The sequence below is a fragment of the Emydura macquarii genome, unplaced genomic scaffold, assembly GCF_026122565.2.
Source record: "Emydura macquarii macquarii isolate MOO-44397 ecotype Brisbane River unplaced genomic scaffold, CSIRO-AGI_Emac_v2 contig_573, whole genome shotgun sequence".
Lineage (NCBI taxonomy): Eukaryota > Metazoa > Chordata > Testudines > Chelidae > Emydura > Emydura macquarii.
This window is the reverse complement of record NW_027130710.1, coordinates 414173-483870: the sequence shown is the minus strand read 5'-3', so window position 1 is coordinate 483870 and position 69698 is coordinate 414173. Positions and strand designations below refer to the sequence as shown.

Below are 69698 nucleotides of genomic sequence, written 5' to 3'. Positions count from 1 at the left end.
TCTGATTTCAAATTTTGATTAAATATTTACCCTGCAGTGCCCTCGATGCAGAGATAAGGGCTCTCGATGCCAAGCAAATGCAGCTAGTCTCCACCAGTTGGCAACCCACCCGCACAGAAATAGACCAACGGTGACACCGCCGTGCATGCTTCTTTTGTGGGGAGCCGGCCACTTCATCTCCACCTGCCTGTGCCCAGCGATTCTGGAGAACAAGCCGACACAGTCCTGGTCCAAGCTGGGCACAAATGCAAGGCATAACCCTACGTGCCAAAGACAAATCCGGATGTGGACAAGCATTGGGTCCTGCTAGCTGGGGCCACAACGCCAAGTGCCCGTCAGGCCAAGGACCCAGGCCAGCCTCACCAACTCCCTGTGCAAAGGACTCCATCGATTTGGGTATTGCAACTTTATGGACGAGACAACAGCTTGGACCCTGCAGGTCCCCTCACAGTCCAAGGACCTGATAGACATGATTGATGGGTCTTCAGGGCCTCTAGTCATTGAACCCATCCCCCTGCAGGCCACAGTCTGGGGGCAGTGAGAGACACTGAGATTTAGTGTGATTTGAAAAGAAAAATGCAGACTCCCCACTCCCCATGGGGGCTATGATTGTCCTGCAGATTTACAGCCCGGGGCGACAGCCCCGTTCAGCCAGCTTTATGACATGGCTGAACCCGAGCTAGCTACCTTATGTGCATACGTCCAGGAGAATTTGGCCGAAGGGTTCATCGGTAAATCCGCCTCACCTGCTGGGCACCTGGAAAGATGGCAGCCCCTGCCTCTGTGCAGACTGGGCTTTGAATCAGATAACAGTTAGAAATCGGCTAACTGTCCGTAATCCCAGAGCTGTTGGACCAAGTAGGGGCTGCTTGAATAGCTAGACCTTCGGGGGTGTAAAGGTCCCCTGTTGTGGGTTGGGGCTGGCGGCCCTGCCTCACCATCAGTCTCCGAGAGAGGCCACACTTCCCGGTGCCTGCCCCCTGTGGGGAGTCCTAACAAAAAGGGGACAGTCCCTGACCCTCAGCAGGGTGAGCACACAGTTCCAGGCCCCGGCCCTCAGGCAGGGTGGGTGAAGCAAATGGGAATAGTCTCTGGCCCTCCGTAAGGTGAGGAGACGGGTCCAAGGCCCGGCCCTTGGCAGGGTGGGGCAGGCAGCAGGGAAACAGTCTCTGGCTCTTAGCGGGTGATCACCTCTAGGTCGGGGTAAGAAGGGGGAGGGGGACGCAGGCCCATCCAACTCCACTGCGTCCCAGCCCAGGGCCCTGGCAGTGATGGGTTGTCCTGTCACTGGGTCAGCGGGGCTGCAGCCGAAACGCGCTGACTTGGTGCGAGCGCAAGCTCAGCCGGACCGTAGTCGGCTGCCCCTGCGCTACTTCCTCCCACCCTCTCCCTAGAGTACCTGGTCCCACGAGTCGCTCCCCGTTTCCTCGGGGCGCTCTACCCCAGGGAAGTTCCAGAATCCCTCGTCACTCGATGGCAGGTCTGGGAACTCTTTGGAGTCGTCCGCGGAGGGCAGCTCCTCCAGGTCGCAAGATCAAGGCGTCTCCTCTGGCTCTCCTGGCTCAGGAAGCTCCTCCAGGTCCTCAGGGCCCCAGGCAGTGGGAAGCTCCTCTGGGTAACAGTCGGGTGCAGGCCCAGGCCCCGGCACCAAGGGAGAAACGTCCTTCTCCCTCGGCCGCCTTCCTCTAACTGAGTGGGATGGCCTGCCTTTTATACTTCCTGCCCCATCTACCTGCTTCTGGTCAGGTGATGCTGAACTCTTGAGCTCCGCCCCCCAGAGGGGGTTTGGCTCTCCCTCGCCATCAATCTCCAAGGGAGGCCACATCTCCTGGCTACAGGGAGGCATATAACTTTTTGCGCATTAGGGCCAAAGACAAGTGGAAGACCACCTTTCGAAGCTGCTAGTGACACTTGGAATATTTAGTGATGCTGTTTGTCCTGACAAATACCCAAGCTACATTCCAACACTTCATTAATGATGTGTTCCAGGACATCCTAAATCAATATATAGCAGTAGACTTGATGATGTACTTATTTTTTTCAGACAATCCCAAACAGCAGACAACTCACGTTTGAACGGTCCCAGAGATGCTTTTCCAACAGGGCTTGTATGCCAAATTGGAAAAGTGTGCCTTCAATTGTTTCCACTGCCTTCCTGGGATTCATCCTGTCCCCAGAAGCAATCAAAATAGATCCAGAAAAGGTAAAGGCAGTCCGCAATTGGGCTGTCATCTGGAACCTCCACAAACTTCAGCATTTTCTGGACTTGTAAATTTCTACCACAGTCCATCTCTGAATTCTCAGGGCAGAATTCTCTCGCCCCTGTTTGCTCCATAAGAACACCCAGTTCACCTGGACTCCGGAAGCCCAACATGCCTTCAAGCACCTAAAAATTGCATTTACCCCTGCCTTCATACTAGTCCATCCTGCTATCACACAAGCCTTCATTGTGGAAGCAGATGCCTCCAATGTGGCAACTGGAACAGTGTTCTCCCAGAGGCAGGGGTTCCAGCCAGTGATGCACCCATGTGTCTTTTATTCCCACCAATCAAAATGATGAAATCCTAGACAAGGAACTCCTGCCCAGCAAGACGGCTGTTGAGGAGTGGTGACACTACCTGGAAGGGGCCCGACACCCAGTCCAAGTACACATGGACCATAAGTACTTGGAATATTTATGGAAGCCCAAAGCTCTCAATCAGAGTCTGCTCCGGTGAGCCCTGTTCCACGCCGGTTTCAATTTTACACTCTCCTCTCGTCCAGATGCTAGGAATGGCAAGGCAGACACCCGACCCTGGAAGGGGAGCACTCTGCTGATCAGAAGGGATCCAGCCATGAGACCTACATCCTTAAGTCCCATAACTTTCTTGGTGTGACAATGCACATGCACCTGCTCAACCTGATCCTCTCCGCCTGTGCCAAAGGACTCCCCCCGATGGTCAGGAAGCCATTGATCGGAAAGTGCATGAGATCTGAGATGGTTTGACCTTTGTGAAGGGACACATGTATGTTCTCCCCAGCTGCCCCCATTTGATGGCCCTGTGGATATGCCAAGATTGCCCCCCGGCAGGGCATTTTGGCTGTTCCAAAACCCAGCACCTGGCAGCCCGTTTCTTTGATGGCCTTGCATGCATGCCACAATGCAACATAGGTAACCTCCTGTGACATATGTGCCTGCACTAAGGTGCCCCACAACAAACCTGCGGGCTCCTCCAATCTCTGGAAACTCCACCCAGTCTTGGGCAACCATCTTACCAGACTTCATCATAAAGCTGCCTGAGTCCAATGGGCAGATCACCATCTTAACGATCATCGACCACCTCATGAAGATGGCCCACTTCCTGCCCTGCACCCAGTTGCCTTCCTCCAAGGAGACTGCCCAGCTATGGGGAAACCAGGTCATCTGCTTCCATGGGCCCTCTGAGCCCATTATTTCTGACCGTGGTGCTCAGTTCATTTATCGCTAAAGACCCACCTGGAGGAAGCAAAACAGGACTACAAGCGGTACACGGACCAATGACAACAGAAAGGTCCCGACTTCGCTGGAGGCCAGAGAATATGACTCTCAGCAAAGCATCTCCATCCCATCAGACCATCCCGTAAACTTGATCACCGGTTCCTCGGCCCCTATTGAATTTGCCAACTGGTCAACCCTATTGCCTTGAACTCCTCCTGCCTCGTTCTTTCAGAATCCACCTGGTATTTCATGTGTCCCTACTGCAGCCATGTGGCTAACCCCTTTCCCCACTGGACCCACACCAGTGCATGGTCAGGACCATGATGGTCCGCCAAATCCTCGATTTTAAAATCTAGTAAGGTAAGCTGTGGTCTTTGATTGCAGGGTTATGGGCTGGAGGAGCCTGAAACTCTCCATGCCCTCAAACTTGTACAAACCTTTCATGAGACGCATTCTGAGGCAGGAGAGTGATGTCACGTCATGTCCCAGCTCTTGAACCCAGTCCTGGGACTCCCCAGACATCCTGGCCTTCACCCATTCCCTGCTGACACCAAGCAGGCTGAGAAGCTGGTAGGACTCCAGCCTCAGTCATGGTTGGAGCCATGACTGGAGGCTTGCTGGGCTCCACCGATTGGTCCAACCGCGCTGTTTAAGCCAGAAGGAGGCACGGGGAGTTTGTCTGAGCAACAAGGTGGTTTCCTGTTGTGGCTGCATTGGACCTTGCTTGTGCCTGGCTCCGGCACTCAGCCCTGTTCCGATTCCCTGCTTGGCTCCTGCCTCAGCCCTGCCTTCGCTCCTGTTCCAACCGTGCTCCTGCTCTGTGCCTGGTCCTTGCCTCTCCTACAGCTCTTGCCTCAGTTCCACTATCTCTTACCAGCCCTGGCTTCAGCCCCGTCCTCCGACTTTTGACCCTGACTTGACCCTTGGCTCTGGCATTTGGTGTCTGACCCTTGGCTTGGTTCCCGAACCCGAAGACCTTGTTAGGACCCCCGCCAGGCCTTTCAGTTCTTAGTTGGCTGACAGAAGCAGAAGTCCGGAGTCCAGCAGCAGGCAATACGACAGGTATATTGGGATCTTTCCAAGTAGGAGCCCCCAGTCCTTCACACCAAGACATCTTCCCCCTACTTCCTGGTTTACCTCAGTTTTTATAATGTATCTTAACCAATCCTTTCTTTAACAACACTACAAGATGATTCGTTAACCAAACCTAACGTATTGTAACATAAATTTTTAACCATATCCCACCACCTGTTATGCAACAGACAGAAACAATCAAAGAACCAGACAGAAATCAGCCGAATGAATAGAGAATTGGCTACGAGAAAGATGAAAGAATGAGGAGCGTAGGTTTTACAAGCACAGCTGTTGATAAGTGATTCTTTTGCCGGACAGAATGCTAGCAAACCAGGTTTCCTTTAAACGTTCTAGGATCGTTTTGTCAGCTGGCGGTGTTAGACTGGATCACCGTTTAACAGCCTGGTATTAGACGTGACGTTGGAACGTGCGTATGTGACTGCACGCTTCCCAGCTCATGGCTGCCTCTCCTGCATCTGAGCCGAAGTTCCAGGCCTCAGACTGTCACAGTGAGGGAAGGCCTGTGGTTTTGAGTCTTTGTTTTATACCCCTATAACCAGCTAAATGATGAGAATATACTTACAAAACATGGGCCTTTACAGGCAGGTCTGAATATCTCTATTCTATATACTAACACACCTGCTCGGTCCCACTAGACCTGACATCTGGGCCAGACCACCTACCTCCCGGTCTGTAACAGAGGGGCTTCCCAACTCCAACCTTCCCTTTTACAAGGCTGCAGGAGGGTCAGCCACGGGCAATGGGTCAGAAGGCACCTGCTATTATATTTTCTCTCCTTTAAAACACACAATTTCCATGACATATTCCTAGAATGCCATGCTCCACCATAGCGGCTTGGGATCAGTGTCCTTGGTCCTGTGTAGCCAGATTAATGGAGAGTGGTCAGTCAGCGTGCTGAATTTCCTGTGAAAGAGAGAGGGCCGTAATTGTTTGGTTACCCGCACAATGGCATGACACACTTTCTATGACAGAGTAATTCTCCCCAAATCCAGCTACGCCAAGTTCTTCACTTCCAGACACTCAGACTCTTCAGCAGAATAAAGCAGCAGAAAAGGCAGGCTGAGCAAAGACACGCAAGTTCGCCCAGAGGCAGTTAGCACAGTTGTCGTACACAGATTGTGGTTCTGATTTTTATGTATTTGAGCCGATATAAAACTATGCTCGTAATTTGTCCTGCAATATTCAGCTCCACCTCCCAGCCGGGCGGGGAGAAGCTGCCTCCCCAGCTAGATGAGACAGATCCAAGCATCTAGCACGGTACAATATAGGAAAAGATAAGTGATGGACCATTAAGGTTAGTGGGAAAACACTGAAACACCTTGAAACTGAAAAAAAAACCCCCCAAAAAAACCAACTCCAATCTTGGAAAACTAAGAAAGGAGGGAATTTCCCCCATCATGAATCACCGTGGTCTGAGAGAAAGGAAAAAGCCCCTGAAAAACTGTTGCTGTTAAAAGCAAAGGAATTTGAAGCAAAGGCTTTCCAACAAAGCGGTGTGCTGTCTGTGCACGGCTGGATCCGCTCTGACAGAGGGCACACTGGAAAGTGGTTCAGCGGCAGGATGTAACTTATGCTAGAAAAGGGCATTTGGCCAATATAGACGTCTAAAGCCCGGAGTTGCATCTTTGTTTATTTTCTGTGCAACTTTGTCTGGCTTTGTGTCTCCTGACTGTTTCCTCTTGGAATCACGGATTTTCCCATTAAATAAACTGTTTATTTTTGCCCCAAGCAGGTCTCTGGTGTGGAGCGTGTCCCCCAAAGGATAGCTGGGGGCAGGTTTCACTCCTTTAGGGGTGACACACCAGCGGGGGGAAGTCTGAGTGTCTGGTAGTTAAAAACGGGGTGGTGGAATTTGGGACCCCTTGGGGTTGGAAGGGCTTGTTGGGGTCATGTGGCAAGGAGTAACTAGGGTGCTGGAAGCCAGGGCGAGATCTTTATGCTTGGGGGGCCCAGCATTCAGGCACCGAAGGTTACTATGCAGGCAGTGACAGCCCCCCTCTTGGTCTGGGTGATCCCCAAAACGTCACATTCCCAGAAGCCGCCATCGCCGGGCCGTCACGGCTCGCTGTGTGCGACTAGCGTGCGCCACCATCGCCGCTCAGACGTTGGGCACGCTGCTCCGTTCTGTGCCGGTTCTTCTCCTGCGCTCACTGCCCGGGTGCCTGGGTCGCTCCAGGTGGTGCAGTACACCCTGCGAGCCCGGGTCAGCTGGCCCAGGCCAGCCGTGGAGATCTAACTGCAGGGTAGACACACCCTGAAGCTGCGGCACAATCTCTAAAGGGCGTGGGAACGACTGCTGTAAACAAAGCCTGGGTGTTCTCTGAATAGTTTGTCTCCCTGGAAGAGGCAGGTGCAGAGTACACCCCTGTCGCAGGGATTATTGCATGGCCTGGAGGCTGTGGGACAGTCCTGTCGGCTCCAGAAGTGTCCGGTGGTGACCCTGCTCAGAGCACCAGGACACCAAAGCCGCAGAGCATCATCCCAGTTCCTCGCCTGGTCTCCGAGGCCGCCTGCGTTGCAGGATCCGGAGCACAGTGAGATCTGCTCCCAGCGCTAGGAACAGAGCGGCAGGCAGGAAACCCTTTGTGTTCCCCGCAGGGTGTCAGCCAGCTCCTGTCCCAGCTGTGGGTACGAAGTCAGAGCGCTGGGGCACGGCTCACGTTACAAATAAATATTGGAAAGCCCCAAAGCAAAACCAATTCTCTCATGTGACAGCAAACAAGGGAATCTCATTGACTGGCTGGGTGGGGGGTGTAACATGATCACCACACCCAGTGTATATAAAATGGGTAGGGCTGTTCTGAGGCCAGGCACTGCACAGTGGGAGTTACTAGCCTCTCCGGAGGTGAGGTGGCAGGCAAGGACTTGCAGGGCTGTCTGAGCATGTGAAGAGCAGCCGGATCCTGACAGCAATGGGATGCTCCGTAAGCCAGCTGCACGGTAAGAGACGGGGCATTTTTGACAGGTGATCTTTACACACGTGTAGCATGAAGCTTTCTGGTCTCTCGCGGCACGGTCCAGTCACCTGGGAGAGGGGAGCGGTGCCTGCAGCACGCACTGGCAGGTGGAGGTTGGAAAGTGAGGAGGGACATGCCCACGGTGCCCATCGCAGCCTGGCTCCATCGAAATGCCAGCTTCTGGGATTCAGGTGCAGGCCTGTCTCAGCGGAAGAAGGAGAGAGCTGTGGGTATGCGCCCTGGTCATATCACATCCTGGGGCTGCCCACAGCCTGCTACGAGCTGTTGGGATATGGTGTTTGTCTGCTCCCCCTTCCCACAGTAACTGAGCACCCCACATTTCCGACCAGGGCTAAGCACACAGAGACGAAAGGTTTGTCTACTTGGGGCGTTACTCCGCACCAGAGGGCTGTAAATTGTAGTGCACACGCTCCCATCGCACACAACTGGCCCGTGTGGACGTGGTTGGCGTTGTTGGAAAAATATTCCAAATGAGGTTCATTTACCCTGCACCAGATAAAAAAGAGATCTAAGCAGGTATTTGGGCAGTCTCCAAGTTTTATTTCTGCAGAGGTCGGACACTTCCCAGCAAGTGGTCAGTGTGAGACCTCGAAGGCATGCTCTCTTGCATATTTATACAAACATAAACATAAAATTACATATGCATAAATTCTTAGTGCTCATTGGTACACTCAAATTATTATTATAATTGCTATTGGCTTTACACTTTCTACATCTTCTAACTATAAACATATGCATAATATAAAAGATAAGGGCAGAAGATTTCAACATATCTATCAAAATTGTCTAGTCTATTTCCCAAGACTAAAGAGAAAGCAAAAATTACTTAAGGCTGACTCCTCATTTCTCCTGTTAATCTCTCTCTCTGACCTTGGCAGAGATAAGCACCATAAACAAAGAAAAGAGGAGGGGGTGGCTGATTTCAACAGAAAGCAGAACACTAAAAACAACTAAAATGGAGTAACTGTGGTCAAGCAAACAATTATTTTCTTTCAGCGTGCACTGAGTTCCCTTGTGCACGCTAGCATCGTAGTGTTTGCAGGACCATAGTAACACTCATCAGCGAGCTGTTAGTGAATGCCAGCAGGGTCTACGCAAGCCAGTTAGCATGCACCAAGCTGGCATGTGCGAGAATTTACACCAGGACTAATGCGCTGGATAGTCAAGACCTAAGTAACTTACCCAAGGCGTCTGTGGCAGAGCAGAAACTTGAGTCTCCTAGACACTGAGCACTAGCCTGTCCTTCATCTGCCTTTCCTTACAGCTCACAGACTCACGGCATTAGCCCCAATAGTAGGGGGTTGGTACTGAAGGTCTCAGGCAATATTCCGGCTGAGTTTCTGAGGTCTGAGTACATGCAGTTCATTGCAGGAGGACAGGTAGAAATAAGCCGTTGTGTGTATTTCCCATTTTACACATGGAGCCAGTGGGCTAAGTGACTTGCCCATGGTCCCCCAACAAGTCAGTGGCAGAGCGGGGAATACAGCCCAGGTCCTGACACCTGGAAACCTGAAATGTTCACTCCGGAGCAGAGCTGTCGTCCACCTCGTCCAGTGTCCTGCCTCTACAGCCAGTGACGTGCACAGCTCTGTGACCCTCCCTTATCACGGAGATCGTGAACCATCCTGACTGCATCAACGTTAACTGCTCGCAGAGGGGAATGGGAATGGTACCTCATTTGTGAGCTAGGGTCTTACGGCTTTTGAAAGGAAAGCTGAGGTTCTGTCAAAGGCGATAGCAGCCAGGGCAAGGGCCCCGGACACCCGCCTGTTGCGGATCAACCCAGGCTGAGGCAGCCCCTTGCTTAGCCAGAGCTGGTGCATGTCGGGAGCGCTGGGCCGTCAATGAGCAATGACACACCTGTGACCCTGGCAAGTCACTTGGGTGCATCGGTCCCTGGGGCTCCGAGCCCGGCCTTGCCCCCCAGGCGTACGTAAGAATAAGTGCGTCACAGGCTGCGCGGCGCTGAGCTCCGCTGGTGCTGGGGCCACGGACACCTGCGCTAGGTAGCTCAGATAAGGGCGGGCATGGAGAATAGCGCTGGGATGCCACGACTCCCTCCCGAGCGCACCTTGAACAGAGCCGGAACAGAGCAGGTTCAGAGACTGCCCCGGGAATGAGCTGAGAGATGGAAACGTCTCTGGTCAGCGCGTGGCTCTGCGCAGCAGTTCCAGTTGTGTGACTGAGATCGGTGGTTCCAGCTGTGTCAGCGGTTCCAGCTGTGTCGGCAGTTCCAGCTGTGTGACCATGATTCTGGACAAGGCTCAGTCCCGCTCCCCCCCCCCCCCACCTTTCATGTGCTCTGGATCCCAAGCCCAGGTTCCCTCTGATCTGTCCCTCTCTCTAAGTAACCAGCCCTGACCTCATTAACTGCTCCGAAGGCTGACATCTCTCAGGCCCTTAATTATTCCCCTCAACGCTCGGGGACCCTCCTCTGTTTCTATGATGCCCTTTTAGAGCCAGGCTGAGCAGAACTAAACGCAGCCGTGCAGGTACGCCAGTCCTGCTGGTGTGTAGAAAGATGCTCGGATGTTGTCCATGCATCATTGTTAATTAGTATTTTTATTATTACCATAGCCCCTTGGAGCCCTAGGTATGGACCAGAACCCCAGTGCGCTAGGCGCTGTACATCCATCCCTTACGCAGAGGTCAATGATGTCCAGCTCTGCTTTCCTGCCTGGCTGCTGTTAGGTGACAACGCAGCAAAGCACCCAGCGTACATCACCCTGCAACAGCCATTGCAGCATTCAGCAGCTGGGCTGCTCGGGCAATGTTTCCACTCACAGAGCAAATGGCCGGAGTAAAGGCAGGCTCTACCGAAGGGTGCGCTGCTTTCATGACATGGTTTGCAGGGAATAATGTCACGGAGCAGTTGTAGACATGCCATTGTTGAGCCTGAAACCAGGATGGTGACGCCACCATATAGAGCATCCGCAGGTTTTGAACAAGGGATCTTCAGCACCACAGCAGAGACTTCTGCTGTAGAGAAGTAACACTGACATCTGGTAGCAGTAGTAGGTTGTTAGCCAATGCGCAACCCATCACTAGCGGGGACACAGATTTTCATCTAGCTTCTTATTATAAATCCAAAAAGTAGCCCTCACCCCACCTGCAGCTTCCTGCAAAAGAATCCGACCCCGCTGAAATTTCATGTGCCAGATTCTGCTGCCTCCTCCCACTCAGGATAGAGCTTTTCACGGACACGATTCAGAGAAGGAGCACTGAAAGTTACGGGGTTTCCAAAAGGTCCAGGTCATTCAACTTCTGAAACTTTTCTAACTTCCTTTGGCTCCTGGTGTCTCTAAATCACCTGGGCTTAGACTCCCCACCCCCTGCCTCGCCGGCCATGCTGAGGAGACGGCAGTTTGCGTGTGTCCAAGGGGCAGTGGGGAAATCCCAAAGATGGTTCTGTGTGTGTGCAAAGCAAGGGGTTAATAGACACGTCGACCTTCTGCTGACTCCTGGCGGGGCTGAGATGGGCTGGGAGCCTGAGTGCTGGAGCAGGAGGCCAGAGGTTATACGGCGGGGCAGCAGAGACGGGGGGGCATGAAGGCGGCCCGGCAGTAATATTGGGAGGCTGCAATGGTAAAGAATCCCCGCACGAGACGCTTTCTTCTACCGCTGCACAAGGAAAAGTATTAACCGAAGGAGAACGCCGTCTGCCCCGGAGCTCCTGCCATGACTCTCCTGGGGCGACCCAGCGCCGTGCTCTGCTCTCTGCGTGGCCGACTCTTGCGGAAGGGAGGCTGGGGGGTGTCAGAGCGGAGTGGGGCCCGGGATGAAAGGGGTGCAGGGAAGCCTGAGACCGTAGAGCAGGGCATGGAAGAGGGTGCCTGGGAGACACCAGGGGGCACGGAAAGGGGTGCAGGGACTGACCCTGGGGCATGAGGCGAGACTATCGGGCCTGGAGCAGGCACGCGCGGCGCTGTGATTTCGCAGGCACAAGCTAACCAACGCAGGCCAGGTCTAAACCGATGTGGTGTCCACACGGAGCCGCCCCACTTCTGCCGAAGCCTCCCATCTCATCCCATCGCTGCCCCCCACCCCCCGCCGCCACCTTGTCCCAGGACAGTGCTGCGGCCGCGCTCTCTGGGGGTGTATACGGCCATAACGACCTGGGCTGCAATAACGACCGGGGGCGAGCTGTACCCAGGAGCTAGATGCAAAGGATCTACTCTGCCACCACGTCCACCCAGGCCCAGGAGGTTCCTCCGGCTGAGGGCCAGCCCAGGGGGACCAGACTGGGTCCCAGACAGCACGTTCGGGCCGTGGCAGCCAAGACTGAGCCCAGCCGAGGGACGCTGGGTGGACTAGCCCCAGACAGAGACCCGGGGCCAAGACCTGCCCCAGACCAGACCCCTGGGCTAGACCTTGGCTTGCACACACCGTAGCTATCTGCAGCAATAGCTCCCTGGTTTGTTTGGGCGGCCCCCCCGAAGCCTGCTCACGGCCCCCCCCCCGCGCCCCTGGCTGCGAACCGCAGCGCTAGAGGCTCTTGCACTGGGGCGAGGACCAGATCTTCAGAGGGTGGGGAAGCAGGAGAAACCGCAGACCGTTTGTCTGTCCGTCCGTTTGTCCGTCCGTCCGTCCGTCTGGCTGGCTAGAGTTCTCTTTGGTGCCCGTCATCGTAGTGTCTAGCTGGGATTTTCAAAAAGCCCGGCTCCCCCTGGCACCCGTAGGTGACCCCAGGCTGAGGCGGCGGCTACACTCGGGTTTGCCGCGGCTCGTCTGGGCCGCCGTAAGCTCTCTGATGAGGCCGTGCTAAGCCGCCGGTGGCTTACCGGCTCCAGCCCCTGTGGGTGGGGGCAGCACGGTTGGCGGGAGATCAGCGCTGGGCACACGCACGCTGAGGTCAATATAAATTATGTCACTCCCCCCGAGCGCAGAGCCCCCACATGGGGGGGGGTACATTTACCTGGGCCTGGAGGCCCTGGGAGGCCTGGCCCAGGTTGCAATCCCCATTACGGGAAGGGGACCGTGTTAAAAGTCTGTACTGGGCCCCAAAAAATAATGCCCGAGTGACACAAGTTCTGCCCACGCAAGCGGTGGCGTCGACTTGGCTGTAGCCGCAGGGACAGCAGAGCTTTCCCACGGTGGCGTTGCATCTGGTGAGGATGCCGACAAAGCCCCTCACAGCAGGCCGGTCCCACGGAGATGGGGAACGGGCACGTTCCGAGCGGGGCGTTCACACTGCTCCCGGGATGAATCCGCGTGCCTGGTCTACCCGTCTCACTCATTGCGTAACTCGGGGCCTTTCACTTTCCTTCTGAGTGGAAGGAAAATCGACAGGGGCTGCAGATAAGCAGCGATGTTGTTTTCCCTTCAAACATGATTAATATCCGACTCAAGAGAAAGGACTCCCGGCCAAGAATGCGGCTGCAGCTGGTCTAGGGAGATAGCGCACATCAGGGAGGTGATGGCCTTTCCTTCCTCAGGATACACTGCCTGGGAAAAGGATCAGCTCAACGCAGGGATTTCCCCGCCCGCTTCAGGAGGGCAGGATGTCTTCTGGGTCCGGGCTATGGGCGTGCAAAGGGCAGGGGAGTTTAGGAGGATGAATTCTTCCCCTCTCGACCCAGCAGAGAGGGGCCCTTTCAGGGTAGGGCTGCGGCTGACCGGGGCGTCTGAACTGACAGGGGAATTCCTCGCTGGTCTCCAGAGAGGGGGCTGCTTTCCTGGCATGCTGCGGGATGGCTGGTGCATCAGCGCAAAGCCAGCGGAGAGGGCAGGAACCTGGGCAGTGGGGTGGGGAGCGGTGTCGTCCCTGTGGGCAGAGACCCTGTTGGCGAAATGGGCAAATCAGCCAGTAGGATTCCTGGCGTGGGCTCCTCTGCATGGTGGCTTGGGGAAGACACAGCTGTGGGGGTCAGGAGCTAGAAACCCCACAGGAAGAGGGGGCCCAGGCCACCCTGAGCCAGGCACGTGGCCTGCGGCTCAGAGATGGGCGGGGCGTTCTCAGCCTCTCCTGTGCAAGGACCCTTTCCCCCGTCTCGCCGGGACCCCCTTCGGTTTACCACTGTGGGAAGGGCAGGGTGGCTGTTCAAACCCTGGCCGGGCAGCTCTGTGGAGTAACCCCAGGCTCCAGCACCCCCCAGGCCTGGAGCAGCCAAGAGCACAGGCTAAAAGACGCGGCGGGGGGGCGGAGAGGATGTCCAGAGAATCACACGCTCCTTCCTCCCTCCTGTGTCTCACAGACGCGGCGAGCAGCGCCGGGGACGCCGCCCAGCCCCTCTTCTTCCACCCCCTCAGCCACGGCTCCAAGGTGCTCCTGGACGAGTCCTGCTCCGTGGCGGAGCGGGCCGGCACCTTCCACGACGGGATCGTCTTCACCCAGCGGCCCGTCCGGCTGCAGGAGAGGGTGACGCTGAAGATCTTGAAGAAGGAGGCCCCTTGGCACGGGGGGCTGCGGGTGGGCTTCACCGCCACGGACCCCTCCAAGATGGAGCCGGCTCTCCTGCCGCCGTTTGTGTGCCCCGACCTGGTGCTGCAGGGGGAGACCTGGGCCGCCGTCCTGCCGGACGAATGCGGGGAGGAAGGCACCGTCCTCTCCTTCTGGGTGGACCGCAGAGGCCGGCTTTTCTACAGGCGCAATCAGAAGGCCCGGGACGTTCTCCTGCTGAAGGGCGTGGCGGTGGCGGCCCGTCTCTGGGCCGTCATTGACGTCTACGGATGCACCAAGGCTGTCCAGCTGCTGGGTGAGCCTCCCGCGGCGCTGGGGGGGCTGCGGCTGGGCCCCTCACCCCACTGACTGCAGGAGGGCTGCCCCACCTCACCCCACTGACTGCAGGGGGGGAGACTGTCCCCCCTTACTCCACTGACTGCAGGGGGGCTCCTCCCTTCACCCCACTGACTGTGGGGGGGGGCTCTGCCCAGGCTGTCCCACCTCACCCCTCACCCCACTGCAGGGGGGGGGGCTGCGCCGTGGGGGAGGGAGGAGTGCTGGCTGGTCGGGGCAGAGTCTGCCCCAGAGACAGAGGCTGGGACTCCGGAGGAGGACAAAGACGTTGGGTGTCCAGCTGCCTGGGGCCTCTCCCCTTGTGCGCCTGGCCGGTCCCAGCCCATTCCCGCCTGCTGCCCATGGTGGGGGCTCTCGGGGGTGAGGGGGGCTGAGAGGAGGGGGGGTTCCCCAGGTTGCCTGAATCCTGCTCACTCTCGGGGTGGGGCGGTCGGATCTCCTGCCCCCAGGGCTCAGCTCGGACCCTGCCGTGCGGCCCAGCAGCCCTGGGTGCTGTTGCCAGGTGGACGCGGGCGCAGCCCGGGACTCGTTCTCCCGGGGGGCTCCTGAGAGAGGTTTGTATTCGCTGAGCCTTCATATTCCAGCCGCTGTGTTTTCCTCTTCTAGATCCCACATGGCCACGTGGCGGGACCTGTGAGCTCATCCCGGCCTCACGCCTGTCGCCTCCTGCCACGCGTCGTGGTCAGTGTCTGCAGGCGGCGCCTACCACCTTCTCCTTCTGCTCCATTTCCCCTGGGTGCTGGGAGGGAGCCGACCTGGGCAGGACCATGTTCAGAATGGCCCAGCTGTCCTGACATACATAAGAACAGCCACACTGGGCCGGAACCAATGGTCCGGCTACCCAGCCTCCTGTCTCGGACAGCGGCCGGTGCCAGGCGCTTCCGGGGGAATAAAGAGAACAGGGCAATTTGGAGTGAGCCGTCCCGTTGTCCTGTCCCAGCTTTTAGGGACAGAGCAAGGGGTCGTGTCCCTGCCTACACTGGCTACCAGCCAAGACACCTGTTACAGGCCACACCTGGCCAATGTAGGGAAAATACCCGCTGCCCAGAGGGATTGCTCTGGGTGCAGGGTCTGGCCTGTGCTGGTAGCCATAAAAGTTTTATGAAAGCGCTTCCCCTCTGCCCGTTCTCAGGGGCCCCAGAGGAGACGCTCACCGTCTAACTCATCTCCATTACCCACCGAGAGGCACTTGATCTGCAAGATGACCCGACATACCGTCAGCTCATCACGCCAGGCCTTCGCTCGCGTGCCGTCCACGCCAGGCCTTGTTAGCCACAGCCCCCAGCTCAGGCTAGGAAAGGCGGGAGGAAACGCGGACACAGCGTTGTGACGGACGCAGGGCTGTGGTGGGAAAGCAGATGGCCCTCGGGCAGGCTGTTGTGGGGTCAGAGGCAGGCATGTCCACGAGCCAGTTACAAAATCACTGTTGCAACTGTAGTGTAGACAGGCCATTCCACGATGCAGGGACACCAAACTGTCTCTCTAGCTCCTAGATCACTCATGCCCAAGAGGTCTAGAGGGATAGGAGGGGAGTGGGGAAGAAGCCTGGCCTGCCCCTTTAACTCAATGCTCCTGTCTCCCCAGCGCCGGCGTGCAGGGATTACCTCTACCTCCCAGGAGGCCCCGCAGAGGAGTGCGCCATTTGCCTCTCACACGAGGCCAGCGCTCGGCTGCACCCCTGCGGCCACGCCAGCTTCTGCCACTGCTGTGCCCAGAAGGTGTTCCGCAGCAATGCCCAGTGCCCCATGTGTCGGCAGCAGATACAGGACATCCTCCAGGCCAGCCCGGAAGCCTGACAGAGCAGCAGAGCGTCCCCGGGCTCCGTGACGGCACCTGGCCCTTTCCAGCTCTCCTAGGACACATCTGCCTGGCGGGAAACCAAAATGGGAAGAATGCAATGACGGGAACTGTGAAGGGTCCTCTGGATCCCAGCGACAACGCCTCTTCCACCCAGCTCAGTGCCATGGGGCAGGGCGGAGGGCTAAGGCAGCCCCTCTGGGGCGGGAGTCTCAGTCTCTGGGCTACCCACACACAATGCTCCATCCATCAGCCCATGTCCCGCCCTCCAGGAAAGGACGCCGCTTCTAGGACTGGCCCATGAGATCTGCAATCCCGGCTCCTACATCCCTGGCTGGACGCAGCGGGGGGGACGGTTCTGAAACCTGCCCCAGTGCATGGTGAAGCCCCTCCCCACAGCCCCACGGGGGGCCCTGTCCACGCCTTCTCCTCCCCCTCGGAGCCAAAGACTTTTTCCATCTCCCTTGTCTGAATCTGTGAAAAAGAATGATCGGGTGGAAAGGTTTGCAGAGAAACCTCAAAGTGGGTTTGAAAGTGGCGAGTTAAGAAAAGGAATGACTGAAACAAACAAAGAACGGTCCCAGTGCCTGGGCATCCCGAGAGGATCAGACCGCAAAACGTTTTAGGGGAAAAAAAATTAGGATTAAAAAAATGGTGACTCTGGTAATGGCAGCTGAAAATAGCTCCCTCACCCCCCTTCCCCCATGATATGTGACCCCCCCCTTCTCAACTGCCAGACTGTAGGTAACCCCCTTTTTTTCCCTGGGTTACTTGGGAGCAGGCAACATGTCCATGGGCGCCTCAGGTTGCTGACAAAGGAGACGCTGAATATCCCGTGATGATGTAGGATTGGTGGGAATCCTCTCTCCACCCTTCTGCTGCACCCCTGTGCTCCTAAAGGGATTTAAAACTGGCCCTGCACCGGCTCAGTAGCCGGCCTTGGACTAAACCTTGTCTAATAATTATAATGATCTGAGCCGTGGGTCTAACTCCACAATTGCAATGATGCAAACGAAACATCCCACTTACCTGACTGAGAGTTAACACCCCTCTGCTTAACGACTCCAGGAAATACGGCAGGACAGACGGAAACTGAACATCACGACGCTTTTAAAACCCCAGGGGCAGTGGAGTAAATCAATTCATAAATACAGCACACAGCAATAAATGAAACGTCTCTAACGGGCATTTACACGGCCACTATTCCCCCCCCCCCCGAGTTCAGAGCCTGACCCCTTGCTGGCGGGGGCGTGTGAAGATCTGGAGCAGCAGACAGCTCGGTGGGTTCGGGGGATCAGCTCAGCCCAGGCATCAAGCTGCAGATTTGGAGCTGGCCCCACCAAATGTCAGCAGTCCTGGCCCTGGCTCGGAGACTCTCTGCCCCTTCTCCGCCCAGTCATAGTCTCTGCTGTGCCCCTGCCTTTACAAGCCCTGCCCCAAAGAAAAAGGGGGTGGGGGGCTCTCACAGCACCTGCCCCGCAGACCCACCTCGCTCAGTCCCTGCCCCGGCCCGGGCAATGCCACCAGCCTCCAGAGCTCCCTGCTCCAGCAAACTCCAGCAGCAGCTCCCAGCCTCAGCCACGCTCCACCCCAGAGCAAACTGGAGCGCACCCATGCTGTCCTCTGACTCCCTGGGAGAGGAACCTGGCTCCTTTCCCCCAAGGCATCATGGGAGTTGTAGTCCCCCAGGATCTCCCCACCTGTAAAACTCCCCGTTAAGTAAGCAGCATCTTTACGCTTGCGTGGCAGCTAAGACGAAGCAGAAGGAGTCCGTAGATGAGGCAGCGGGCTTAAGGAAGGTTATTGTAAATCCTGATCCCTTCTATTACATCCAAAAGAATTGCCGTGTGGGTGTGCCTGTCGGTACAGCCGGGTGCCTGTGGTCTGAGCGAGATTCTCCCGCTCTCATCTCGTTGCTGGACGGTAGATGGTTTAAGGATAACTGAAATGGTTTGTGTAAAGCGTTAACACTGTTAATCTAGCAATATTATACGTCAGTATATTGTCATTTACTGATATATACACGAGAGTGTTATTCATGTATACGATTAATTGGTGTATTAAGTATATGCCATTTCTATCTTTTTGTACCTATGGAACCATTCACATCTAAGTAAACAGTGTATCCGTTTTCAAAGCCCCACGGCTGGTGTATCCTATCTTGATGGGAGGGCTGTGCCGTGTCCTGTCCAGGGAAGGCAGGTTGTCTCCCTGGGAATTTCAATAGGGCAGACCACCGCACCAGCAGTTTTTAGGGTAACCCCATACTCTAAAATTCTCCCGGTAACACCCTAGCTCTCTGGACCTGGCACGGGTGGGGATTTTCCTCTCTCCCGGCTCTCCCACCCCCAGCCGCTGTGCTGTTCCTGACACAAGCGATTGGCACAGAGCCGGGGAGCCGGGAGGCAGCCCTGCACCGAGGGAATCAGCCCAGCAGAAACGAGAGAGGTGATGAACCAACATCAGGAGGCTCCTGTCTCCTGCGGTGTTTCTAGCAAGTCCTGGGCGAAGGCCCCTGAGAAATCTCCTGCCTTCTTTCCACCTCCTGATCGGGGGAAAGCGCAGTTCAGACGCAGGGATCCCAGCTCCAAACCCCGACGTTGGGAGCCGGGGGCTTGGATTTAGATCTCCACTGTCCGGGTGGATGAGCTCCTGGCCCCACCAGCCCTTTCCCCTGCCCCTGGAGATATGACGTTACTGGGGTGGGCAGTGTTCCCTGCGGCGAAAGCAAGGACTGGCGTCCCCTTGGCTGGCTCTCAGGTAGAAGGGAGAATGGAGGGGTGGGGGCAGGATATCCTCATGGGGGCCAAAATGACTCTGCCCCGTTCCTTTCCTTTCCGTGTACCAAGCACTGCTGTCTATGGAACGGCAGATGCAGCAGTGTCGTTGTGTAAACGGGGGGATCCATGTATAAATACTCTGAACTGCGTATAAATGTAGCGAGGTCTCCGTCCTGTCGACGTGTGAATAGATCAGTCTCACCGCTTCGCGAGTCTCATCCATGTCACCTTTCCGCCGGTCGGAGTCAGCAGCAGCCGGGGCCGGCTGGAGCCCCCACCCAGTAACCTGGGACAATTACACACCACCCCGGGGCACCTCCAGAGTCCACGCTGCCCCTCTCGCACGCACAGAGGGAGTCTAGGAAAGAGACCTTTTAATAACTCAGCATTAACTTGGGAAAACGCCGCAAGCAGGATTCACGCGCATAAAACCATGAACCAAACACCCACTCCACAGTACGTGGGGCAGTTTCCTTTTGCTTCAGGTTCTAGTCCAGCAACACGAAGTTCCTTCAATGTGCCCCTCCCGTCCCAGCCCCCCACTCCCAGGGGTCAGTCAGGGCAGACCCAGAGCCGAGCTGTGCAGCTGCGGGGTTCGCCTCCCACCCTGGTTGGGGAGAGGGGGAAAGAAGGCACCTTGGGCGCTCTGCCGTCTGGCTGCTGTGGTCCAGCCGCCCTCTGGCCACCCACCACCCTGCTGGCAGCTCATTGCTCCGCCAGCCACTCTGCTGCAGAGCAGCACCGTCTGCTACCACCCACTCCTCCACGCTGCGCTCTGTGAGTTGGTCTCTGCCGGTTCCGCCCCAGCTCTCTGATTCCTGGCTGTCAGTGACTGTCAGCGCTTAGTGCAGTGAGCCCCAAACTTTTTACCCTGTGCCCCACTTCCCAGCTGTGGCTGGGCCGCAGTCAGGGCCGGCTGCCGTGGCTGGAAGCGGGGGCCGTGGCAGACAGGGGCTGAGGCCACGGGCCAAGGCAGAGGGTGGGTGACAAGACCACAATGGGGCACCAGGACCTGCGGCCGCGGCTGGAGCAAAGCTTGGGACAGAGCAGGGCTGGGTGGCTCTCCCCCCCCCCCCATGGAGGCTGGCCCAGGCCCAGCTGCATCCCCCCCAGGAGGGGCACACCCCACAACTTGAGGAACTTAGGGGGCGAACCCCAGTGCTGAAGCGCCGTCCCACAGTGGATGATCTCAGCTCTAGCGAGCACTTAACAAAACAAAAGGCTCTTCATGGAATCTCATTTAGCTCTAACTTTCACCAGTGGGAGCTTAAACCATGCATGAGGCTCTTCGGCAAAGCCCCCGCGAATAGCTGTCCCCACCCACGTCGACCTTCCCAGGGCTCTGGCGTCCCAGCCCTTGCTTCGCCAGTTCGGTTCAGATGATAGTGATCCTTCAACCACAACCATCTAAGCACAGTTCTGTTGCCCTTTGCTCATACAATCAGGGGACCAACATTTCCTTACCCTGCATTTAAAAATTTGTATTAAAGATAATGTTTAAAAAAATGATCCGGGACAGAGTTTAAACAAAAGAGTTCCTGGACATCCAGGCATAATGCACGGATTATCAGCGGGTACAGAGTTTGCTTGGGAGTCGGGGAGTACAAGGAAAGCATAATCTGTGGTATTCCAGATGGAGGGTAATAGGTTTGATGGTTTAAAATACAAGCAATCAGGTAAGAGGATCCGTTGTTCAGACAAAAAGGTGCGTTTAAGCGTGGTTTGTAGAATGTAGAAATGGTAATGAAAGCGGGTTGACCCTCACTGAATGAGAAATATGGTATAGATAATAATTCAGTACATATGATCCATCAGAGAAAGGCTTTCAAATCTCATCTCATTGCTGATTCATGATGGCGCTCCGGCCCGTTCTTCCTTGTACTGCCGGTGTCCGGTGATGTGCTCCATGTAGATGTCCCTGGACCATCTCACGGTGTCCGACACCATGAGCCGGACGTAGTGCCGACTGATTCCACAGGCTTGCAGCACACGCTGGTTGCAGGGGACCCAAGCGCCCAGTGCTCCGACAATCAGAGCCTCCGTCACCACCGTGTGATTTGTAACCCAACACCAGCCTCACGGATCATTTGAGCCAAGCTGCCCCATCACGCTGCGCACCTAAGTGGGCGGGTGTGCCCATGCAAACATCAGCTCGGCCAGGGGGAGTCCGTTCAGACCCTGCTCATCTGCCCATGCAGCCAGTCCGCCCTCAAACAAACCGCCACACCTCACCGAATGAACTCACCCCTTTCGCTTGTGCTGCCCTGCTGGCTGCTGCGCCCACACGTGCTGGGATGAAATCCCAAAGAGACGGCACAAGTGAGGGGCTTTAGCTGGCCCTGGAGTTTGTGGCCAGGCCTGACGCTGTGTCCGCTGGAGTCCATGGGAGTTTTCTGATTTGTGCCAATGGGCTTTTGATGGAAGCTCTGCGTGACAGAAGCGCAGTGAGTGGAACAGAAAGGAGGGTCTTGGTGGACCAGATGGGGAGTCAGGTACAGACAGGGGCCTCCATTCCCAGGAAGCTGGGCTGAACTGAACAAGTAGCTGTTCTTAACACAAGGAAATCGCCAGGGAACGCCTCCTGCCTCGCGCAGAAAGGGGATGGGGATGTGACCACGGGGGCCTGAGCACCCTGGTGTCTTGGGAAAGGCCTGGCTTTTCCTGCTGCTTTGGGGAAGGGAATTCCATAGAGCCAGCCATCCGCATACTGGGCATGTGTGACCTGCACCCAGAGAGGGAGATGTAGACCTTTGCTTTACAGCACTTTGCTGACACAGTGTCACACAAATATCACTCAGTTAGGGCCTGACCCAAACCCCTGTGAGGTCAATAGGAGGCAGTGAGGAATTGATCTGGGACTCAGGAGACCTGAGTCCTACTCCTGCCTCTTCCACTGGCCTGCTGGGTGACCTTGAGCAAGACCCTGCCCCTCGCCATTCCTCAATTTCCCCATCGGTAAAGCAGGGGTCATGGCAATGACCCCTTTTGCAAAGGGCTTTGAGATCTATGCTTGAAAAGTGCTATCTGCGAGCTGGGTCTGTGGGTTCCTTTGGGATTAAATGTAATACAGTATGTAAAGCCCCTGGGCCGGATTCGGGTCACAGGTACAGCAGTGTGGATCCCAAGTGAAGACAGCTCCCAGTGGATGACGTGCCCATAGGGTGACCAGATGTCCTGATTTTATAGGGACAGTCCCGATATTCCAGGCTTAGTCTTATATAGGCATCTATTACCCCGCACCCCGTCCAGATTTTTCACACTTGCTATCTGGTCACCCTCCATGCCCAAGACCTCTATGCCTTACCATAACACGCCTGGCTGTGTGCTTCGGTGACCCGCTGGAAAACCTCCCTCCTAGATCTTTAAAAGCACCCTCATTCAAATGGCCGACGTGTGTGTGTGTGTGTGGTTCTTGTATATATGGACACGCCGCCAAAGGCTTTCCTGAATGGTGATGGTTATTGTGAATCAACTATGTTTCTCATGGCCTGGCTCTCCCCTGGGATTTCTGTTTGAATTCAGTGATCACTCCACCCCCGGACATTGGTGGGTTAATGACCCAGAACCTGCTGGGCTATGGACTGTGGGGAATGGCTGCTGGTTTGCTATTGCGAACGGGAGGCTTTGTTGTATTAGCACGAGGAGCAGATCTTGACCATGTCAGATTCTGGGTGTCTGCAGACGAATGGTCAAAGGCTTCTAGTAAGGCCGGAGCGGCTGGTTTCCTTCTCCTTTGGCCTCTTTCCAGAGTCTGGGTCATTGCGCCTGAGGTTCTTCTCTGAGCACAAATGTGTTATGGCAACAACAGAAATGTGAGCAGCCAGTTCTCCGGGGTGACCCTCCAGCAACAGAACAGGCTGGCCCTGCCGCAGCCAGCGTGGAGCAGCGGCGGTAACCCTGGCTGCTGCCCCAGCACTTTTCGGCTCAGGCGCGGTCTACACCTAACCGTTGGGTCGACGGAGCTACGTCGCTGCCTTTGCTGTTGCAGGTGTCCACGCTCCAGAGGCTTAGCGGGGCTGTTCTAGGGCAGACACAGCCCCATGCGCCGAGGGTGGGACCGGATCCTAGACACCGTCTGCCGCGGGGCAAACACAACCCGATGAGGTGAAACAACTGGCCCAAAGTCGAGAGGCGAGCTGGGAACGGAACGCAGCGCTCCAAACACGTCACGCCGTGCTCTGAACACCCACCCCCCACGGGCCCCTCTCGCTCGAGGGGCTTGTCTCCGAAGGGCTTTCTGTGCGCTGGGGCGGCTGCAAACAGCGCAGACAAAACCGAAACGCGTCCTGCTTGCAGTCGACAAAGCAGCGTTCACGTGGGAATGCGTCGAGGGAGACAGCTGGGGAAGCAATCGCTTTCCTACCTTCCTTTGGCTCTCCGTCCAGCCCACCTCCCTCCCCAGGAGGTGAGCCCGGATTAATTCCTTGCAGCTTAAACAATAGCTGCATTCACTGCCTCCGGTACCTCATTGCTGGGGCATGCATGGTCACTGCCCGGGCTGGGCAGGGGATGTTCCATTACTCACGCTGCTGGCAGGCTGCGAGTAACCCAATCCTTCCACACTCACCTTCACACAGGGGTCTCCTCCCTCAAGGGACTCTGCCCTGCAGGAAACACGGGAGGACTGATCAGTCTTTGAACTGGTGTCCTATTACCAGGACCCTCACTGCAGGAAACTTTGACTCAGAACCTCAAGTGCTGTAAATCGGGATTGAAGTCCATTTACACTTGCAGGGGATGTGGCTGAAGAAGAGTGGTCACCTGACAAAGAGGCCTAAGTGGCAGGGGGCACCCTAACCGTGGTCTTTTCTTCCTCATGTGACATCTGTCGTTGGTTTCAAGGCCCACTGACTCTCCTAGACCTCGTCCACACTAGAATTTAAGTCTCCCAGTATTTGGTTTTCTTCAAGCCACAGCTCCTGGAATCACGTGATCCCCTGAGCTGACTTTTTTAAAAGTATGTCTCTAGCTCTCCTAGTTGTGGAGACAAGTTTGGGAACCTGACTTGTGTGAGACCAAGAGCTTCAGAAACCCAAAGAATCCCGCAGCTGTTCCTTTTGAAAACCTCGCCATGTCTACGCCAAGCTCGTGACGTTGTGAGACCTGACACAAGTTGTGCACACCTGGGCCTGGCCATACGGGATACGCTGGAAAAGTCTGACACAGACGAGGCTTCTCAGCTGGTATAAACTGTAAGAGCTTCATTGAAGTCAGTGAAACCATGGAAAACGGATGGCTCCGGTTCCTTTGCGGGCATGTCAATATCCAAAGATTACCGAGTGGAATAGATTAGACTCTCCAGTTGGGCTCCCCAAAGTCATTGATTTATTATGTGTATTGCAGTAGTGCCTGGAGAGCTGACTTCAAGGGAACCATGACCCTTCATAGATGCCCAGGCCAGAAAGTCCACTGTGCTCCGCTAGTCTGACCTCCTGTATAACACAGGCCAGAGAACAGCCCTGAAATAACCCCTTTTGGACCAGAGCAGATCTTTTACAAAAACATCCCATTTACACCAAGTGAGGATCTCGCCTGCTGCCTTGTCTACACTGGACTTTTCACGTGTTAAAGCGCATCCGTTAACACATGCTAATCTCACATCTTTTCTCCTAGCCTGGACACGTCCACATCTGACAATTGAATCCATCCCACAGGACAGTCACTGGGAATTGTCAGGCACGCAGACTAACCTGGGCAATCTGTTTCCAGGGTTTTCTAGGAGTCACGTTGAGGGAGTCTGGCGAGAGCAGTCAGCTGAACGGCGTGTCGAAGGCGTGCTGTTTGCAGGTGCTGCGAGGAACATACAATGTAGATGCTGGTGTCAGTGATACACACTGACACAAAGGTGCAGTGGTCGGAGACTTGTCTGGAACACCACAATTACGTGGGAGTGAAACATAGTATGTTTTCTTTGAACCATGGACAAACAGCCGAGTTTCATCCTGTATATCTCACCAGGGCTTTTCTTTCGCAAGACACAAAGGAAACTGAAAGCGGATGACAGACTCCGAGGCGTTTACATCTAGGCCGTTCAAATGTCTCCTTACGTATTCCAGGTAAAGAATAAAGCAACCTTGTAAATTGCACTTTCACAATGAAGAGATTGAGCCAGAGTATTTGTATGAGGTCAGCTGGAATACTATTTCTTCTGTTTCGTTTTTACAGTGCAAATATTTGTAATCACAAATAAATATAAAGTGAGCACTGTGCACTTTGTATTGTGTTGTAACTGAAATCAATATTTTTGAAAATGTAAAAAAACATCCACAAATATTTAAATATATGGTATTCTATTATAGTTTAATAGCACGATTAATTGCGATTAATTTCTTTAATCGCTTGACAGTCCTAATTTATAGTATATTATACAGTCTTGCCCAACAGTAGTGCTCCAACAGTCAAAATTTTTGTACCTGACATACTCTGTACATTACCCAGGGTCGCCAGCTTTCACGATTTCATTACAAGTCTCACAATATTTGCTATTTTGCCTAACCTCCAGCTCCTGGAGCTGTGCGATTATGGGATCTTGGCTTTCATTAAAAGAAGTTTCTAGCCCTCATAATTGTGGAGAACAGCTTGAAGATGTGACCCCCCTACAGGCAGACACCAGAAGGCAAAGAAATGGAACCTGACATTTAGGCTTTGGAAACCAAACTCACAATTTTGGGGAACCTGCCTCATGATTTTTGAGCATGTAGGGTTGGGCAGTGCTGTTTTCCTCTACAATCTTCAACCCCGGTCACAGGCACAGTGCTTTATCTAACGACTTTCTGAATGAGGCTATCGCAATAACTTTTCTTATCTAAGGTCCAACCATGAGGAAGTCTTTTCCTTTAGAGCCATGTTAATCTTTTATTACTTTAAAGCCGTAACTTCATTTGACATCATGGCCAGTCTTGGTGCTGGGCACCACCACACGATAAACGTAACTATTTCTTGTAAACTATTACTCAAGTGAACACAATGTGTATTAGAAATGCCTTTGGACCCTGCAGGATTTTAATTCAGTTATGGGGGCCTGGTCATATTCTGTCCACACTGCAGATTTGAACTGGGGCTGTTGTAACGAAGACTCTTGGCTTACGGAAATGTTCACAGTAATGCGTAAAGAAGCACCAGAGCCACAGCTGGTGGAAATCAGTGTCACTGCAGGAGCTGGCTCCAAGGATTTCAAAGGCTGCGCTAACGCTACCCCGGTGGGACAAACACAGCTGAGCTGGGGCTGCACGGCGGCTGCTTCACAATACGAGGACGTGCTACTGACATTTGTGCAGCCGTAGCAACCGGCCTGCCTGGCCGTGCCAGTGCATTGTGGGACAGGCAGCCCATAGTTCTGCAGCGGGGGACCGAGTGCTGGGGGTAGGTGCATGGGGCAGTGCATTGTGGGCTATCTGCGATGGAATGCTAAGCTGCATTATACTGTTCTGCCACTAGGTGGCACGGTGTGTAAAATACCCTATTTGTGCTAACTTCAGCTATATAGGGCTCTTACCATGAACACACCTGGGGCGTATAAGCAAGGTCTGTAACTAGTCCACACCTGGCACGGGAGTGCATGACAATATCCCACTGCACAGAGACCTGATCGGTTTTGTTCAACATCTCCATAAGTGATCTGCAGGATGGGTAGATTGCACCCTCAGCAAGATCACAGCTGACACTAAGCTGGGGGGAGTGGTAGATACGCTGGCGGCAGGGACAGGATACAGAGGGACCTAGACAAATTGGAGGATTGGGCCAAAAGAAATCTGATGAGGTTCAACAGGAACAAGTGCAGAGTCCTGCACCTAGGACGGAAGAATCCCATGCACAGCTACAGACTGGGGACCGACGGGCTAGGCAGCAGTTCTGCAGAAAAGGACCTGGGGGTAACAGTGGATAAGAAGCTGATAGGAGTCAGCAGTGTGACCTGGGTGCCACGAAAGCTAATAGCATATTGGGCTGCGTTAGTAGGAGCATTGCCAGCAGGTAACGGGAAGTGATTATTCCCCTCTATTTGGCACTGGTGAGGCCACATTTGGACTATTGTGTCTGGTTTTGGGCTCCCTGTAGTAGACAGTGAGAACCTGAGACATGAGGCCTAGTAGAACAGGCCAGGTCTGAGGCCTGAGCTAAAGTAATAGTCAAGCCCTGCTGTCATGAAGCAAAGTTAGCAGGAGTCAGGCCGTGAATCCTGGCAGACTCACAGAACCTGGCCACCTTCCTAAAGAAACGCTAGGCACAAGCACATTCCAAAGAAAGGTGCCAGAACACCCCAATACCCCAAAGATAACGAGGACACACTAAAGATAAGGTCAGCATGACCATGTGATGAATAGAGATGTTTTGATCGAACCATCTGGTACAAGGTAAAGGGTGGTATCTTCCCACTGCAGAGGGTGGTATCTTGCCGTGTCAGGGGGTGGCCACTACACATGTCAGAGGGGCAATAGGCAATTTGTTTGTATAGAAGAGGGTCTCAAAAGGGAGTGTCTTTGTCTGGCCAAGTAAGGAATGGAAAGTGCCGCCATTTACTGAGCCAGTACCATTGTCACAGGCATACCTGTATTAAGTGTACTTGGAGCGTGTATAAGATGCTTTTTACCGGGTTTCATTGGCAATAAAGCTGGGCTGGTGCCTCCGTTACTGAAAGGGATCTCTGGTCTGACTGGATAATCCAATCATGGTTTGGTATCTTGGTTATCTGCGCAGAGCTGGGACAGCATACACACTGGGAGAACACACATGCAGCCAACAACGGACAGCACTGGTGACCCCAGCCGCTGATCTGGTAAGTAAATGAGCTGTCCTTTGTAGGAATCACAATCTAACACGGCAGGAAGCCACAAGCCACATTTATCCCCCTCCCTGAACATCTCCACAGAGTTTAATAAGGTATGGATGACAGCTGGGTTGCCAGCAAAAGAGGTCCATATACATTTTTTAAAAATCGTGGGGAAGAAATATGGAATGAAATCTGTAAGTCTAGGGCAGAGACTGTAGCCTGGGAATATAATAAGAGTGTCTTCATCTGGCTGAGTGAGGAACGGAAAGTCCTGCCGTTTACTGAGTCGGTGCCGTTGTTACAGGCATACATGTATTAAGTGTACTTGGAGCACTCATAAGACGCTTTTTACCATGCGTCACTGGCAATAAACCTGGCCTGGTGCCTTCGTTACTGAAATGGGTCTCTGGTCTTATTGGACAATCCAATCATGTTTTGGTGTCTCGGTTGTCTGCGCTGAGCTGGGACAGCATACACACTGGGAGACCACACACACAGCCAACAGCTGACAACACCCCCCACTACAGGAAGGATGTGGACAAATTGGAGAGAGTCCAGCAGAGAGCAATGAAAATGATGAGGGGGCTGGAGCACAAGACTTATGAGGAGAGGCTGAGGGAACCAGGCTTGTTTAGTCTGCAGAAGAGAAGAGTGAGGGGGGATTTGATATCAGCCTTTAACTACCTGAAAGGGGGTTCCAGGGAGGATGGAGCTAAGCTGTTCTCAGTGGTGGCAGATGACAGAACAAGGAGCAATGGTCTCAAGTTGCAGAGGGGGAGGTCTAGGTTGGATATTAGGAAAAATGTTTTCACTAGGCGGGTGGTGAAGCACTGCAATGGGTTACCTAGGGAGGTGGTGGAATCTCCATCCTTAGAGGTTTTTAAGACCTGGCTTGACAAAGCCCTGGCTGGGATGATTTAGTTGGGGTTGTTCCTGCTTTGAGCAGAGGATTGGACTAGGTACCGCCTGAGGTCCCTGCAAACCCTCATCTTCTATGATTCTCATCTCTTGGTTGTGTAAATCAGGACTAACTCCACAGATTGCAATAGCAGCTGCAGGTGCTCAGCAGCTGTGAGAATTAGACTGCTAATTTAGGGATCTAAAGGAGGATTTTAGGCGCCTATGTTTGAACATTCTGACCTATGGCTATCAGAGGGTCAGTCCTCATGGAAAAGAGATGAATGCAGAGGTCTATAGAGAGGTAACTTGGTACTTCAGCAATGGCTCTAAAATCCTATAGAACTGAATAGAGAATAACTGTAGGCCTTTTTGAACTGCCCTGTAGAATTCTACAGCAGGAATATTTATTAGATTGTGTAGGGTTCAAAGGAATCACAAATCATTTATTGTGAACGTTTCCATAAGCAAGGAGTCTTGTTACAAGAGCCCATGACACAGTTCAAGTCAACAGGGCAGAAGGAATATGACCCGGCCCCCATAACTGAATTAAAATCCTGCAGGGTCCAAAGGCATCCCTAATATACCAGTGTTCACTTGAGTAATAGTTTACAAGAAATAGTTAAGTTTATCGTGCGGTGGCACCCAACACCAAGACTGGCCAAAGGCGTGTCAGATGAAGTTATGGCTTTAAAGTAATAAAAGATTAATGTAGCTCTAAAGGAAAAGACTTCCTTACGCGAAGGGTTATTAGATGTGACAAATGACTGCAATAACCTCATTCAGAAAGTCATTTTAGATAAAGCACTGTGCCTGTGACCGGGGTTGAAGATTGTAGAGGAAAACAGCACTGCCCAACCCTAAATGCTCAAAAATCATGAGGCAGGTTCCCCAAAATTGTGAGTTTGGTTTCCAAAGCCTAAATGTCAGGTTCTGTTTCTTTGCCTTCTGGTGTCTGCCTGTAGGGGGATCACATCTTCAAGCTGTTCTCCACAATTATGAGGGCTAGAAACTTTTTCTTAATGAAAGCCAAGATCCCATAATCGCACAGCTCCAGGAAGTGGGGGTTAAGCAAAATAGCAAATATTGCGAGACTTGCAATGAAATCGTGAAAGCTGGTGACCCTGGGTAATGTACCGGGCACATCAGCTATGAAGTTTTTGACTGTTAGAGCACTACTGTTGGGCAAGACTGTATAATATACTGTAAATTAGGGCAGTCAAGCAATTAAAAAAATCAATCGTGTTTAATCGTGCTGTTAAACAATAATACAATATCATTTATTTAGATAATTGTGGATGTTATCTATGTTTTCAAAATATTGATTTCAATTATAACACAATACAAAGCACACAGTGCTCACTTTATATTTACTTGTGATTACAAATATTTCCACTGTAAAAACGAAACAAAAGAAATAGTATTTCAATTCACCTCATACAAGTCTGTAGTGCAAATTCTTTATCGTGAAAGTGCAATTTACACATGTAGATTTATTTTTGTTACATAACTGCCCTCAAAAACAAAACATTGTAAAACTTTAAAGCCTACAAGTCCACTCAGTCCTTCTTCTTGTTCAGCCAATCGCCAAGACAAACAAGTTTGTTTACATTTACGGGAGATGCTGCCTGCTTCCTATTTACAATGTTACCTGAAAGAGAGAACAGGCATTCGCATCGCACTGTTGTAGCTGGCATTGCAAGCTATTTACACACCAGATCTGCTAAACATTCAGAGGCCCCTTCATGCTTCAACCACCATTCCAGAGAACATGCTTCCATGCCGATGACAGGTTCTGCTCGATAGCTATCCAAAGCAGTGTGGACTGATGCATGTTCATTTTCATCATCTGAGTCAGATGCCATCAACAGGAGGTTGTTTTTCTTTTTTGGTGGTTGGGTGATGTAGTTTGCGCATCAGAGTGGTGCTCTTTTAAAACTTCTGACAACATTCCACACCTCATCCCTCTCAGATTTTGGACGGTACTTCAGATTCTTAAACCTTGGGTCGAATGTTGTAGCTGTCTTCAGAAATCTCTCATTGGTACCTTCTTTGTGTTTTGTCAGATCTGCTGTGAAAGTGTTCTTAAATCAACATGTGCTGGGTCGTCATCCAAAACTGCCATAACACAAAACACCTGGCCAAATGCAGGTAAAACCAGAGAGCAGGAGACATACAATTCTCTCCCAAGGAGATCAGTCACAAATTTAATTAAAACATTTTTTTAACAAGCATCATCAGCAAGGAAGCATGTCCTCTGGAATGGTGGTCGAAGCATGAAGGAGCCTATGAATGTTTAGCATAGCTGACACACGAATGCCTCTTCTCACTTTCAGGTGCCATTGTAATCAAGAAGATGGCAGTGTTATCTCCTGTAAATATAAACAAACTTATTTGTCTTAGCAATTGGTTGAACAAGAAGTAGGACTGAGTGGACTTGTAGGCTCTAAAATTTTACATTGTTTTGTTTTTGAGTAACAAAAAAGAAATCCACATTTAGACTCAGAGACTTTAAGGTCAGCAGGGACCATTATGATCATCTAGTCTGACCTCCTGCACAATGCAGGCCACAGAACCTCACCCACCCAACTCCTGTAACAGACCCCTAACCTATGACTGAGTTACTGCAGTCCTCAAATCATGGTTTAAAGACTTCAAGGCACGGAAAATCCACCAGCAAGTCACCCGTGCCCCATGCTGCAGAGGAAGGAGAAAAACCCCCAGGGTATCTGTCAATCTGCCTTGGGGAAAATTCCTTCCCGACCCCAAATATGGCGATCAGCTAAACCCTGAGCATGTGGGCAAGACTCACCAGCCAGAGACCTGGAAAGAATTCTCTGTAGTAACTCAGAACCCACCATCTAACATCCCTTCACAGGCCATTGGGCATATTTACTGCTCGTAGTCAAAGATCAGTCGATTGCCAAATTAGTTTGTCCCATCAGACCATTCCTTCCATAAACTTGTCAAGCTCAGTTTTGAAGCCAGCTAGGTTTTTTGTCCCCACTGCTCCCCTTGGGAGGCTGTTCCAGAACTTCACTCCTCTGATGCTTAGAAACCTTTGTCTAATTTCAAGTCTAAACTTCCTGATAGCCAGTTTATATCCATTAGTTCTTGTGTCCACACTGGCGCACATTTGGAAGTTGCACCTTCGCGATAAAGAGATTGCAGTACAGTACTTGTATGAGGTGAATTGGCAAATACTATTTCTTTTGTTTATCTTTTTTACTGTGCAAATATTTGTAATCAAAAGCGATAACATAAAGGGAGCACTGTACACTTTGTGTTCTGTGTTGTAATCGAAATCAATATATTTTAAAATATAGAAAAACATCCACAAATATTTATAACACATTTATCTTGGTATTCTATTATTGTTTAACAGTGCGATTAAAACTGTGGTTAATCGCAATTCATTTTTTTAATCGAGTTAACTTAAACCAAATTAATCGCTTCAGTTAGCCACGGTTGATTGACAGCCTTAATGTCAATGGAACAGAGCAACAGAACCCGGTGTCTAACAGATCCCTTCTTCCAGGAACACCTGTCAAATCCTAGGAATCACATTCGTACAGTGTCTCACAGGTGTGCTCTAGGGGCTCCAAGATAACACAGCCGCTCGTATGTCAAATGGGGTATAGCTTAACGGTAGCGCATTTGACTACCACTCAAGTGATTGCTGGTTGAAGTTCTCCTTGACCCCAAGATGCTGCTTCAGGAAGGAGAATTGTTGTCATGGGATGGGGTCCCTTGGACCATACCAACCTGCTGATGAGAGTCTGTTGCATTGATCTCAAGGGCCGGAAGTGTTTAGGAACTCCTTGACTGCCCCATGTTCAAGGGGCTTCTACAGAGGCCTTGGTTTCTCAGGCAAACGCTCACACGCATTTCATTTGAAAAGGGAAAGTTCATTGCTCAGTCTCCCCAAATGAAAACGAGGCTGCCCATGGAAACTGCAATAGACGGATTATGCAAAACAAACCATGAGAACCTATTAAAGTCTTTCTCTTTTTGGAGACAAAACATTAGAGTCTCTTATTCTGTGATCAAAAGGACAGGGTTAATGTACTCCCAGTCCTGATATGTGAAGGGTATTCACTGCTCCTGATTTTTAGCAACCAGTCAGAGACAGGGCATGGAGAGACAGAACAGAACAGGTGGGGGAAATATGGCTTTTGTTGTTTACTCCGGAAGGAATTCTGGGCCAAAAAATTCTGCACACACTATTTTAAAATTCTGCAAAATTCTGCGTATTTTATTCGTCAAAATAGCACAATATCATCTCACCAGTTTCAATTCTTTCGGTAATTTATTTCAAAATGCCCGTCAGCGAGTGTGTCTGTAACAAATACAGACAACAAGCTAGATTCAGGAAATGTTTTTTGACAAATAGATTCCTTACTAGGCATATTAATACAGACCGTTGAGTAATAATTCATTGCAACTACAACACGGGACCGTATTTCTCGCACCCCTCCGAAGGGTGAAAGGGCTTGGGGGAGTCAGGGGTAAGCGAGGCGCTGCGGGAGAGGGAAGTAATTGCTGGGCTGGAGGTAGAGCGTGAACCTGCAGGGTTGTTGGGTGTGGGCGGGAGAAGTATGGAACAGGTTTTTATTGGCAGAGGGATTGTTTGAGAGTTGGAGAGTCTCCCCCATGCAGACCCTGGCTGACCCCCGGCCTCTCCTATTTAGTCAGGCACATCTGCCCCTGTCCCCATGTGGCTCTGAACCCCCACTCAGCTCCTCCGCACCCCAGCGTCCATGCATCCTCCTTACTCATCCCCATGTGTCCCTGTACCCCCACTCAGCCACTCCCTGCCCCCCAGTATCCCTGCATCCCCCTCCTCCATCTCCATACATTCCCTCCCTCTCCCCTTGTGCACCCCTATGCAGCCACTTCCCCCCTCCTTCCATCCCCATGGGTTCCTGCACCCCCACTCAGACACTCCCCTCTCCCCCCATCCCCATATAGCCCTTGACCTCCACTCCAGGTGGCCCTACACCCCCACTCCCATTCAGGTCCAGTCTGGTCCCCCCACTAGCCCTTCTGAACACCCATCCATGTAACCCCCCAGCAGCCCTGTGTGCTCCACTCTGCTGCCCCCCCCCCCATATCCCATCACCACTCATCTGACCCGCAGGCATGTGGCTGTGAGAAAAGCAGCCTCTGCTCTCTCCTTATCAGCTGCTGACTGCTACAGGGAGCCGCCTGCCCTCTGGTGTGGTGCCACAGCATCCCCTGGTGGGAAAAAGGTGTAACTGCAGTGCTTCTCCGGCAGAACGTATTTTCTGTGGAGGAAAAATAAAATCTGTGAGGGACATAAATTCTGTGCATGTGCAGTGGCGCAGAATTCCCCTAGGAATAGCTGATATCTTTATAACACTGGATAGCTGGTCAGTCATGATTGGATGCTTTGGCTGGCAGGTTGATCACAACGTTGGTTGCTTGGACCCTGTCTCACAATCCAGTCAGGGACAACCATCTTACACAATGGACTTCAGAAAAGCAGACTTTGACAAACTCAGAGACCTGGTAGGTGAGGTCCCATGGGAGGAAAATCTATGGGGAAAAGCAATTCAGGAGAGCTGGCAGTTCCTCAGAGACACTATTAAAGGCACAACAGCAAACTCTCACAAGGGGAAGGACAGATAGAAAGAATAGTCAGCGGCCAGTATGGCTTTATCAGGAGCTTTTTAATGACCTGAAAATAAAAAGGAATCCTAAAGGCGTTGAGTCATGGACAAATTGCTACAGATGAGTAAAAAAGAATAGAACAAGCATGTGGGGACAAAACCTGAAAGGGTAAGGCAGAAATGAGGCACCCCTAGTAAGTGACATAAGAGGCAATAAGATGAGATTCTATAAATACATGAAGAGAAAGACGAAGGAAAGTGCAGGGCCTCTACTTGGTGGGAAAGGCGAGCTACTAACAGATGACATGAAGAAGGCTACGTGTTTAATACTTGCTTTGCTTCAGTCTTCACCAGAAAGGCTAACTGTGACCAGATGATTAACACAATCAACAGTAACAACATGGGGGGAGCAACACGGGCCACAATAGGGGAAGAGCCGCTTAAAGGCTGTTCAGATAAGTCAGATGTGTTCAAGTCAGCAGGGCCTGATGAAATTCATCCTAGCTGCAGGACTCTGGGAACCATCGCAATTATCTTTGAGAACTCCTGGAGGAGAGTGCAATCCCGGGGGACTGGAGAAGGGCAAACATAATACCTACCACAGCTTCAGGGATAACTGCACCTTTGTCCCCCTTGAGGACATCAACTTAAGGTTTCGGGCTCCCAGCCATCCCCTCTCTCAGGTGGAGACGCACCTCTCATTTCCCCAGACTGGGGGTTTCGGCTTGCCGGCCCTTTGCACCTCACGGTGAATTCCATAGCACGTCTAACCAGGGTCCAGCACCTTTGTTTAATTCTTAGGGGAAAAGTATTTCCGAGAAAACCGAGAAAAACAATACAAATTCCTATACACATGGTAAAAGCTCACCAGGGCTCCCCCATCAATCCCATGGGACCCTAGGAAGCTAAAATTCTTCCAACCCTTCCACATGGGTGGGGTTCTCCCCTTGTACAGAGGGTCCTGTCCCTTTGCTGAATCAAAATTAAGGCCCTGTGTTAGTTTAAACTCAGACTTGGTATAGCAAAAGCCCCTTCGTTGGCTCTTGGTCTCTGAAAACCCAGTTTGAGGCACTATGTGCTAGCCTCCCCCAGGGCGTGGTACCTGTCCGGAGGTGTTAGCAACTTGAGGGGTTCACCTGAATCATGGTTCCTCTCCCCACACACAGTTTCTGGAGGAACTGTGGTCACCCTCCACCCCTGGAGGTGCATACGGTCTCTGTCCCTCTGCATCATACAACCCGTTCATAAACTTAATGCAACGTGGTCCCCACAGGCACTGCACGTGTCTGCAAGGTCTGTCACAGTCCCCGTCTTTCAAAGGGGATCCAAACAGCATCCAGGCAATGATAGAGCAGTTGGCCTGACTTTGGTACCTGGAAAGAGATGGGAACAAATGATTAAACCATCAATGTGTAAGAACCCAGGGGGTTGTAAGGAATGGCTCGAGGGACCGCTGGTCTTGAACGCTGGGTCACAGGGCCCGGCAGATCCAACAGGCACCAACCTGCCACCCAGGGACCTGCTAGCTGCTCTCAGAATAGGAGCAGAGCTCAGACAGAGGACCCCAGTCCTGGGAGCTGATTGGCAGAACACGGGACGGGAGATCCTGATTGGTCCACTGCCCCTATTTAAACTCAGCACCGCAACAGGAAGTGGCCCAGTGGGGTCTGCCTTCCTCTGGACTCTGTGGTGTCCTGATCTGGGTTCTGCTCTCCTGGCGCCCGGCCTGACTCTTGGTTTACCCTGTGGCCTGTCTTGGACTCTGACCCAGGGGTGCTGGGACCTGGGTAGATGTGGGGGGACCATGAGGCCCTGCCCTTCTGAGGCCCTGGCCTGGCCGGAAGCTGGAGCTGGGCTGTGGTAAGAGCTTCCCAGAGAGTTGGGGCTGCTGGGGGGAGCCCTGGACCCTCCACCTGCTCTGGATGGTGGTTAGTGCCCCAGAGAAGTCCCTGGCCCATCCCGCCTGCCCCTGGCTGGGGGTGCAGCTCTGGGTGAAGAAGATGAGCAGGGGGGCCTTGTGTCTAGGTGGGGCCGCCAGTGCTGCTCTATGAATACTTGAAGCTTGTCGCTGGGGGGGCAATGTGGACCCCTGCCCTCCAAACTATGCTCCAAACTATGCCCATGTTAAAAAGTGGGTGGGCATGGTCCTCCCACGTAAAGGGTTCTGGTGCCCTTGTTTGGACCTCCTGGTATCTGACCTGGCCTCGCTCCCGATTCCTGCTCTGACCACTAGGTCAAACCACCCATGGCCCGGTTGTGACAGATAGCCGGCATGGCTCTGTCAAGGAGAAATCATTCCAAGCCAGCCTGATTTCCCCCTTTGACGGGGTTACTGGCTTAGTGGAGGGTGGTAAGCAGTAGACATGATATGTCTTGACTTTTCATAAGGCTTTTGTCACATGATCTTCTCGGACGCAAACTAGGGAAATGTGGTCTAAGTGCAATTACTGTAAGGCGAGCGCACAACTGGTTGAAAGACTGTTCTCAAAGAGGCGTTATCAATGGTTCACTAGCAAACCGGAGGATCTAGCATGTGGGGTCCCACAGAGATCTGTCCTAGGCCTGGTACCAGCCAATAGTTCCATTAATGACTCGGATGTTGGTGTGCAGAGCATGCTTATAAAATGTGCAGGTGACGCTGTGTTGCTCTGGGGTTCAGCCGAGACCAGTGAGGGGTTGTGTCACTGCCTGACCTGTCTCTCTAGCTGTCTAAATGTTCTGCTGTGACTCCTACTTGTGACACCGATAGCCGGCAGGTGAGTGTGCAGGTCTCACGCTGGTTTCCTCTGCCTGGCTACGTTTGGTTGAGTGACACCAACACGCCCGTCCAGAATTTTCCCCAAACCATCTGATAACGTGACCATCTGCTGGGGTTCCCCGAATTCAGTTCCTGTTACCCCCGCAGCCTCGGCACAGAAGAGCTTTGCTAATGCTAAGCTGTGTGACGGCTCCTTGACGCACCCAGACGTGGTCAGCAAACTCGTCAGGATCCTGCCAGTCCGAACCTTGCCTGGCGGGTAACAATGAATCCCAGGTCCTGAGCTCCCCCGAAACATCCCCCTGCAATGTCCAGCCCTCTGCTGGAACACCCACAAGTCACTAAGTTCCCTGCTCCTTTAAAGAGACAGTAACCGTCCCAGATTGAAGTGGCAATCGAGGAAGTTTTGGAACTAATTGATCAATTAAGCAGTAAGACATCACCAGGACCAGATGGTAGCTCGTGTATCTCCTGTCGACTAGGCCACAGAGTGTGTGCGGGGGGTTAACCAAACTAGCCTGGACCCTCGGGTGGGGGGAAGCTTTGATTTGCACTGTCGGAGCCGATTCAGGGTGGAAGCAGGGGTCGGCGATCTGCTCCGTTCGCCCACTCACTCACTGCTGTGGAAACCTTGTCACAGCCCCTGGCAAGGAAGGCTGTGTGCAACTCACACGAGTTCACGTGGATTTCTTGTCTTGTCCACATACGAGGCTAAAAACCTACCACGGTTTCCAGCAAAGGGAGCTCCCTTTGTACGCTGCTTCCTGGAGATGCAGACGTTTCATGAGGAAGGTGCCGGTTTTAACTTCCCTGAACGACCAGGCTGTTCTGTAGGGTCGTAGGGCCGCTTTCAGCCGTTGGGAGGGTATCACGGAGGAGGCGTGTTATCCTGGGAGCTGTGTCCAGGCTGGGGTGGGGGAGAGGAAAATCCAAGATGTTGTTCATGGATGCCCAGGCCAGAAGGGATGGACAGAGGCGTGCAGTGTGAGCGGGCCCGTTATTACTGCTGGGGCTGATGGAGGAGCTTAATGAGATGCCATTTGTAGCCGCTTCCCCGGTGACCCAGAAGTCCTTCAGGCCAATGCGCAGCACCCTCTTCTGCTGCAGGGTGTATTTACCAACAGGCTCTGCACATCCTGTGAGAACGGTTCGGGCTGGCGCTCTGCGCTGCGCTGTCTCGCTCGCTCTCTCTCTCTCGGTTCAACCTGTTTCCTGCCCTAGCCGTTCTGTGAGCAAACACAGGAAGAAATGTGAGGGCTTCTTCAGGGAGCTTCAGACGTCTCCATCCTGGGCCGCAGTCCATCTCCCTCCCGGTCCTGCCCCGCGGGGTGGATTCCTGACTGGGGAGGTGCCCCTGGGAGAACGCGCTGGACTCTGAGCACCTGGAGAAGGGGTGTCTCATTTGGTATCTTGGTGGCACCACGGCTGGAAAGGATTCTTGGAGACGCTTCAGCAGAACAGGGGTTTGAGAGGATCAATAACGCCGTATTTCTGCCCTGCTCCCTCCAGCATCTGCTAACCCTTGGGGCCCCCCTTTGCCCCGGAGTTTTCTGTCCAGGGATCCCCCCAAAACACACGCAGAGGTTTCCCCAGTTATGAAGCGACGACGTCTCTGCTGGTTCCTCCTTTCTGGCCTTTCCCCCCGAGGGCGCTGAATGGGGTCTCCTCTGGTGCTCACCCTTCCTCCCCAGGGTGAACCCAGAGGGACCTGCCCCCGCCAGCCCCGCCGCCATGGCCTTCCTCCTCAAGCTCTTTCGTTTCGGCGTGGAGAAGAAGAAGGCGAAGCACTACGAGAATGTGAAGCGAGACGTCAACCCCGAGGACTTCTGGACGGTTCTGGGGGAACTGGGGGACGGCGCCTTTGGGAAAGTCTTCAAGGTAAGCGGGCGGGGGGAAAGGCTGGGGTAGGCCCAGTCTGGAGGCCGACCTTTGTAGAAGGAAGCCCCGTTCAGCGCTGCTACCAAGGGAACAATCAGCCCAGCCAGGCACAGGGTCTAGTCTGAGCCGGTCCGTTAGCACCGGGCGACGTGTTCCGAATTGTCCCAGTCCAAGAGCCAGCGTCTGGCGAGGATCGTCCGTTGGCTAGGCCCGAGATGCTGTGGAGGACTCCCTGGGGCGGATCCCGTTGTCTCTGGTTAGGACGGCACAGTAAGGAAGAGACACATGGGGAGAGACGGCCTCTTTCCCGTCACGGAGTCCCTTTGGAGGGGTGGTCTGTAGACGCGGGGAGGAGGAGACAAATGGTTTACAGGATGGATCCCTGAGTGTAATGCTGTCCCTCTGGCTCCTGATTTTGGGTGCCCAGCTGGGACCTCTTCAAGGGCCCTGATTTTCAGAAAGTGCTGCAGCCCTCCCACGCCCCAGGAAATCAGGCTCTTGAAGGAAGCTCAGCAGACACAATCATTCGTCACTTTCGGAAATCTTGGCTCTGATATTTCCTGCCTTGTACTCGGCCATCAGGAATGTGCAGCGAGCCCCTTCCCCAAATTCTCTTTGTCAGGCTGATATGCATAACAAAGCCTCCTCGTCTGTCACTTCCACCACGCCCCGTAACCCTTAGCTAATCCCTCCTCATGCAGCCCTGTTAAGTAGCTGCATATTCGTCCCTTTTACAGGGAGGGAAACAGAGGCACAGAGGTTCGCGCCGCAGAGCCTGACCGGCAGAGGTGCCAACCTCCCAGAGGGGTCAGTTGTAGTGCTGGGAACTCAGGGTCAACATTTTCCAGCTCAGGACCCGAAAGCCAGGAGCTGGATGTAGGCAATTAAGAGCCTGATTTTCAGCGGGGCCGATCATGCAGGGTTGCTCCAAGGCCAAAGGGAGCTGTGGTGTTATGGGCACTTATTTACCAGCGTGGCTATGGAGTTAGACCTCCAGGTTTGAAGATGGCGGCCCCCATTGAGTCAGGCTGCGAAAGCAGCCCCGCTGCCCACTCTGTGAACGCCACAGGGAGAGAGACTTTCCATTGGAGACACGGCAGTGGGCAAGGCGTGGGCATGACCTAGGGAGGTGGTGGAATCTCCATCTTTGGAGGTTTTTAAGATGCGACTTGACAAAGCCCTGGCTGGGATTATTTAGCTGAGGTTGGCCCTGCTTTGAGCAGGGGGCTGGACTAGATACTTCCTGAGGTCCCTTCCAACTCTGTGATTCTATGACCTTCCAAGTCTGGTGGAGACTGAAGGCCAAGGAAAAGTGGGTGCATGAATCTGACACACAAATGCACGGAGAAGGGAGGAGCTTGTCTGGCTCTGCAGTGCAGGGATTGTCCCTTGTTGTGTTTTACACAGTGGGGCCTGATTCCTCCTCCAGGGATGTGACAGAGGGTGAGGGTGCTAAAACATGAATGTGCCAGCCATAGGGTTGCTAGTGCAGTGGTTCTCAACCAGGGGTCCGCAGAGGCCTTCAACTCATCCGGATGTTTGCCTAGTTTTACAGCAGGCTACGTACAAAGCACTAGCGAAGTCGGCACGAACTATAATTTCATACTGCCGCTGCCTGCCTTACCCTGCTCTGTATGCTACACACGGAACTGGCCGTCCGGTATTGAGATTCCAGCAGATCGATTTTTATAATGACATGGTCAAACTGAGAAAGGAGGCCGGTGTGTCTGTGACGCCGTCGTACGTTTCTGTCTCCGTCTGTAAGCAAGTCGTTTCTAAGTGAGGGGGACCCTGGGGGTTCGCAAGCCAGATCAGACACCTGAAAGGGACGCGGTCGTCTGGACAGGGTGCTCAGGGATTCTCAAGGAACCCGCCAAGATCACAGTGAAAGGAACTAACCCAGGGCCTGACCGTGGGCTGCTTTAGAAGCTCTGGCTTGTGCTAAAGGGTTCGGGAGACGGGGCTTTCTATTTGTGCACTGAAACCGCAGCGTGTGAGCGCTGAACAGGAAACTGGCTGCCGTGCCGCTGGCTGCTCCCCTCCGCGCCCTCGCTGCACACGGCAGCAGCCTCCCAGTGCGCCGGCCTGGCGTGTGCCCCGGCAAAGGCTTATGGGCCGCTGGCTACGGGCGCTCTGCGTGAAACTGGGCTTCCCGCAGCCCAGGCTCCTCAGGGCAGAGCACGGGAGGGCAGGGAGCTTGAGGCCAGGGCCAGGCGCTGAAGCGTGAGGGGGGCGTGTTGGCGTCGGCAGGGCCATGACTCTGCTGTGAGAGGCGGGCACCTCCTTTTCTGCAGTGGCTGTTGATTTGGGGAGACGCCGTTTCTGATGCCCGGTTTGAGAGATCCAGGGCAGGCTAGGCACCTCTAGCTCCCCGTGGCTCCAGCTGGAAGAGGGGCTGCTCTAGGGGGCAGAGGGATAAGAGAGAGAGCGAGGGGGGGTACTACTGACGCTGGCGGGAGAGGGCAGCTGGGCAGTTCCTGGGCACCCCGTGTCCGGTGCTTCCCCCATGCTGGCAGCTGGCACCCAGTGTGCCAACATCCCCCTGCCCAGCTGCCGGTGCCCTGGCCTGTACCCCTCCTCACCCCACCGGGGCTGGGTTTCTCTGCTGGCACCTGCCATGGCTGGAAGGCGGGACCAGGCCGGGCAGGGGAGTCTGACCCGTTCCTTGGTGGCTGGCCTGTTCTGTGCTGTGCTGGCTGCTCCAGCCCTTCCCCCAGGTCCTGCTGTTGCCTACGTGAGCATGGTGGGGGTGGAAAACATAGGGGGGAACAAAGATCCAACCCCCCCAATATTCCCATTGCAAGGGGTCTATCCCGCTCCACCACCCCTTGGTTTCGCTGCCCCTGCTCCACCCCTCTGAGCAGAGCGTGCTAGCGGGGGGGGGGGGATGGTTCGTTGTCTGATGTTTCCAGGGGCTCTCTCCTGGCTTTATCCTGCCGCTCCCCTGGGCACCACAAGCGAGAAGGCAGGACGCCCCATCTCTGGCCTCAGATACAGCAGGGACATCAGAGCTGTCCTCTTGCACTGCTCCTGGGCGATGGTGGCCAAGCCAGGCTCTCGGGCCCCTCCGGGTAGCAATGATGGCGCCAAGGTCTAGATTAGTGAGGTGGGGGCGGGCGGGCAAGTACAGGTTTGTTAAATGTTCAGTGCAGGACCGTGTGGAAGGCCACGGTGCCCGGCCAGCTCTGCGGCACGGCGCGTTGGGCTGCCAATGACGGCACAGACCGAAGCAGTGAGACCCAGATGGGAAATTCCACTTCGCCGGGAAGCTGCCGAGATCCCTGCGGGACATTATACACTGTGGGAACAGCGGGACCTCAAGGTCTTGACTAAGCCACGCTCTGCCAGCAGAAAGCAGCCACGCCTCTCCTGCCAGGCGCGCTGAGACCAGGGGCTGCGTCCCCAGCGGCTCTCAGCCCATGCGGCTCCTGGGACTTCATGCCGTCTTGGGGACTCTGCCCCAGCTGGGGATTTGGCACCTGGGACCAACCCACCGTCTCGGGGCTTGGTCTGTGCTGTGACTTCTCAGCCAGGCTCTGACGGTCGCTCTGCCCTAAGCATGGCTCGGCCCACGCTAGCGATGGTGGTGGCGTTGGGATAGCCAGGCCACCGGCACCGGAAACACGGAGCAGAGCAAACTGGAAGGCATCTCTTTGGGAGAAAGACTTCCTCTGTGGACCGTGGTGAGATCAGCCGGAGACAGTGCGTTCTAGTGGCTAGGTGACGGAGCGGGAGCCCGGACACCTGGGTTCTGGGCCCTGCTGGTTAGTCGTTGGTAGGTCACTCCAGACGGGGATACAGCTTTCCTCTGTGCCGCGCTCTGAGAGCGAGGGGGGCGAAGAGCTACGTGTTCGCCTTTGGAGACAGACTGGGCAAAGCGCTGGGGGACCAATCCTGGCCCAGCCCCGGACGGGCTCCGAGAGGGATCTGCCGTCTCTGACTGTGCAAACTGGGCTCTGTGTGATCACAGTCAAATGGGCTTCCCTAGTTCCTCAGAAGCCAGCAGGGACGGAAGGGGGGAAGCAGGGACTCTCCCGGATACGATGGAACCCACTTCACACCACCCCTACCTCCAGCCCAGCTGTGCAGCAGAACTGATACCAGAGCAGCGCTGCCTGCCAGCTGCTGGGGGGGCGTCTAGCAGAGAGCAAGGAGCTCTGGTAATTAAGAAACCACAACGACTTCCGCAGGGCTGCGAATGTGCATCCGAGTGCACATCTCTTGGCTTCTCTGCCACGCTCTGTGCTGAGATCTGTGCCTCGGGGAGGGAAAGGAACAGGGCTGCCCCGACATCACGGCCTCCACGGCAGCTCGCCAAGCTTCGAACTGTCCTGCAGAGCCCGACTGTGGGGGATACCAGCTAATCCCTTCCCAGACCCAGCTCCAGCCGGGTGGGTGAGCCGGGAGAACGCCAGGCAGCAAATCCGGTCACCTGCGGCAGCACACTGGAGAGTTGCTGCCCAAATCCCAGGGGCCGTGGAGGAGTTTGTCTGATGTTCTGATCAGCAGCTTTCCACCCTCTGCATCATGGCTGCTGACGCCAGGGGCTAAGATAATTCTCTGCTGTCTTTCCCTCCTTCGAGCCCTGCCCGGCCAGCCCTGCTCAGGTCCATTGCGTATTGAATGTTCAGTGCTCGAGGATATAGGGGGAGAGAGCCAGGGCAGGGCAAATTCCAGGCTTTATTCCTTCCTCTACACATCCTGACACCACGGCTTCTCCCCTCGAGCACGTCCTGTTCCCAGACGCTCTAGCAAAGTGCCAGCTGTGCTATAGAATCATAGAATCATAGAATATTAGAGTTGGAAGGGACCTCAGGAGGTATCTAGTCCAACCCCCTGCTCAAAGCAGGACCAACCTCAGCTATATCATCCCAACCAGGGCTTTGTCAAGCCTCAGCTTAAAAACCTCTAAGGATGGAGATTCCACCACCTCCCTAGGTAACCCATTCCAGTGCTTCACCACCCTCCTAGTAAAAAACTTTTTCCTAATGTCCAACCTAGACCTCCCGCCCTGCAACTTGAGACCGTTGCTCCTTGTTCTGTCATCTGCCACCCCTGAGAACAGCCTAGCCCCATCCTCCCTGGAACCCCCTTTCAGGTAGTTAAAAGCCGCTATCAAATCCCCCCTCACTCTTCTCTTTTGCAGACTAAACAAGCCCAGTTCCCTCAGCCTCTCCTCATAAGTCCTGTGCTCCAGCCCCCTATAGTTAAGGGTAAGACCAGCTCACCGTTTAAAGTTTGACCCTTCTGAATGCTCTCGAGTCTACACGGCCACTCAGATGGCTTTGAAATTAGGGATGCCTCCTGGAGACCCACGGTTCAGCCAGTGATCCTAATTTGGGGTCACTTGACAATGGCCATCGGGATGGATCACCTCTTCTGGTCACGCCCTCTGAAGCAGCCCGCATTGGTCGCCGTCGGCTGAGATCTGTGCGTGCCCTTTGGGGGTATCTGAGCTCCCCCTGCCTGCCCCCTGTGTGCATCTGTGAGGATCTGGGAGGCCCTGCCCATCTACGGAGGTCTGAGCCGCTCTGCCTCCTGCCATCATGTGCTCTGGAATGGGTGGGGGGAGCCTTGTCCATCTAAGGGGGAGTCTGAGACCACATCTCTCTCCCCCCCACGTGAGCCCTGAGGAGAACAGGCTTAGGGGAGCATGTGCCAAGAACACACAGCTGACACTGAGCTGAGAACGGGCACACTTGGTGCACAGCACAGGCTCGCCATCCAGCTCTGGGGAGGGGGGAGGAACACCCATGTCTCAAAGCTATTGCTCCAGGCTGTGTTAATCTCCAGGAGGTGTTCTCATTAGCGAAGACCTTCTCCTTGGGGTGAATGGGCTACGCCACATCTCTGAGGCCGGGTCTACACTAGACTGCTTGGTTGGCAAAGTCAGCTTTTTTGGACAAAGCAGTGGTGGTGTACACACTTCAATCACGCCCCCCCCCCCCTTCTCCTCCCACCCGACAAAACTGCCCTGGTTTTTGGACAAAATAAAACCACCTCCATGAGCGGCAGAGAGCTTTTTGCGCCAATCTTTTAGCGACGAAGCATCAGTGCAGACACTGGGCTTGGTTACGTCGCGGTAAATGGCCTCTGGAAGTGTCCCCCAATGCCCATCCTGACCACTCTGGCTATCAGCTTGAACTCCGTGGCTCTGCAGCCACCCACCCTTCCCCCTTTGAAGCCCCGGGAATTTTTGAAATTTCACTTCCTGCTTGGTGGGTGTGGAGAGCTGACATCTCCTCTTCAGAGCTGGCCAGGGCGGCTCCACGCGCCAAACGCTGTCTCGCACACCAGAGCTGCTGGATCTGATCGGCCGCGCAGTCCCAGCTTCACTCCAGCTGAAAGAACTTTGATACTTACAGCCAGATTTCCCATGCCATGGCGGAGAAGGGCTATGAATGAGACATGCTGCAGTGGCAAGCGAAAATCAAGGGCTAGCTAAAGGCCAGGGAGGGAAACAGTCGCTCTGGTGCAGAGCCAAACAGGTGCCACTTCTCGAAGGAGCTGGAAGCCATCTTCCGAGGGGGGTTGAACTATCTCCGGGCAGACTGGGCAAGGCATCTGTGCAGCCAACCGGCACCGCTGGGGTCCTCGTGACAATCCAAGCTGCAGCTGGGTGCAGATCAAACCGTGATACAATTGTTGAGGAGTGCCCGCAGATCAAATTCAGCAGTGGGCTCTGACAGCTCCCCTTGGCCACTAAGAACGCCATTGCTCGGCTTGGTGAATGCACAGACGCTAAATAAATGAATACCCCTTTTTCCAGATCATTTGTGAATGTGTTGGACAGCACTGGTCCCAGTACAGATTCGTAGGTGACCCTGCTATTTACCGCTCTCCTTTGTGACAACTGACCATTTATTCCTACCCTTTGTTTCCTGTCTTTTAACCAGTTACTGATCCAGGAGAGGACCTTCCCTCTTATCCCATGACCGCTTACTTTGCTAAAGAGCCTTTGGTTAGGGACCTTGTCAAAGGTTTTCTGAAAGTTCAGTTACACTGTAACCACTGGAGCATCCGTATCCACTTGTTCGTTGACCCCCTCAAAGAATTCTAGTAGATTGGTGAGGCATGATTTCCCTTTATAAAAGCTATGTTGGCACAATGTGTCCCAACTCTACATCTGCCTTTGTTAGCGGGGATGACTTGCAAAGCACAGCTGACCCTGCCACTGGCCTTAGAACTGAGGGTTCACATCTCAGTGGGGGAGAAAGTGACCCTTTAGCTTTTATGGCTTGATATACAGCTTGCACACTGAGCGTGCATCTTTGAGATATTTGCCTTAGAAATTGAGTCGCTCTGTGTGAGTTTGAGTTTGCCCTGTTGCCGGTTTGCTGGAATTTCCCCTTTCCCTACAGTTGTGCTGTACTCTACTTGGCTGCCAGCCTCCACTCCAGAAGTAGCTGCATTTCAGTGGCACTGCAGGTATAACACTGGGGAAGTGCTTTGAGATCCTCATAGGAAAGGAGCTAAGTAATAGCCCGTGTGAACTGAGATTGCTGGGGGGAGCCCTGACAACTTTCCAGTGCTGACTCTTGGCTTCCGGCTATTCCCGAGGTGGCAGAGCAGGTGGTTGGGTGCTGGGCTTTGGTTCATAACTGGCGCGTGTTGAATCTGTCTCCACAGGCACAGCACAAGGTGACAGGGGTTCTGGCTGCTGCGAAAGTGATTGACACCCAGAGTGAGGAGGAGCTGGAAGATTACGTGGTGGAGATAGACATCCTTGCCTGCTGTGATCATCCAAACATCATCAAGCTGCTGGAGGCGCTGTACTGGGACAGCAAGTTGTGGGTGAGCTGTGGGGGCAGGCGGGCTGGGCTAACCTCCCCGCGTGGGTGATCTCAGAGCCAGGCGTGTCCCAGCCCACATTCCCTGGTGAGCCCTTAGGGTGAAAGCTAGAGGGGGAGGCAAAACCCTGGAAAGAGCTAATTGTAAGGTAGGCCTCTGATGCTGCCAACACAGGAACTGTTGGCAGGTGAATGCGGCCACTCGGGTGTGTGAGTGTTTGCCAAGCGGAAGCAATCAGAGCAGTTAACAAAGGAACTCACCGGAACGGCCAGATTGAGAATCACATTCCCACCGAGGCCCGGCTTTATTCTGCACCCCCACGTGTTACAAGGGCCACCCACGACACTGACCGAGGGAGATTAGCAGAAAAGATTCTCTCTGTGTGTTTCCTTTGAGCAGCCTCACTCTTGCTGATAGCCAAGCGCACCCGATAACTTTGCTCTCAGGTGCCGCTCTGGGCACGGCCTTTCCCAGGCCTTGGCAGGGAGCGTTTCCCAGCACTGCAGCTGTAAAACTGAAACGGCAGCTAAAGAGGCAGCAGGTAGGAGTGGGCAGCGAAGGGGAGGTAGGGTTGGCCAGACCATGTGGTCTGCTCAAAAGACTTTTCTAAACATCCCCAGGGGAGCAGAGGGACCCCTATAAAGATACCCCCCAGGGCATGCTATTTAAAAGGAGCGTTATCAGAAAATAGATTAAAAAAAAATGGGTTAGTTTAAAAAATAATCAGGCTGCTGTCCCTCTGGCCTGAGCCAGCTGCCAATATACCGCGCCATACCGGGCTGTTCCCATTAGGATGAGAAATAGATGCCACGAGTCAAGGATATTTTCGGCGCGATCTTTGGTTATTTACAAAACATACCCACAAAGCCTGGTTCCCGGCATGCACTTGGAACGAACAGCGGCAGGCAGCTTCGGCGCTCAGAAATCCCACGCCTGCCCCTCCTGCGGTCTCTGTGCCCAAGAAGCTCCATCCCTCTGCTTCCTCTCCTGCTCACTCAGATAACTCCTCCCACACACACAGGCTCCTCCCACACACACAGGCTGCACCCCATCTCCTAGCCCTGCATTTGCCATCATTGTGATTGGGCTGGAAACTTCCCGCAGGAGCCTCACATTGGCCAACCAAAACGTTTCTGAGAAAGACTTTTCATTCACAATTTCTCAGGGGGGAAAATTGGGGCTTTGCCGCCAACTCTAGTAACAATGCAGAGGCAGCAAGGAACATTTCTACCAGCCAGCCTCTGAGAAGGGTTGTCGCAGGAATAGGTGAGTGGGGGGAAATCAGTCTTCTGAAGTGACTAAGAGCAGGGCTGTCGGAGTGAAGTCTAGGGAATCTAGGCTTTTGTGCTAGCATGACTGTCACTGCCATGCAGCAAAGCGGAATGGTTAAGGCAGGCTTTGGGAATGAGTCTGTGATGGAGATGAAGGAGAATCTAGCAAGTAGGTGACACTCTCTGGGTGGGAAGAACAGGGACTCCCCCTCGGTGGAGTATTCAAGCCAGTGCCTCTGCTGACGCTGCCCTGCGTCACACCCAGCACTCCAAGAGACTGGCAGCTGTGCCCTTAGTGCGGGTCTCTGCTCTGACGTTCTGCTCCCTCCTCAGATCCTGATGGAGTTTTGTGCAGGAGGAGCAGTGGATGCAGCAATCCTGGGTAAGTGAATATTCTCGTGGCCTCTGTCCACACGAACAGAGGGGACGCACCTGTGCCGTCAGGTGGCCTGCAGGTGTGTGTTCTTTCAGAGCGCTGTGCAGCTCTGCGCAGACAGCTGCTTCGTCAGACCTCAATGATACTACCCCATGTGGTTCAGGGCTGGATGCTGGAACATTGTTTAGGCTGCCCAGGGCTTCTGTCCCCGCAGCTCCAATGTTATTAGTAAATAGTGCAGCATCAGCAGGCCTTGGAGTTCCTCCAAAAGGAAGAGCACAGGCACGGTTTGGTGGCGAAGGTGCCCGGCCAGGTTTATCGTCCACGGAGAACACCCCTAGTGCCCCGGCTCCGTGGTTACAGGTACGCTGACACACGTATGCCCGTTACAATCGGCTCAGCTCAGGTGGTGGTGAGACTTTTCACTGCCCCCTAGGCTGGGCAAAGAATTAAAGCAAAGTCCCCCGACATTTATAGGCTGAGCCAAACAACTAGAATCCACAGCTTACACACCACCTGACGTCTGGTCGTTACCGCCCCTTGTTTCTAATACGTTGGACGAAAATCCCTATTCATGCTGTTGTATCTTGTACTAGACTGGGGTGTCTCCGTACGAGCTGGGATATATTTACATAAATACCTTGTGCCTGGCACTCCAGCAACACCTGTGCCACATTCATGTACCGGGCAGCGAACTTGTGATCCAGGGCCTGATCTGGGTTCACAGCCTCTGCTTCTGACCTCGGTCCTTGCACCAGGCCCAGTGAGCCAGGCTCTCTCATAGATCAAAGCAGACTAGGGGACGTCAGGGCGTGGCAGCAGGGGCCACACAGACGCGTCGTGCGAGGCAGGTTAGCACAGGGCAGATTTACACACACGAAACGTCTGTATAGACAAGACCTAGACTCCCATCCCCCTCCAGTGACATGCTCACTTCCAGTCACTTCCCCCAGCCACTGACTCCTGGGATCTCAGACAGGTCTTTGAAACTGCAACCGTGCTTTGCAGTAACTAGAGCATTCCCTCCCCTGCCCCCCGGCCATCTTACTGCTCCTGACGAAAGCTCCCAAGAGCCCTGGATCACCCTTCCCATTTCACAGACTGGTAAACTGAGGCATAGAGCAAAGAAGGACTTGTGGTTAAGGCCCGGGACTGGAACTTGGGCCATATGGCTGAAATGCCTGGCTCACCCCGGGCTCACTGGGCCAGTCGCGCTGTGTCTCAGTTTTCTCACCTGTAAAATGGGGGTGACAATCCCGCCTTTCTCACACCTGGGCTCTGGGGCTCTGCAGTGCCCGTACAACGGGGCCCTGCCGTACCTGTCCCTGGTGAGGTGCTGTCACCCCAGACCTGAGCCTGTCTCGCTGTGTCCGTGCGGCCCCGGCACAGCAGGACCCTGATCTCGGCTGCTGCCATAATAATAATAACGTCCCCAGCTTCTTTTGATCATCCTTAGCTCTGGGGAATAGTCGCCAGGGTGGGGGAGGTGATACCTTTTATTGGACCGACTTCAAACCAGGCCTGAGAGCCCCTTCAGGGGCACCAGGCAGCGCGGGCGGGGAGCCTGAGAGAACCCCAGGGTCTGGCCGTGCAGAGGGAAGACACGGGTCATTAGTCCCATACCAGCCCCCCGGGAGGGTTGCTGTCAATCTGCTGCAGGGCGCCTTGCCCAGGTTCACTCCCCAGGGGTGTCTCCGATCGCAGAGCTGGAGAAGGGTCTGACGGAGGAGCAGATCCAAGTGACCTGTAAGCAGATCCTGCTGGCCCTGCAGTATATCCACAGCTGCAAGATCATCCACAGGGATGTGAAGGCCGGGAACGTCTTGCTGACGCTGGAAGGAGACGTCAAGCTGGGTGAGGCGCTGCGGAGGAGAAGCTGGTGGGAAAGGTGTTTGGTGGGGGGGGAGCGGGGAAGGGAGTAGCCAATAGCCATACAACACCCCAGAAGTGATCCAGCAGCCTGTGATAGGAGGGTGAAGGGCTTGGGGTGTAGGGCGCTGCACCATCTCTTCCTCGTGCTTGTGAAAACATCCGCCCTGTTCTGCACACCGTCAGTGCATTCAGATAACGTGTGTTTGGTGTAGATGCGTTGGGGTGTGTGAGGCAGCCCTGCACCGTTCCACTCTGGGACTTTGGACAGCTGTTCTGGCCCATCTAGAGACCTTTGGGGCCCTGGGACATTACGTTTTCCGGGGCCCCACCCTCGCCCAGATATTTCGGGGATTCCCCTGAGCTCGGGGCCCCAGGAAAATTGTCACCCATCCGCCTCCCCCCGGCAACTATGGGTGTTTCAACTAGTAATTTGATCATTAGGAAGGGAAAGGAGGGGGTGTGGATTCTGTGTCCACCGGAAGGAGACGTTTGTAAGGCTGATTAAATAGCACGGCCCAAATATTGAATGGGGAGATCTTCATGGGCCACATGGGGCTCTAGACCCACAACTCTGGCCAGGAGTCTAATCAGTGCTGGCGGCCTGTGCCTGTCACTTTGTAAGCACGGGGGGAGAAAAAGAGGCGAATGCTCCTGGAGGCAGAAAATTAGGCCCGGTTGAGTCTTAATAGTTTTGCCAAAGTCGCTGTAGCGGTTAGGAGTGTGAAAAAATCCCCTCCCAATGCTGTGACGGCAAAAGATCCAGTGGAGACAGTCAAACAGGGAAAAAATATCTGTTTGTCAGCTGGCATAGCTTATCTCTTTTGGGGAACTGGTTTACGGTATACCAGCAGCTGGTACAAGCTGTATCTTCGCTAGGAGGGATTGCCGGTGTAGCTTTCCTGGTAGAGATGCCCTCTCTAAGGCAGTCAAGGCCTTAGTGTAACTAGAAGAGGGTAAGATAATAAGGGTTTTACTGCTTTATCAGCAGGCGATATGGGACATGACCAGCAGGAGAACCCTATCCCCACAGCGGCTGTAGCACGTGTGAGCGTGCGTGGGGGTCACACACTCACTGGGTGCACGCTTGACTGGCATAACTCCCCGGCAGCAAAGTGACTGAGGTCAGCGGAGTGGTGCCCAGTCATGGTCACTGTCCTCTCTTCTCTTTATGACACAGCTGATTTTGGAGTCTCTGCCAAAAACTCCCGCACCCTGCAGCGCCGGGCATCCTTCCTGGGAACACCGTACTGGTATGTGCAGGCCCCGCCTGGGAACAGCTGGGCATTAGGGGTAATGGTAGCACTTGGGAACGGCGTTCTTTTCTGGAGTCTGTGGCCATGGTGGCAGATCATATTGTCCCTCCGGCGGGTCCAGGGAGTCAAGAGAGGGGACCTTGGAACCAGTGTTTGCCATTGACATAATGTCCGCAAGAAAAAGGGCTTTTTGTTGAACGGGGAAATTTAGCAGAAAAAGGGTTTTGGATGAAAAATCAGCAGTTGAAAAAATGTCGGTAAAAAGTTTGGCTTTTGGTAAAAACCGTTGCTTGTTAATTTTGAAAACCACATTTTTCTTTACTTAAAATGGTTTTTAAAACACAATTCCCCCCCCCCCCCCTTTTCGAGTCTGGCTTTTCCTTGAAAACGTGAAACGTTTCGTGGGAAATATCCACAGAACAAAAGCAATTCTTTTTTTCCCCATAAAAAATTCTCGGCATCTTTCAACCAGCTCTGGCGGACGCCGGGCAAATTCCAGAGACTGGCTGGCATCTGCGGCCTTGGCGTGAACTCAGAACTAGCAGGGCTTATGGCCCTGAGACCAGAAACGGGGCATCCCCAAGGAACCACCTCGCCTTGGCAGATGTCCCTGTTCCTGCTCCTCTCACTTTAGGAGGCCACTGGCACCCTCTCCTGGCACAGTCACTGTCCCCCAGCTGCATAGGGCTGGGTGGGGCTCCGTGCAAAAGACAGCAAGGCCACCCTCCTGCATGTACCTCATTCTTCCAAGACAATCCGACGTTCTCAGCAGCTTTAATGGGGCAGCTTTAATGTGCCGGCAGCTTTAATGGGGCTGCTGACGGCATTGGGGAGACACCGATGGGGAAACCCGCCCCGTCCCGCGTGTCCCTGGGTCCTTGTGAGCCGGTCTCTCTCCCGGGGCGCAGGATGGCTCCGGAAGTGGTGCAGTGCGAGACTTCGAAGGAGAACCCCTATAGCTACAAGGCCGACATCTGGTCGTTGGGGATCACCCTGATCGAGATGGCCGAGATGGAGCCCCCCTACCACGAGCTGAACCCCATGCGGGTGCTGCTGAAAATCACCAAGGCCCAGCCGCCCACCTTGCGCTCTCCCAAGCGGTGGTGAGTCCGCGGAGCGATTCCCAAGCTGTACAGATGCAGCCCCACTGAAATGCACCCCCTCTGGGGGTGGGGGGCCCAGGATGCTAGTGGGAGGAAGGAAAAGGTTGGCCACCGATATTGGCTCTTACTGAAAGTGCCTTGGGGCCTCGCTGTCCATGCCGAGTGGGCAGGGCTCAGTTTACAAGGTCCTTCGATGGCAGGGGACGCCAGCTCTCCACCTGGGCCGAGTCCTCTGGTGGGAGCGTTGAACCCCTAGCTCCAGGGGGCAGAGGTTTGGTAAGCCACAGTCGGGGGTTTGTCCCTGTGCTGCAGTGCAAGCCGGCAAGGGGCAATTACCGTCACCCCATTGCACAGCTGGGGCCGCTGAGCCAGGGACACAGGCGCCAGGGACTGGGCAAGGTCACCCAGTGAGTCAGTGGCAGAGCTTTAGAAGTGCCAGCTTCCGGGCCGCGTCTCAGCCCCAAGCTGGGCCTTCTTCCCAAAGCGATAAGGCCCCACCAGGATCAGGCCAGACCTGCCCGGGTCACGGGCTGGGATGCCCGGGGGAGGACAGACGGAGGCAGGTTTCTGGGGCCGGCAGCATGGAGGCGGGACTGGCCTCTTCAGTCGCTCGATGTGTCCTGCAGGTCCGAGGAGTTTAAAGACTTTCTGAGGAAATCCCTGGAGAGGAATCCCGAGGCCCGCTGGTCAGCCACCCAGCTCCTGCAGGTGAGACCCCCGCCCCCCCGGCCTGGGCCATGTTCTCCCTCATAGGGCAGGGGCAGAGACTTGGCTGGTGGCAGTTCCCCCATGTCACCTCGGGCTCTCTTGTGCCCCAGACCCCCCCTCACTTCCCTCAGCAGCAAAGCTCAGGCTCCGTCCTGCATGTGCAGAGATCCCACCGAGGGGCACGGGGGAATGCAGGTCGGCTGGGCCTGCCCCCCGAAGGGGCGGACGGAGACCGTCTCTGTGGGGATCGGCACCTGACGGGCCTCTTGCTCCCCCCCCAGCACCCCTTCGTGGCGGAGGTGACGGAGAAGCTGCCCCTGCGGGAGCTGATCGCAGAGGCCAGGGCAGAGGTGATGGAGGAGGTGGAAGAGGAGGAAGAGGAAGGACACGTCTCTGCAGTAAGCCGCAGTGGATCTCATTGAGGCTGGGCCGGGTCCCGCCAGGGGTTCGGTGCCGGAAACGCAACATCAGAGATTCTGCGGGCCGGGGCACGGGCCAGTCTGCCCCCACGCAGCCCCTGTCGGCTGGACATGCCATGGGAGCAGTGGTGACAGCCGGGCGTGCTGTGGGGGGGCAATCCCAGGGGAGGGGAGGGGACGTTGCTGAGCAGAACAGAGCAGGGGGAGCCAACTGCCTGCCAAGCAGTGCCACCCCGACAGCAGCTGTCTGTCCGTGAGGACTGAGCCCTGAGCAGGCCGTGCTAGGAGAGCAGCGTGGCCCAGTAGTTAAAGCATTAGTCTGGGAGTCTGGGGGTCTAAGCCTGGCTCTGGCTCTCACCGGCCAGGTGACCTTGGGCAAATCCCTTCTGGGTCCCCGCCCACCCTTCCTCTGCCTGGTGCACTGACTGTCACGCTCTGGGCCGGGGAGCCCTGGTGCAATCCAGCGGTGCCTCCAGCCGCTACCCTAATAACGAACTCACTTCTCGGGCAGGCGCAGCGTGGGCCAGGGCTAGGGAATGGGCCACGGCAGAAGCCAGCCTTCCCCTCTGGTCTCCGGCCACCCATTGGCTCCCCGCCCCCTTGGTAGGTTGATTCATGTTCAGAGCCGGGAGGCAGCAGAACCAACCCGTCACACCAGCCGCCGTCCTGGAGAACACGCAGCTGGAGTGACAGCTCGGCCCCCATCTATAGTGAACTAAATAAACTTCACCCTCCTCCGGGGCTGGCCCTGTCCTCGATCCCAGAGCCATATTCACAGAGCTGTGGGGGTCGGAGGATGTAAAATGCAAACGCTCTGTGCCAGTGCAAAGATCCTAGCAGGGAGCGGCTCCTACAGGCCCTGCCGTCAGCTGTCCGAGCCGTGCCGCACGACAAGGCGACGGTTTTGCCTGCGCAGCCGGGAATCACAGAGAGACCGGGGGATTTCACCGCGTGAGGGGCTTGTCTCCCAGCATTCCCCACCCGCAGGCTGCCCAGGGCAGCCGTGGCGTGAGCTGCACCCCGCCGGAGCTGGCGTATGCAGGCTGGACTGCTGGAAATTTCGTACGTGCTGCAGCACGGGGCGGCTCTCTGGCTGCTCCTGGAAATCGAGACGGTCTGAATCGCACTGGGACCCTGCAGCTTGAGACGGGCCCAAACTGGGTCCGGACCCTGGCCAGCTCTGGGGAACTTTGGATCTGATACATCTGAATCTTGATCAAGCCAAACTCACTGCAGTGGTCCCAGTTTGGGCCGCAGCTGTCCCGGTGCGTGGCTGTCACCTCCCTCGACAGTGGGGGACTTCGGGCCTCAGCCGCTTACTGCCTCCCTGCTAGACCGTTGGGAATCAGGGGGTCCCCAAGCCAGTCCTTAGCTGGTGTAAACTGGCACAGCTCCGTTGGTTTTATCTACACCAGCTGAGGGCCTGGCCCAGTGGCTCCTCCTGGTTCGATAGGGCGGGTTTCGCAGGGTTTTGATTTGGGATGGGAAAGGATCAATCCCAGTGCAGCCAACGGGGGCGTTTGACCTGAGTCTGCAGCCGTCTCTAACTTCTCTCCTCGCCTTGATCCAACAGCCACGCCACGACCACAAGGACGCCTCCGGCAGCAGCCGCCATGAGCAGGGGACATCGTCCAGGCCCAGTCAGAGCCTGGACCGGAGGGAATCCCCGGGCAGAGACGTGCAACCCCTTCCTGCGGCCGGAGCTGGCAGGGAGACGGACTTGATGGCTCAGCCAGCCAGCCAGCCTGCTCCGCCAGCAGAGGAGAGCAAAGCGGAAGAGCAAACGGGGTCTCCAAAGACTCAGACGGGGAACCCTCTCCCTGCTGGCCAGCCTGAGTCCCAAGGAGCCGGGGTCAACACCAGTGTCCAGGAGGACCCAGGCCACGCCGGTCCCCAGATGAGGGCAAAAAAAGCTTCCGACTTCCTGAAACAAATGAGGCGAAAGTCCACGCCCGTGTCTGCGGCTTCCCGGGAGCTGCGTGGCTCCATGAGGCTCCCCTCCCGACGGCCCGCCGACGTCCTGAAGCTGATGAGACGCAGATCGTTCTTTGGGGGGTGGAAGCTGCAAGAAAGTGCCAGCGAACAAGGCGGGATCCTTGGAGAGCCAGTGGCACATCCAGCGACTGGGGAAAGGCAGGGGCAGCTGCCTGCACGTCCTGAACCTCAGCCACTCGTGGAGTTGTCAGGCATGCTGGAGGAGACGGCACCGGCTTCCTTCCCAGCGGCCTCACTCCAAGCAGAGGCAGAGAAGGACTGTAAAGAGTGCCCCGAAAAAGGGACCAGCTCTCTAGAGATCCCAGCCCCAGGGAGAGAACTTTGTCCTGGGCCAAATCATTTAGCAACATCTAAAGATCCAACCATAGAGCAAGAGCCGGAAACAAAAGCAGCAGAAACTGTCAAGTCTTTCTTGGAAGAAACTCAGGAAGATTTTAAACCCCCTGACGCAAACGTAACTGACAGAGAACCCTCCTCAGATGCCTGCAGTTCTGCAGAAAGGCAACAGGGAGCTGTAAGCCTGGAGGACAGAACCCAGACGTGCCCCACATTGATCTCAATGAGCGACACCGAACGCCCGTCAAAGAGCGAGTCCACCTGTAATTTATTGGCTCTGCATGAACGCACAGGAGCAACTAAGTGGGACTTGTCTGAAGGCTCAGCTGGGGTGGGAGAAGGGCAGACTGTGGATGAAAATCCTCCCCCGACTTCCAGGAGGTGGAGGATGCTGGGTGAGAGGACGGAGGAAATACAAAGTCTAGCCAAAAAACATTACTTGGATTGTGCGTGTGTGAGCAGCTTTCTTCTAAACCCGGCTGTGCGCGCGGGCACACGACTAACAGACGCTCTGAACCTTTGTCAGACTAGTTCTGAGATTCTGAGCAACAAAGAATCACTGAGACTGTTCCAGCCCGAAGGGGCTGGACTGGGTATTGAGAAGGAAGCAAGAGGGGTTAGATTGCAGGCTGAAAATTGCTCAGATGCAGCAGAAGCACAAGAAGGTGGCAAGCCAGAGGGGGCTGCAGGCGAGCAGACACACGGTGAAACTGAGAACGAAAGACTCCCCAAGAAAGTAGCCCAGCGAGATGAGAATTTGCAGCAGGCAGAAACATTCTCAGTAAAGAATGCAGCAGGGGGAGACCTGGAGAACACTGATGAAACCACAAAGGTGGGATCAGAAAGCCTAGAAGAGCAACACGAGCTGTATTGTGTGGGAGAGATCGCAGGTCCTGAGAATGGAGAGAAAAACACAGTGGGTGATGCATCTGCTGAGGCGACAATGGCTCCAGCCAAAGAGGAAACAGGGAAGAGTGAGGAAGAAACTCTAGACAACAATAGAAGGGATCATTGCAATGACGAAGATGAACATTCAGGGGCGGACGCCTCCCCCAAGGAGATCAAGGGGGAAGTAAATGAGGAGTCAGAAGGAGATAGTGTAACAAATGTTGGAGAGGAACATTTAAACGGAGACCAAAATGCAGCGGTGGATACATCCAGCCAGGAGATACTGGTACCAGCGAGAGAGCGCGCCCAGGAAGGCACTGTAGAAAATGCTACACAAGGTCAGTTAAATTTAGAGGATCAAAACTCAGTGGTGAACACCTCCTCCAAGGAGAATCTGGTGCCAGTTGAAGCACACCCCGAGGAGAAAGTGGAAGACACTGCAGATGGCCCTCAGGGTGTCCTGCTAAATGTTGCTGAGGACAAAGGCCATCGAGCTCGGGGAGACAGAAATGGTAGAGGAACGGCGAAGGAAGAGAGACACCCGCCTGGAGAAGATCTGGCCGAGGTTGTCGTGGATCCAGAGGGAGCGTCAGGGGATGGAGTTGGAAGAGAAGAGAAAAGTGGCCCCTTGGGGAACGGAGCAGTGCTGGAAATCCAGGGGGCAACTACTGGACCCCAGAAGGTAAGGCAGAGCTTGAGCTTTCCTGAGGGGCCCCTGGTGCCCCCCGTGTCCCTGAAACAGGCAGCTAACGGAGGAGCGATGAGAGACGGAAACGCTCCCACTGGTGAGGGAGATTCGTCCTTCACTGATGGTGCGATACAAAACCGAGGAGAAGAGAGGTGGACCTCACCGGGCACTCCAGAGTCCGACACGCACTGCCGCCTTCCTCCCACGAGGCTCCAGGTCCCGCGCGGCACACGAGACATCACACAGGTAGGATGGCATGACACATGAGACAATGAGTATGGGGCATGGGGCCTTTTGTCTCCAGGTCTGTCTCTGAGCCTGGCTGGGAGGCTAATGTGGACTGACTTGAGGGTCTTAGTCCCGTGTCCATGCCCAAAAAACCCTCCAACCCAGTTGGCCCTACGCTGACCGGCTCGCTGGGTGGAAGGACGGAGTTGACTGAATCCTGGAGGGGGTTCCCGTTAGCTCAGGGCTGAGGTACAGCCGTGGGAGAAGGCAGGGAGACACTTTTGCTGCCTATCCCGGACGCATTTCGTGACTACAAAGAGGAATGCATCTTTCCGTGCGCTCCCCGGACTGCCAAATCCATTCTGAGCCCCGAAGCCGTATAAAACACGTGATCTGTGCCAGGGACGTGCGGCTGGGGAACGCAGACCGTGCATGCTGACCCGGCAGCCCCATACTGTACGGTGGGTCTCAGCACATTCACGGTAACGGCTGCTCTGCTTGTTAAAGGGGACACCACAATGGGTCACACTGAAAGATGAAGTGTCAGGCTGAAGGGAGGCTACTAGTGGAGTTCCTCAGGGAGTCTTGGGACCAATTTTATTTAACGTTTTCATGCATGTCCTTGGCACAAAAAGTGTGCTAATAAAATCTGTGGATGACACAAAGTTGGGAGGTAGTGACAATGCAGAGGAGGACCAGAATATCATACAAGATCTGGCTGACTTTGAAAACTGGAGTAATAGAAATGGGAAGAAATGTAATAGTGCAAAGTGCAGGGTCATGCATTTAGGACTAATAACAAGAGCTTTTGCTATAAGCTGGGGGACGCATCAGTTGGAAGTGACAGAGGAAGAGAAGGAGCTGGGCGTATCGGTGATCGCAGGATGACTATGAGCCGCCAATGTGATGTGGCCGTGAAAAAAGACCAATGCAATCTTAGGGTGCATCATGCGAGGTATTTCCAGCAGAGATAGGGAGGTGTTAGTACCGTTATACAAGGCGCTGGTGAGACCCCATCTGGAATAGTGTGTGCAGTTCTGGTCCCCCGTGTTTAAGAAAGATGAATTCAAACTGGAACAGGTGCAGAGAAGGGCAACTAGGATGATCCGAGGCATGGAAAACCTGCCTTATGAGAGGAGACGCACAGAGCTTGGCTTGTTTAGCCTAACCGAGGGAAGGCTGAGGGGAGATCTGATTGCTCTGTGGAAATACATCAGAGGGATAAATACCAGGGAGGGAGAGAAGTTATTTTAATTAAGTGCCAATATGGACACAAGAAAAAATGGATCGAAACTGGCCATCAAAAAGTTTAGGCTTGAAATTAGATGCAGGTTTTTAACCATCAGGGGAGTGAAGTTCTGGGACAGCCTCCCAAGGGGAGCAGCCGGGCCTAGAAACCTAGCTGGCTTCAAAACTGAGCTTGACAAGTTTATGGAGGAGATGGTATGATGGGACAGCCTACAATGGCATGTAGCCGATCTGCAACTGCTAAGAGCAAATATCTCCAGCGGCCGGTGATGGGACTCTAGCTGGGGCGGGCTCTGAGCTACTACAGAGAATTCTCTCCCCGGTGTCTGGCTGGTGGGTCTTGCCCACATGCTCAGGGTCTAACCGATCATGATACTGGGGGTTGGGAAGGAATTTTTCCTAGGGCAGATTGGCAGAGACCTTGGGGTTCTCTCCTTCCTCTGCAGCATGGAGTCTGGGTCACTGGCAGGTGGATTCTCTGTAACTTGACCATCTTTAAAGCCAGGTTTGAGAACTTCAGTAGTTCAGCCAGAGGTTCAGGGCCTCACCGGAGTGGGTGGGTGAGGTCTGTGGCCTGCGCTGGGCAGGTCAGAGGAGGTGATCACGCGGTCCCTGTGGCTGACTGGTACATAAGCCAATAGAATCAGGTGGTGGCCCCAGACTAGCTGCTTTGTTGGGTTTGTCTCTGGACATTTGTGGTTCTTAGGCTTGTTGTGAGCATAAAACCCTCGTTTCCGGTCCAAGGAGCCCATCTCCCTAAGAAGAACGGTGAAGAAAACCCGGAAGTTTGTTGTGGACGGGAAAGAGGTCAGCGTGACAACCTCGAAGACGGTCAGCGAGGTCGATGCGAAGGGCGAGAAGATGCGCTCGGGCCGGTAAGGGCGCATTGCGTAGCTAAGTGATGACAGCAGCACTCCCAAGGCGGGACTGTGAGCATCCTGCCCTTCTCGTGCTGCTCCGCGGGAGAGGGGGCCCGGCTAGACGGGACGGGCGAGTCAGCACAGGGGCGGGGTGAGCACCTCTGGGCTGGAGCATGAGATTCCGCTTGCAGCTCCGCCACGGACTGATGCAACGCTGAGCAAGGTGCTTCGCTTCTGTTTTAGAGCCTCCCCCATCTGGAGACAGGGGGCGTCAGGGGGATGGGAGGAACATCGGGAGACTGGGGGGGTCGGGGGCTGGGAGGCACATGTGGAGACTGGGGGGGTCGGGGGGGCTGGGAGGCACATCTGGAGACAGGGGGGTCGGGGGCTGGGAGGCACATCTCTGTACACAAGTTCTCCTCATTATGCGATTATGGGCAGCCACGTGAAAGCAGAGCATGAGGGATCATCTCTAGCCCTCAAGCCCGTTCTCAGTTATCATCTCTAGCCCTCTTCCATAGCCACATTTACACGTGGGGTGGCTACAAAGCGAAGAGCCAGGAAACCCACAAAACAAAGGGGATTCCTCTAGACACCCAGGGCTAGATTCCCTACGGGTGTCGCGCCAGCGAAGTCAACGGGGTTTGCAGCCTTGCTGTAAGGATGGAGCGCCAGCTTCCCTTTGTCCCAGAGTCTGACACCCTTCTTGCCCAGGCGCCAGGAGCTGCACGAACTCCGCCTCCTCCAGAAGGAAGAGCAGCGAGCCCACAGCCAGCTGGAACAGAAGCTCCATCAGCAGCGGGAGCAGATGTTCCGCCACATCGAGCAGGAAATGATGGTAACCCCTGCCCGGCCCTTCCGTCACTGCTGCTGGGGGGAGGGAGTGGCAGACAGTGGGGTTGGTTTGCTCTGGCCCTGCCCAGTCTGGGCCAGCACACAGTCCCTGGGGGAAGGCATGGCTGCTCTTTTCCCCATGGAGCAGTCAGATGGCAACAGACACGCAGTTCAGAATTTGGGGAATTAAAAAAACATCCCTGACCCTCAATCCCTCATGTTCCAGCCCCACCTGTCACGTGCTGCGTGAGGGGTTAGACCAAAGCCCTCGAAGCCGTCCGTAATTGGAGGTGCCTTGATTTCTGGGTGCCCAACGTGACACGCCAGGAGCCTGGTTCTCAGAAGGGCTGAGGGCCAGCAGGGCGGCTGACATCTTCTCAGCACGTCTGCAAATCAGGCTCAAGGTGTCCCAGGCTGGGCATAGAAAATCAGAAGCCTTGCCTGAAAACGTGGGCCTCGTTGACCGGCAGCGGCAGTGGCTGGCGCTGTTCATTGTTTGGTCACGTGCTAGCACCGGTCAGGAGCCCGTTTTAATGTCTCTGGACACTTCTCTGGCCTAAGCGCCTATCCTGGGAGAGGCTCGGGGCTCCTAGGTAGTCGGTGAGACAAATAAATCGTCAGCATTCTCCACCCACTTCAGTCCTTCCCCAGCCGCAGGTGTAACCATCCTGCTGGAGACGTGCGTGCAATGGGCTAGCGGCCCCAGATTTGTGTGGCTGCATGGCCAAGCTCCTGGTGGGACACACAGAGGCGAGGAGTCAGATGCTAGCGTGAGAACCACGATACCCACAATTCAGAGAGGCTGGCGCTGCCTGAGGTTTCGGCCCCCGTTACGTTCCCCAAGGCTGCTCGGTTCCGTGAATGAGCCGAGAACGCACATTAAGCTTCTTGCTCTGCGCCCACACAGAGCAAGAAGCAATATTACGACCGGGAGGTGGAGACGCTGGAGCGGCACCATCGGCAGGCCCGGGAGCGCCAGGAGCACGAGTACACGACCAGGTTACGCAGCGAGGCCAAGCGGCTGAAGGCCCTGCAAGAGAAGGAGTATGCCAAGAAGATGTCAGCCTTGAAGGGCAACAGGAGAGAGGTATCCATATTTGGAGACCAAGACACACAAAACCGGCTGCTCCCCAGCCTGTGGGACCTTGGTCTCCTTCCCCCCTGAGCCAATGGGACCTAAGGATCCTTCCCCCTGGAGCCAATGGGGGCTGGGATCCTTTCCCTCAGAGCCCAGGGTTCTAATGGTATGTGACAGAACCCCTCCCCCCCCCCCCGGCCGCCCAAAGCCAATTTGGGTATGGATAGAGACTTCTTAATATGTGTAATGAAATAAATATACCCAGCCAATGAGACCTAGGGATCCTTCCCCCACCCCCACAAGCCAAAGGGATCTAGAGAGCTTTCTCCCTCCTCACCCTCCCCGAGCTATTCCTTATAACCCGTCTGATGTAGCCAATAAAACCTACGCCTGCCTTTCCATGTCGCTGGATCTAAGGATCCCTTTCCAGCAACAAAAATCCTGCTCACTGAAACTATGAAATCTAAGCTAAGGTGGGAGGTCTGGGGTTATTTTCACATTGTGGGGCCCTCTGCTTCCCATTATGGTCCTTGTAGTGCACTGTCGGTGCTAAGGCAGGGTTTATGATGCCTGGGGCCCACGTGGCAGAGATCCCAGCCTAGGTCTGTGCCAGTCCAGGTGCCTGTCTAGTTTAGATGTATGTGTCCCATTCAAATAACGAGCAAAGCTGGGGTTTTCCATAGGTCCTGAGGGGGCAGGTGCCTGACTCATGCCAAATGGCAGCTCCTTTGGGCCCATGGGAAAGCCCGACCCTCACGGAATGAACTATGTTACACAGACACGGTAACAGCAAACCTGAGCGAGCTGGCCCGGCTTTGTTCTCGTGTTTCATCCACGTCAGATCTAGCTGCGAGCTAGCAAGGGAGGTGTCACCAGAGCCAGACACACGCCCAGCAGGAATTGCCGGGTGACATTCTCGGCCCTGGCGATGCAGGCGGTCAGAGCAGCTGACGGGACCCACAGTCATGCGAGATAAGATGGCTGATAAACAGGGCAGCCTGGAAGCATGGCCGCTGACCATGGGCTGTGCCAGCCGATGGAGCTGGCTCACAGCAGATGAGCTGGCGAATCTGCACTAGCCCGCTAACCAGGTAATGGGGTGCGACCGTTTTTGCAAATCGGGATGCTCTGGGGCCAGACCCATGTGTTTTCATTTGGCAGGAGCAGAGATTTCTCCAGCAGCAGCAGGAGGAGCTAAACCTGGCCTTGCAGAAAGTCATCCAGGAGCACAAAAAGAAAGTGACCTCTATCGAGTGGGAATGCGTCAGCAAGATCCACAGCCTCAGGCGAGGTAGTGCTGCGCTCTGGGAGGGATAAGGGCAGAGCAGCAAATCATGGAAATGTTGGGCTGGAAGGGACCTTAGAAAGTCATCCAGGCCAGCCTCCTGCGCTGAGGCAGGACCAGTAAACCTAGACCAGCCCTGGCAGGGCTTTGTCCAACCTGTTCTTAAAACCTCTAAGGACAGGGATTCCACCACCTCCCTTGGATGCCTGTCCCAGAGTTTAACTACCTGGATAATTAGAAAGTCTGACTTAGATCTCCCTTGCTGCAGGTTAAGTCCCTTGCTTCTTGTCCTGCCGTCAGCGGATGTGATGAACAGTTGACCCCCATCCTCTTTATAACAGCCCATAGCAGATTGGGCCGCAGTTCTCAGGCCCTCTCTTGGTCCGCTTTTCTCAAGACTAAACGTGTCCAGTTTTTTTAACCTTTCCCTATAGGCCAGGTTTTCTAAATCTTTTATCGGTTTTGTTCTTCTCTCCAATTTGTCCACATTATTCCTAACGTGCAGTGCCCAGGACTGGACACAGCACTCACGCTGGCGCCTCACCGGTGCCACGTAGCTGGGACAGTCACTCCCATGTCTTACATACGACACTTCCGTTAATACGTCCCCAAATGATATTAGCCTTTTTCACAGCTACATCACATTGTTGACTCATATTAAGTCTGTGATCTATGATAACCCCAAACCTTTTCAGCAGTATTTCTTCTTAGCCACTCATTCCGTTTTATACTTCTGCATTTGATTTTTCCTTCCTACATGCAGTACTTTGGCTGCTTTTTTATTGAATTTCATCTCGTTGATGTCAGACCAATTCTGTAATTTGTCAAGGCTGTTTTTAATTCGAATCCTCTCCTCCAAAGTGCTTGCAACCCCTCCTGGCTTGGTGTCATCTGCAATTTGACAAGCATGCTTTCCTCTCCATTAGCCAAGTCATTAATGAAAATATTGACTAGTACTGGACCCCGGACTGCCCGCTGCAGGACCCCACTAGATACGCCCTCCCAATCTGGCAGCAAACCCGTGAGACTTACTTGTTGAGTGCAGTTTTTCAACCGGTTCTGCTCCCACCTGATAGAATTTCATCTAGACACATTTCCCTAATTTGCTTCTGAGAATGTCATTTGGGAGTGTGTCAAAAGCCTTATTAAAATCAAGCAGATCTGCTGCTTCACCCCATCCCCTAGACCCTTAGAAGTGTCAAAGAAGGAAATTGGGTTGGGTTGTCATAATTTGTTCTTGACAAATCCATGCCTGCTGTTCCTTAAACCCCTATTACCCTCCAGCTACTTCCAGATGGATTACTGAATCCTTTGTTCCAGTATCTTGCCAGGTTTCAAACCAAGGCAGACTGGTCTAGAATTCCCCAGGGCCTCTTTGTTTCCCTTTACTGCATTTGCCCTTCTCCAGTCTTCTGGGACCTCACCCATCCTCCAGGCCGTCTTCTTGCAGCTGATTACTAGTGGGTCTGAGATTGCTTCACCTAATTCCTTATGTCCCACAGGATGAATTGCAGCCGGCCCTGACAACCTGAATCCATCTAACGTATCTAAATGTTCTTTAAGCTGCTCTTTCCTTATTTTGGCTTGCATTCCTCCCCCCCCTGCCTGCTAATAATTAATATTAGCGAGGATCTGGTCACCGTTAACCTTTTCAACGAAGCGTGAAGCAAAATAGGCATTAAATATCAGCGCATTCGTGCTGTCATCACTTATTACCTCCCGCTCAGTGGAGCACTTACACTTTCCTTCATCTTTCTCTTGCTCCGCACGTATTTAAAGACCCTCCTCTTCGTGCTGGGATAGAAGGAGAAGCACCAGGGCCGTATGGCACCAAGGATTTAGCTATGCCTTTCCCATGGGCACGGGACTCGGGGAGGCAAAAGACACCAACCAAGCATGCAGCGGAGGGAGGCAAGGGAACTGATGAGGGCTTGGTAGGGAAGGGGGCTAGGAGGGAGACTGAGGAAAGAGGGGGCACCTCGTGGCTGAGAACCGAGATCTGAGCGCCCTTCTCTGCCCCTCCCAGCCCGGGAGTCCGTGGTGTGGAGCGTGGAACAAGGCCACCTGCAGGAGAAGTATCATCTCTTCAAGCAGCAGGTGAAGGAGCAGTATTCGCTGCAGCGCCAGCAGCTGAGCAAGCGGCACGAGAAGGTGAGCGCGGGGCTGGCCGCGGCGGGGCGTGCGGCACGACTGCTGACCCCCTGCCTGGGCAGATGACGCCGGTCAAGGGCTCTGGGGACTGATCAGCCCTGCAGCTGGAGGGTATGGGGCCAGGGCAGCCAACGGAGGCTGGAACAGCGGGGTGACAGCTGTGCCAGGATTGACGGGACCAGAGCCAGGGGGACGCAGCTCGCTCAGCCCAGAGCGGGCGCATCTCCTGCCTCGGAGTCCCCCGGCCCCTGGACCCGAAGGGTTGTGCTCAGAGCCAGCCTGGCCCAGCCAGAGCCCCCTTTAAGCCCCCCGACTCCTGCAGTAACCACAACCCTACCTAGGGTGACCAGCTAGCACGTGTGAGAAATTGGGATGGGGGCAAGGGGCAGAGCCCCAAATATCAGGACTGTCCCTATACGATTGGGACATCTGGTCACCCTAGCCCTGCCTCACCCAGCCGGGCAGGACACGGAAGGGCCAGGCCCTAGCACGGGGCATTGACAGGAGCGAGCCAGCGCTGGGAACGACTCTCCCTCGGCTGCCCTGCCGCTGCCCTCCCCTGGCTGCACCGGGCTCCTGCCCCAGGCCGGGGCGCTAGGCGAGGGGTGAGCGGGGATGCAGGAGGGTCCTGCGGTGTGGCGGCTCACTGTCTCAGCACCCGGCCCCTGACGCTTGGGACTGTCTGCTAGGAGACCGAGCGGATGAGCCGCTTCCACCGCCTCCTGCTGGAGGAGCTGAGGAGCCAGCAGGCGCAGGAGCACGCGCAGCTGCTGAAAACCCAGCGGGGGGATGCCAAGATCGGCCTGGCCCAGTTCAAGGGGAGTCTGAAGATCCAGGAGGTGACGGGCGCTGAGCAGCGGGACAGGACCAAGAAGGTACTGACCCCCACTCCTGCCCAGTTCTCTCCAGGGAGGACGGCAGGGCGCCCGCAGCCCCAGCACAGCTGAAGGCTGCGCCTAGCACAGAGCCTGGCTCGCCAGGCCGGGCACTGGGGAGATGCCGGCGAGCCAGAGAGAGAAAAAATCCTGCTCGGCCGTCGGCACAGGGCCAGAGCCACGGCACAGCTCCAGGGCCAGCACGGAGTGAGCCCTGGGGCTGGAGCACGGCTCTGCTGCCAGGAAGGAAGAAGGTCCATGCAATGAAGTCACCATCATCTGCTGGCCCATGAAACCACCCAGAAATGGGGGCATGGGGCCCAGAGGGGGTGAAATTTCTGGGTGGGCCCCGGGAACCCTCCTCCCCTCTCCTGGCTCAAGTCTGGGGAGGCAGCATCTGTCCTGATTCACGCTGACTCCTGGGAGGCCCAGCTGAAGCCTCTGGCCCCGGCCCCGGCCCCAGGGACTGCTCAGCAGCTGGCCTGACGTGGGAAGGGCTGTGCTGAGCAGAGCAATCCCAAAGCTGCCTGCCCCAGGCCTCAGCCAGGAGACCTCAGCGTGGCTCCCCCAGCCCTGGAGCCCTTGCCGGGGCAGCAGAGGGTAATACAGGGCTCCCCGCAGTTCCTGCAGCAGGAGGAAGAGCGCCAGAGGGCAGAGACGCAGCTCCAGCAGCAGCAGCACCAGAAGCAGCTGGAGGAACTGCAGCAGCAGCTGGAGGAGAGCGGCAGGGAGCTGGAGCAGCTGCAGGTGAGTTACAGCAGCAACCGGGCAGCTCCCCGGCCTGTTCCCATCTCCCCACAGAGGCCTTTCCACCTCTCAGCACAGCCCAGGTGGCTTGCGTGGTGCTGAGCGCTGCCGGGCAGCTCGCCCCTGAACAGGGACTGTTAAGTCAGCCCCTGCAGAGGGCGTCGCTTGCCGGGACTCCCAGGGGTGTTCGCAGGCCTGGGGCTGAGGTGATCAGAGTCAGACGCAGGAGCACAGACCCGAGCAGGGCCATGCCGCGAGTCCCCACCCACTCCCCGCGCTAGCCCATGTTCATGGCCTGAGCCATGGTAAGTGCTCTCGCCCCGTGTCTCCCAGAACGAGAAGCTGCGGCTGCTGGTGGCCCAGGAGAAGAAGCAGCTGAAGGGGCTGGATGACGAACACACCCTGGAGCTGAGCGAGTGGAAACAGCGGCTGGCTACCCGCAAAGAGGTGAGCCTGCCTGAGCCCTGCTGCCGGAGCTGGGGCAAGCGGCCCAGAGCAGCATTGCAAAGCCCTGGGACACCCACGGGTGTCGTAGGCCCCTCGCTGCCAGGACCTCCTCCCAGTTCCTTCCCCTGGCCGTGCCACAGCTGCTCCGGCGGTACTGCGGTGGGACAAACGCTGGGCTAGTGCTGGTGAGCTGCCTAGCCCCCTCCCTCCTTCACGCACGCCCTGGGCCTGCGAGCTGGGCACAGTCAAATCACTGAATGAAATCTAAGAGCAGTGCTCTCCTCTCCCCACACCTGGCCCCCAGCCTGGCCTGCGCCGGGCACTTGTGGAGACTTCCTTGCGTCTCGGACAGGTGCTGCTTTGAACCCAGAATCTTCCCACTGGGGCAAGGAGAAAGCGTTGGCTGCACAGTGCGACGGGTCCACGGAGGCTGGGGTGTCGCTGGTGTTTCTGGCTCCAAGGACTGTAAATATCCCTCCTTTGTTCCCGTCTGCTCTAGATGCTGGAGGAGGAGCTGATGCACACGCACCCCCTGCAGCAGAAGGGGCTACACCACTGCAGCGAACCAGGCAGCAGGACAGCCCGCTTCCTCCATGTCCCTTCCTAGTGGGGATGGCCAGCATGGGTCCTAGACCCCCACCCGCCACGGCCTGCAGAAGAGTACTCCCCGGAAAGCCAGCCCAGCGAAGGCGCCCAAGAGAAAAGCCCTCTTGTACCTGGGTTCAGTGGGTGCGATCAAGGTGCAATTCAACCAGGAAGGACCCGCTGGGCAGAGGAAGCAGCGCCGGGGGCGAGACGCTGCACGGGTGACCACAGGGCAGGAGCGCTGCAGTAATTAGGTCAAGCCGAGCAGATGCAGGGCCCTGTGGTCTGGGGCAGAGAAGACGACGTGCACATCTCAGGAAGTGGGACAAAGCCTGCAGGGGCTCTGGGACAGACCGTTCGTACGATCCCCTAGAGGGGAAGATCCAGCCGAAACCATCCCCTCCCCCAGCCACGGAGGGTCTCCTCCGTAAGCTGTCAGACTGAGATCCCCTGCGCTCACTGCTGGGGGCTGGGATATTAAAGCTGGCTGAAACCACAAGGAGCCGGCAGAGCACGGCGACAAAGCCAGGCCGCAGAGCATTTTACCTCCTGATTTAAATTCAAGGCGCTGATGGTCCATGCAGCCCATTGACCACAAGGAGGTTTGTTCGTGCTCTGCAATCTGGTCTGCGGCTCTGCGCACGTTCATGTGCAGGCAGGATAGAGATCGCACCTTTTGAGGCGCTAACTTTACAAGATCCGGTGCAGGTGTTGCACCAACACACACAAACCCCAACCCTGGCCTGTCCCTGATTTAGTGAGAAACCTGGGTTTGCACCTGTTGCGAGGGAGCGAAAGGGTGGCGTTGAAAAGTCTTGACACTGACTCGCCAAGATCAGGGCCTTCTCCCCCCCATCGGTGAGGAAGGTACATGGGTCACGCGGGCCAACTTTTCCTTGTAACATCCACCACAGAAAAGTGCGTCATTAAAGCAGCTGAGCCCTTCTCGGTCTGTGGGAAGAATCCGATTTTTCCTTCTTTTGTGCCTTGACTGGTAAGTTTTCCTACTGATCTTGCAAGACTGCCTGAGAAAAATCAAAGGCTAGGGGTGACATTTCCAAACGCACATAAGCAACGAAAGAGTTTAAGTCCCCACGAAAGGCCCAGCTCTTCCCCCAGAACTCCTCAGTTATAATGGTTACAGCATGTTCTGCACCAGCTGGAGCAGACGTAGTCCTCTCGCTTAATTCCACTTGCGTCCCTTAGCCGCAGCCACGGCCAAGCTGGGGAAGAGAAGCGGAGAGGATTGCTCCCCCCGGCTCTGTGCGGGGGACAGCACTGGTGTAAAGGGAGCTGGGAAGTTGACACGCTCCAGCCGGGCTGGCCTCAGTTCAATGGGTGAATCTTAGTGAGGGCAGCAGAGCTGCTGTGAGACCAGAGCTGAATTAAGTTCTGGAGCACCCAGCACTGCCCCACACCTGTCTGCACTGGGCTCAGCCAGGGATGAGTTACCGCCAGCCGCCCCTCCTCTCGGTGACGAAAAGCCTGGGGCACGGCGGGCTCCAGAGCCGACCCAGGCTGGAGCACCCATGTTTGCTCTGACTTCGCGGCCACCGAAGTAAAGGGATTTCTCCTCTATTCCCACATCGCACAAGCCAGCAGCGTGAACAGACGCGCCCGCCTGGCACTGCAGGTGGGACTCAGCCCTCAACTCTGCTGCTCGGTTACGACTGAATATGGTGAGCCTGACAGTACATGCCTGAGCCTGTGTTAATCTCTTACACGCCTTGGAACGGAGTTTCCCGATGGGGAGAGCCGAGGCCGTTTTACAGGGGAGCAGTAGGGATGGCTTAGCTCCGCCCAGGCCCACGTGCCATAAAATTCTGCAGCACAGCGGTGGGTGCTTACTCCAGCTATGAGAACAGATCCAGGCAGCTGATGTGA

General features: G+C 54.9%; 2 protein-coding genes across 2 annotated transcripts; both read left to right on the top strand.

The window, feature by feature from the left end:
- The first annotated feature begins 7372 nt into the window (after nt 1–7372).
- On the top strand, nt 7373–16976 carry NEURL3 (neuralized E3 ubiquitin protein ligase 3). Its single transcript, XM_067540253.1, has 4 exons — nt 7373–7492; nt 13725–14225; nt 14873–14947; nt 15851–16976. Exons 1-4 carry the CDS (start codon nt 7465–7467, stop codon nt 16060–16062), a joined length of 816 nt encoding a protein of 271 aa, XP_067396354.1. The 5' UTR covers nt 7373–7464; the 3' UTR covers nt 16063–16976.
- A 21653-nt stretch (nt 16977–38629) lies between these two features.
- Nucleotides 38630–68741, top strand: LOC137147858 (STE20-like serine/threonine-protein kinase). The gene is made up of 18 exons (XM_067540251.1): nt 38630–38776; nt 46406–46570; nt 48172–48220; nt 49919–50068; nt 51264–51336; nt 52248–52442; nt 53069–53150; nt 53432–53548; nt 55143–57722; nt 59697–59827; nt 60527–60650; nt 61554–61733; nt 62886–63015; nt 65036–65160; nt 65850–66035; nt 66657–66782; nt 67116–67229; nt 67729–68741. The coding sequence occupies exons 1-18, from the start codon at nt 38630–38632 to the stop codon at nt 67834–67836; spliced, it is 4782 nt and encodes a 1593-aa protein (XP_067396352.1). The 3' UTR covers nt 67837–68741.
- Nucleotides 68742–69698: the final 957 nt, after the last annotated feature.

Coding starts and splice junctions, on each gene's coding strand:
- LOC137147858 (XM_067540251.1), top strand. CDS start 38,630: ATGGCCTTCCTCCTCAAGCTCTTTCGTTTCGGCGTGGAGAAGAAGAAG. Junction 53,151..53,431: donor CAGCCACCCAGCTCCTGCAG/GTGAGACCCCCG, acceptor CTCCCCCCCCAG/CACCCCTTCGTGGCGGAGGT. Junction 59,828..60,526: donor GAGAAGATGCGCTCGGGCCG/GTAAGGGCGCAT, acceptor CTTCTTGCCCAG/GCGCCAGGAGCTGCACGAAC.
- NEURL3 (XM_067540253.1), top strand. CDS start 7,465: ATGGGATGCTCCGTAAGCCAGCTGCACG. Junction 7,493..13,724: donor CTCCGTAAGCCAGCTGCACG/GTAAGAGACGGG, acceptor TGTGTCTCACAG/ACGCGGCGAGCAGCGCCGGG. Junction 14,226..14,872: donor CAAGGCTGTCCAGCTGCTGG/GTGAGCCTCCCG, acceptor TTCCTCTTCTAG/ATCCCACATGGCCACGTGGC.